General features: G+C 50.6%; 4 protein-coding genes across 8 annotated transcripts; 1 reads left to right on the top strand and 3 right to left on the bottom strand.

Annotated features, from left to right (window-relative positions):
* Positions 1-4,595: 4,595 nt before the first annotated feature.
* Lig1 (DNA ligase 1) lies at positions 4,596-27,865 on the bottom strand. The gene is made up of 28 exons (XM_090322774.1): positions 27,779-27,865; positions 23,333-23,398; positions 20,920-21,018; positions 20,238-20,373; positions 18,635-18,761; positions 17,462-17,557; positions 14,014-14,109; positions 13,360-13,491; positions 13,169-13,247; positions 12,375-12,455; positions 12,142-12,198; positions 11,576-11,748; positions 11,153-11,319; positions 10,714-10,790; positions 10,036-10,127; positions 9,817-9,916; positions 9,444-9,529; positions 8,969-9,084; positions 8,790-8,885; positions 7,684-7,794; positions 7,203-7,274; positions 6,563-6,707; positions 6,389-6,471; positions 5,896-6,048; positions 5,494-5,547; positions 5,138-5,281; positions 4,822-4,914; positions 4,596-4,702 (listed from the first exon to the last, which is right to left on the bottom strand). Exons 2-28 carry the CDS (start codon positions 23,347-23,349, stop codon positions 4,613-4,615), a joined length of 2,772 nt encoding a protein of 923 aa, XP_090178900.1. The 5' UTR covers positions 23,350-23,398; positions 27,779-27,865; the 3' UTR covers positions 4,596-4,612.
* A 118-nt stretch (positions 27,866-27,983) lies between these two features.
* Zswim9 (zinc finger SWIM-type containing 9) lies at positions 27,984-37,489 on the top strand. 5 transcript variants are annotated; one of them, XM_090322768.1, is made up of 5 exons: positions 27,984-28,066; positions 28,662-28,803; positions 29,452-29,735; positions 31,920-32,232; positions 35,554-37,489. In XM_090322768.1, exons 1-5 carry the CDS (start codon positions 28,059-28,061, stop codon positions 37,273-37,275), a joined length of 2,469 nt encoding a protein of 822 aa, XP_090178894.1. In that variant the 5' UTR covers positions 27,984-28,058; the 3' UTR covers positions 37,276-37,489. The 5 variants fall into 5 exon arrangements, with proteins under 5 accessions (XP_090178894.1, XP_090178897.1, XP_090178896.1 ...); XM_090322770.1 differs by lacking the exon at positions 27,984-28,066 and adding an exon at positions 28,213-28,266; XM_090322769.1 differs by lacking the exon at positions 27,984-28,066 and adding an exon at positions 28,224-28,270.
* LOC150043619 (vomeronasal type-1 receptor 90-like) lies at positions 37,344-46,685 on the bottom strand. The gene is made up of 5 exons (XM_090322504.1): positions 46,551-46,685; positions 45,769-45,772; positions 42,401-43,150; positions 39,339-39,357; positions 37,344-37,446 (listed from the first exon to the last, which is right to left on the bottom strand). Exons 1-5 carry the CDS (start codon positions 46,683-46,685, stop codon positions 37,344-37,346), a joined length of 1,011 nt encoding a protein of 336 aa, XP_090178630.1.
* A 7,714-nt stretch (positions 46,686-54,399) lies between these two features.
* LOC150043618 (vomeronasal type-1 receptor 4-like) lies at positions 54,400-55,350 on the bottom strand. The gene has a single exon (XM_090322503.1). It carries the CDS (start codon positions 55,348-55,350, stop codon positions 54,400-54,402), a length of 951 nt encoding a protein of 316 aa, XP_090178629.1.
* Positions 55,351-62,726: the final 7,376 nt, after the last annotated feature.

Genomic DNA, 62,726 nt, shown 5'->3' with positions numbered 1-62,726 from the left:
TTGGAATATCACACAGCCATAAAGAGAGGGAAGTTTTGTTATTGGCAGGAAAATGGATACCACAGATCATTATCATGAGTGAGACAAAGCCAAACACTGCATAGATTCAGTCATTTGTTAAATCTAGACCTAAAAGACATACATAGTAATGCTTACACTTATCTAGATACGTGGAAATATCTATCTAGATCTGTAGATATATAAGCATGATTGTAACTGCGGCCTGTTGGGGGAAGATAAAGGGAAAGGGAGAAGGCCAAAGCACGGGTAAGAGAGGTCCATATTTACATATGGGCACAGAGATTTATATTTGTGTATGAAAACAGGACAATGAAACCTATTGGTCGTTTTTGTTATGGGGTTTGAACTCAGGGCCTAGGTGCTGAGTTGTTTTTTGTTTTGTTCTCTGGAGCACTTTTTAGTGCTCTGCCATTTGAGCTCTGGCTCCACTTGTTTTGTTTTGGCAGTTCATTGGAGATGAGGCTTACAGACTTTCCTACCTGGGCTGGATTTGAACCACCATTCTTAGATCTCAGTCTTTTGAGTAACTGGGACGACAGGGGTGTCACTGGTGTCTGCTGGAATTGTTTTAAGGAAGAAGGCTGTGAGGAAGCCTGATCTCTGAGCATGGGACAACGGATTCATGTATGGAAATGTCACCATGATTCTGCCACCTTGGACACCTAATAGGTGCTTTTTTTTTTTAATTTGTCACGAGAGAATCCTGGTGCTCACCTCCATTTTCTGAACCTTCCCTTCCTGCACTCCCTGGGTCAATCATCCCACACCAACGATTTAAAGTGAATCCACAGTCAAAGAGAACTTTCTCTAGCCAGGCATGGAGGGCTCATGCCTGTAATCTTAGCTACTCAGGAGACTGAGATCCGAGTTTCATGGTTCAAAGCCAGCCCGGGCACAAGAGGACCTGAGACCTATGTACAATTAATCTCTGGAAAATGGGAAGTGGGGCCTGGCTCGCGTAGGGCAGTAGCCTTGAGCTGAAGAGCTCTGGGACAACACCCAGGCCCAGAGTTCAAGCCCCCAAAATGAGGACTTTCTCTAGAAATCCCTGAACAATTAGAACAGGGTAACTACACCCAAAGTTCCTGGCAACTCACAGAAAAACCAGAACTTTAAGATAAGGAAAGGCCTTTGAACACCGGCAAGTTTGGCAACCACCTATAGTAACTTATGCAGAAGATGGGGACCAAGACAATTTGAGCCTCTGGTCCCCTTCCTGTAAAATCAACCTCCAAAGATAGACTTGGGGTGGGTCACTGAGGGGTCCACTGGGCCTTTCTTTCGCCACCTCTCCTGCCTCCTGTTGTGTGTTTGGGGACAGTGACTGGGGCTACCTGTGCCAAAAGCTGTCAACTCTGCCTAGTAAGGGCATTAGGGTTGTCAACGCTCATGGGTTCCAAGCCACCAGATGTCACTAAACGGGATGCTGGGAAGAGCTGGGGAATTGGGGGTCCAGAGCAAGGCTGTGGTTCAGGGATCTCTCTGCCTGCCTGCCTGCCGCCCCCTTCCCTTCGCACAGAAGCCCTGGGGCAGGGAGGCTCCACTCCTCTTCTCTCCAGCAAGGGATTTCTGGGAATGACTTTGGATTTGGAATGATCTGCCAGCTGTCATGCTACTCCCAGATATCCAGGACAATCACGATGCCCCTACATTTAAAACCATCATTGGAGTCAGGCACCTGGCTCACACCTGTAATCCCAGCTACACAGGAGGTTGAGACCTCAGGATTCTAGTTTGAAGCCAGTCCCAGCAGGAAAGTCTGAGATTCATTATCTCCAATGAACCAACAAAAGAAATGAAGCTATTAAATGGAGGTACAGTTCAAGTGGTAGAGTGCCAGCCCAGGGCCCTAGGTTCAAGCTCCTGCACGGATTCCCCCCCCCCGCCCCCACACTCTTGAAGGGTAAGGAGAAAAGTTAGGGAAGCCTGCTTATCTAGAACAAATATTGACAAATGGAAATGGTATCAGTTTCCCAAGAAAGGATTACAGATTTATGGTTCAGAGGAAATCTATGGGCACATCGTTCAGGTGTTACTCAAGTATAAACTGCCCCATTTGTTTTTTCCAGTCCAGGATTTGAACTCAAGGCCTCTCAGTCATGCTCAAAAGCAAATTACCCAAACTATGCCCCAATCCCGTTTCCACTTGTTTTTACAGGTAAGTTCTTTTTTTTTTTTTCCTTCGTTTTTTTTTACCCAGGGCTGGCACTACACTGCAACCTCCCTATCTCCACTCTCCATGTTGCTGGCATGACAGCCATGCAATGCCCTGCCTACCCAGAAAACTAGCGATTTTTAAATCAACAACAGGCAAAAGTGAAGTTGAAAGTTTTTGTTTATTCCCTAGATTCATCTTCCACAAGCCATCAAAAAAGCCAGAAGTGGAGCTGTGGCAAGTGGGAGAGTACTAGCCTTGAGTGGAAAAAGAAAAAGCTCAGGGTCAGTGCCCAGGCCTTGATTTCATGCCCCAGGACTAGCACACACACGTGCACACACACACACACACACACACAAAGTAAGTAAATAAACCAGGAAACCTTATCACTGTCTCATCTTGGGTGAATTAAACTTTTCCCCTTTTGGCTTTAGTCTGCCAGCCAATGAATTCTCCCACACACAACAGGAGGCACTAGAGGTGGCAAAAGACAGAAAGGCCTAGTGGACTCCCCCTGACCTAGCTGGCCCAAGTCTATCATGGAGATTGGTTTTATAGGAAGGGGACCAGAGGCCCAGGTGCCAACCAGTTCAAGCACAGATAGCTCCCCAAAATGGCAAGCCCATGGAATCCACCCATGCTTCTAAAATCACACAATACCCCATGTCACTCACACCTGTGGCCACACACCTGGAAGCCAGCCCCTTAGTGCCAGCCATGTTGCAGTGATTTCTGCCACCAAGCTGTTATTCCGGGATACCCTGTGTGCAACCAGCTCGGGGCCCTAGTCTTAGCTTTCTCCAAACCCCAAAGGAGAGGACATTCCCCCTGCTGGGAAGCCATCAGTTTGAGTTCTTATTTCAGATATGGATGTGGCTGTTTCTTTCCTTACGCTGCGCTTTCCAAGGAGGACCTGAGGAAAGTAGCCTTGGCCTCAGCTGGAATCGAACCTCAGGCAAGGATATCCATTGGGCGAGAAGTGTCATCCCCTCCATTGGCCAGAACCAGAACCAAAACCCAACCCAAGTTTCATCTGGATTTTTTTTTTCTGCCAAAATGGCAGAAAAGGCAGAGAAAAAAAAAAAGACAAGGTACACCAGGAGCTGGTAGCTGAGATCTGTAATCCTAGCTATTCAGGAGGCTGAGATCTGAGGACTGTGCTTCAAAGCTAGGCAAGAAAGTCCTTGAAACTCTCATCTCCAATTAACCATCAGAAAACTGGACATAGAGCTGTGGCTGAAAGTGGCACTAGACTTGAATGAGAGGGCTCAGCCATAGCACCCAGGCTTCTAGTTCAAACCTCACAGCTGACAGGAAAAATTAAGTGCCCAGGGGCTGGGAGTTTGGCTTAGTGGTAGAGTGCTTGCCTAGCATGCATGAAGACCCAGGCTCGATTCCTTGGTACTGCATACATAGAAAAAGGCTAGAAGTGGTGCTGTGGCTCTAGTGGTAGAACACTAGCCTTGAGAAAGCCCAAGGACAGTGGTCAGGCCCTGAGTTCAAGACCCAGAACTGGCCCAGCTCAGGCACTCTCTGGAAGGTGCTGATAAGGGCTAAGGAAGAGGAGGACAGATTGTCCTCCAGAATCTCACTTCCAGAAAGCGGCTGTGACTCCATCTCTATCTCCAGCAGCCAGGAGGGGAGGACAGGGCCCATCCCAACCTGAGGTTACCAACTGGGGACAAATCTCAGTCTACCTCCAGCTAGACCAAAGGCTGGGCCAGCAAGCAAGTACTTGCAGATAAGGTGGCTCCCCATCCCCCAGCTTTCCGTGGAATGGGGCAGATTTAATCAAGTGATGGGATCACTTCCCATCATTTCCCGGGAGCCTTTGGGAGAGGCCTTGTCATAGAATTCATTTTAGAATGTAGTGTGATCAGCGGGTATACTTCCTTAGGCCCCTCATCCACACCACCAGCTTCACCACGGCGCATCCACCCTGTCCATCACCCCCACACAATGGATCACGTGACCTCTCCCTGTGGAACAGGGAGCTGGCTGTAGCATCTGTGGCCACACCAAATCCTGGCTACTCCCTGGGCCTCAGTCAGTGCCCCATGTGTTAAGTGAGAATAAGGTGTGAGGTGATGGCTAGGCTGGGGGAACCCCACAAGCCCCCCATCTCCCCACTCCCATCTGCCTTCCCATCAGCAGATGGATGGAGGCCAGGGCAGGCCCCAGAGATGCCATCATGGGGAAACAAGCTTTTCCAGATGATTCCTCTCCCTTGTACCAAGAGGCTTAACAACAAACTAGGTAGATTCACCCACCCTGAGCTGGACTGTGAGTTCACACTCACGGGAGGACAGGGCCCCCATGTCCCAGAGGTGGAAGGTTCTGGAAGAAGTGAGGGGACACTGCAGGTGACTAGCAGTGGTTTACTGAGGGCACGGGGAAATGGGCACCAGGCCCAGGCTAATGCCGAGCAGCCTGAGCTTAGTAGAAATCCTCGGGGTCCACGTCGGAGTTGGAGTCAGAGTCTAGCTGGTTCTGGATCTGACTCTGCTTCCGGTACAGGTGAGCCACCTGCAGAGCGCAGACACGGGGGGGGGGGGGGGACGGTGGGTACTAGGCTGATGGGCATGGGGGGTGGGCACTGGGCTGGGCCCACCCACACCCTGCCCTGGACACCCTCCCACCCTCACCTGGGCGCTGGTGGTGGCCTCCTCTGGATTCTTGTCTTCGCGCACGCAGACGAAGCGAGGGAAGCGCAGGGAGATGCCCTTCTCACTGTCCACCTGCGGGCGGCAGCAGTGCTGGGAGCTGGGCAGGGCGGCCGCCTTATCCCCCATCCACCCTAGCCTCAGCTTCTGATTAGCCACAGGGCTGAGTGATGGCTTGAAAGGGCTGAGAGGCCTGGAGGGGAGTATGGCTCTCATCTGCAATCCCAGCTACTCATGTGAGTGGCTGAGGCGGGGAGGCCGTGGTTCGACGCTGCCTCAGCAAGGCTGGGTCACTCACCAGGCCCCGGGCGGCAGGATAGATGGGAGAGAGGGAGAGGTCGGCACACTTCACCTCCCACACAGCTCTCGGGTCCAGCCAGTGGTCAGGGGCCATGGCGCCGTCTACACGCACATAGGGCCGCGGTGTGGCCAGCACCAGCTCCTGCAGTGAGGGGCCACAGAAGGGGGCAGGAGGAAGGGTCGGCTGAGTGACAATGCTGGGCGGGGAGGAGGTGGTGAGAGGGGAGGCCTAGTGCTGCCTGGTGACCCTTGGCATTTGGCTTGGGCCAGTGTCGCAGCAGGCAGGGGCAGAATGGGAACCCCGGCAGCTCACTGCGTGTGGAGCTCCAGCCGAGGCGGGGTCACACAGCTCACCTGGAGGCTCTGGTAGTGTTCATCCAGCTCTTCGTCACTGAAGCCAGTTCCAAGCTATGGAGGACAGGGGTGGGTGAAGGAGGTGAGGACATAGGGAGGGAGGTGAGGACATGGGAGTGGGGGGACAAGGGGGTTGAGAACATGGAGGAAGGGGGTGGTGAGGAGAGGGGTTTGAGGAGAGGGCAGGACATGGGTGGCCGCCTGGTCTGCACCGCTCAGCTGCTCCAGGCACAACCCATCATAACAATGGACAGCTGTGAGACAGAAGCTTCCTTCGCCTCCCTCACCATTAGGAAGTGGGAAGCCTTCCCGTGGAGGAGCCACCTGGTCTGAGCAAGAGGAGGTCCCCCCGGGGTCTACGCCGCATCCCCCGGCTTCTGCAGTACGCGCCCAGCCCCGCACCTTGCAGATGGCCTGTAGCTCCTCGCTCTCCTCATCGTAGGCGGCCAGCAGGAAGCCCCCATAGCGGCCGGCCCGCTTCCCCCGGCCCAGGTAGGCACCGATCACCACGAGGTCCAGGGTGTCCCCCACGCCATCCAGGTAGTCTTTCTTCAGCTGGGGAGGGCACAGGGGTGAGGGCACCGCCGGGGGGGGGCAGTAGGATGCAGAGTGATGGCAGGCACGGGGACCGGCGGGTGTGGGGCTGGGGAGGGGTGCGTGTGCAGTGGCACAGGCCCCGGGGTCCATCGCCGAGTGGTAGGAGGGGAAGGGAGGCAAGCATGGCCCCATGGGGCCCCACGCCTACAGGAGGTCCAGGAGATGCAGAGGGAACTGCACAGTAGGCCCATGGTGGTGCTGGAGCGTGGCCACAGGGACTTCTGTGGAAACCCGGAGCCCCCCAGCCCTCCAGGTGGCCATGGCACTCGCTGGCCCCGAGCTGGCAGCATGGGGTCACCTTGAGCCAGTTGTGGGAGCGCTTGGCAATCTCGTAGGTGGCGTCCACGTCCAGCGTCTTCACCATGAGTCCTTCGCAGGAGTCTGCAGGGGACATGGAGTGTGGCCCACCATGCCTGGGGGCTGGGCCAGCTAGGGCAGGGGTGGGGAGGGAGGGTGTGAAGATGCTCCCCACCTTTCACGGACTGCTCCAGGAACTCGGCGATCTGCTCTGTGTCCTTGGTGTCCAAGGAGGTGGCGAAGACGAACTCGCCCTCAGTCTCTACGAAGTTGTCTCGGAGCAGCTGGCGGCGCCTGGACAGCGGCTCCCGGACCAGGGACTGAGGGAGGGAGGACAGGCAGAGGGGAGGGGAGGAAGGAGATCATGACCACAAGGGCCCACACATGCTCTGCCCCAGCCCCCCGGGTCGTGCTCTACGCAAACCCTATGGCCGGGGGGGAGGGGGGGGCAGTGCACACCTGCAGTCCTGGCAGGCTGGGAGGCTGAGGCAGGGAGCTCCGAGCTCCCAACCTGAGCTCTGCAGAGAGACGCTGTTGCCAAGCAAACACGCTTGCCCTGACCCCCTAAATAAAATCTACGGAAAACAAGAAGTGTTCTGGGCCACCCCAGCCTGCAGGCCCAGCCTAGAGTGTTGAGCTCGGAGGAGCCATGTGTGTGGGGTACTCAGGCAGTGTGGCTTGGGCTTGGGAGGACACAGAGCCCCAGGTCTGCCGCCAAGTTGAGGGAGGACACCAGAAGGCCGGGGGAGGAGCCTCATCTTTGACTCCTCCCATCACCCCCACAGCCCCCAGCCCCACCCCAGCCTAGTGCTTACCTGGCCATTGAGGTAGATGAGGTCGAAGGCATACAGGCATACCTGCACCTGAATCTCCGCCGCATCCACCTCCTGTGTGGGGAGGAACCGACCCACCCCGTCTTAGCTAAAGGTGCACACGGGACAGGGCTGGGACACGGTGGGCCCTAGGCCCTGTCACAGCTCGGACAATCCTGCCTTTGCTCCCTCACCAGACTTTGCGCTCCCAGCCTCCCTCAATCAGGCAGGAGGGGAGCCTGCTGGGGTACAGGTTGTTAGGGCTCCTGGAGGTATGTACGTTTCACAGGAAAAAGGACAGAGATGCAGGAGACGAGACCTGCGCCTTTTCTAAGATGCTGGGATTGGAAGGTAACGGCTGTAGTGTTAGCAGCCACTCTGTCGAAGGCAGGACATCCACAGGCCGACTACCATTCTCCTGGGAGGCAGGGACTGGGAGAGGCGCCATGAGGGGCTGTGGAGGGTGGAAGAGGAGATGCCGTACCTTGCGTTTGCGGGTAGTGAGCACTTGGAATGGCTGGATCTGCTTCTTTTCCCGATCCCACGCCACCGCCTCAGTGTCCAGGATGAACGACGTGACCGAAGGGAGTTTAATCTGCACAGTGGAGGAAGAGACGCAGTTGGGGTACAGCAGAGGAGAGACTAGCATTCCTCCTGCCGTCCCCACGATTCACGGCAATGCAGGTGAGCCACACCTGGGCACAGCCTCCAACTCCCAGGAAGAGGCCTCACCCCTGCCCGGGGCTGGAGACCAGGAGCTCCTGTGCCACCGTGGCCCTCGTGGTCTATCCCCACTCCACGCAGCCTGTGTCCTGCTCTTTGCAGAGCCTGAGCAGGTGCTGCTTGTGAGGGGACAGGATGCCGGGATGGGGCAGGCGACACTTGGTGGTGTGTGAGCCAGTCCTGGGGCTTGGATTGAGGGTCTGGCTACTGAGGTTTTGTGCTCAAATGATTGCGCTCAGCTACTTGAGCCACAGCACCACTTCAGCTTTGTGGCAGTTTAGAGACCAAGAGCCTCATGGACTTTCCTGCCCAGGCTGGCTTCCAACATGATCTTCAGATCTCAGCTTCCCGAGTAGCCAGGATGACAGGCATGAGCCCTGGGCTCGCCGAGTCAAAATGCTTGCACACCGCTGCGCCCCCTACGTGGTACCCACGCCATATACAGTTCCTCACATGTAGGATGCCATTTCCTAACAGATGAGAGGCAGATGAAGGGGTGCAGGCACTTCCCAGAGAGCCCAGGGCCCTCTGGGCACAGAGAATGCCCAGGCTCCAGGTCTAGTCCTAACTTCTGAGACACCAGGCCCTGTCCTATGCCACGCAGGCACCCAGCCTCCACAGACAGCACTGCTGGCCACAGGAGCCCATGTGAGAGCCCGTAGGCAGGGGGGCGAGCTAGCCATTCATCCCCATCAGAGTAGGCAGGTGACCGGCAGGAGCCCTGGGACGAAGGTCAGCCCGGGACAATGGAGGCCACAGTGGGCTGGGCCCACAGGATTTCAGCCTCCAGATATGGGAGCAAGTAACATCTGCTCAGGCTGCAGCTCCCCAGCCCCCTCCCTGGCACGGGTGACGGGGACTCCACACCTTGGGGATGCGGCTGATGATGTCGGGGTACCTCCCCGTGTTGTCCTCCTGGTTCCTGCTGAAGATCTTCACCTCTCCACCTTCCTCAAAGTGGATCTGCAGTGGGCGGGCAGGGTGAGGAAACCAGAGCCCCTCTCATCCCTTCCATTTCCCACCCCCAGACGCAAGGCTCTGCCCACCTGTGCCCTCTGCCCATCGTATTTGTACTCGCAGGTGAAGGCCGCCTCATCGAAGCGTTTCAGGACCTCAGTGACACCCCGAGTGGGATGGGCCAGCATGGGCTTCAGCGGGACCCCTGGGAGGGGAGTTAGGGGAAACTGAGCCAGAGGGAAGGGTGGGGGACCCCCATGCCCACAATGGAAAAGGCCCAACTTGGGACACAGCCCAGCCTCGCCAGTGGCATGTGGGAGCCCCATGGTCACATCCTCGCGGGCAAAGGCTGTGTCTGATTCCCACCCAGGGGACAGAGGTCGACCTCCCCGGGGAAGCAGATCCAGGGCCTGGGAACATAGGGCACAGCTCTGCATGGGGCCTGGACGCCTGTGGTGTGACAGGCTATGTGCCAGCCCGCTGCCTTCTGGAGCATCTGAGTCACAGAGCTCTGCGGGGATATGTGTGTGGGGTCCTCAGGGGGTTTCAGTGAGGGTGGGGTACCTGGACTCAGCTTGCAGTGCTCTGGGAGCTGCTCCAGGCCATGCTCCAGCAGCACTGGCACGATGCGGTCCAGGTCGGGCACCTCACTGAGTTGGGGGAAGAGGGGCACGTGTTTCAGAGCCTGCATAGCTCCACTGGTGCCCTGCCAGCTGGGCCTGCCTCTCTGAGCAGAGCCACACACACGACTATCCTGCATAGTCGGCCTCGGGGCAGCTGCTGGGGTCCATCTCCAGATGACTTCATTTCACACTGTCCCCACTCCCATTCTGTCACCGTCAATCCCTGGCATGGGCCTTGTCAGCACCCTGAGCCCGTGCCAGTCCTGTCTATTTCACCCTCTTGCCAGCAGGCAGTGCCCATAGCTGAGTCTCACCAGAACGTCTGCTTCAGGACCAGGCCCTGCTCCTCCAGCCATGCTTTTCGGGCCTCCGCCGTCTTGCCCTTCCCAGCATCCACCACAGCTGGGGGGAATTCTAGGGGACATTCACTGGGGCTTAGGGTGGCTCAGATGCCCCAGGGTCCCCGGAGCCCCTGTGAGGGAGTGGCGGAGCAGCAGGCTAGCCTGGGGGGGGGCAGGAGAAGGGGGGCTCACCTTGGCCCGGGGGTGTGAGGCTCACGGCCTGGGCGAGGGCAGCCAGCACAGACTGCTCAGCCAGCCCAAGGCGCAGCCGTCCACTCAGGGACCTGGGAGGAAGAGGTATGAGGTAGGCCGGCAGCCCCTTCCCGACCTCCCCTCTGCAGACCCCTCCTCAACCACACACCAATCCTGGGGACCCGAGGTCAGCAGCAGCTACCCCTGACGCCAGCTGCTGAGACAGGGACGGGGCAGGGAACACAGGGCATGGGCAGGCTGGGAGGGGGCTCCCCACTGGGCGGGGTGATGAATGAAGACCCCGCCTGGCAGAGGCCTGCCTTGGACTGCACCTGTGGTTTAACACCTCATGTCTTCACCCTTCTGGCAAGGGGGTGAAGAGCATAGAACACACCTCGGAGCAACTGGGCAAACAGACTGCATGGCCCGCTTAGCACAGGGCATTGTCACCTAGAAATGCTGTCTGGACCGCCAAGCTCAGGCCATGGTTACACCTTATCCATCCATCCATCCATCCATCCATCCATCCATCCATCCATCCATCTCAGCACGCATCCCCTGCCCCCCACAGGACCTTCCTCCAGGAGAAGAAGGGGACCAAGCTGCCCTCTAGGCCCTTGGAGTCTGGGTCTTCCCCCAGCTTTTCTCCCTCGTCCAACCCAAGGAACCTCCACATACCTGGCAATGTACCGGGCCTCCGAGTGGCGGCAGGCTACGAAGAGGCCTTTGATGATGTCTATCTTCTTGGAGGTAGACTGGAGAGGAGGGACAGCGGAGAGGCTGGCTGTCACCGTGGGCCCAGCGCCCGGTCTTCCCTCCTCCTAACCTGTACCTCCCACTCCAAGGACCTAGTCCCTCTGGCTGTCTCCCTGTCTCCCTCCCACCCTCCCTCCCTGTCAAGCAAGCATCTGCCGAGTCCTGACACCAGCAGGTGGGCAGGGCATGGGGTCTGGGGGCTCTGGAGTTCCCCGTGTGGGTGGGGTGCTTGCACTCCACAGGACAATCAGAGCTCCAGACCCTCAACAGTCCAGGAAGAAGCTGTCCCTACCACATCTGGCTTTGGGCCCTGAGACACTGGGCGGGGGGGAGGGTTGTAGGGGCACCCCCCCCAACTTACAGCATTGCCAGTGAGGCCGGCGATATCTCGGAACTTGTTGAAGACACCGGCAGCAGAGAGGGGGGGCGGCGGCAGCATGAGCCGCTGTGTGCTGCGGCTGCTCTCCGCCACCAGCCCCACATCGCCCTTCTCGGCCGCCTCAGCACGGATGGACTCCAGCTGCCGGCCTGGCGGGGGGTCACGGGGTGGGTGAGGAGGGTAGGTGGCCGTGTGTCCCTTCCCTAGGGGCCGGGGGCAGGCTCCTGTCCTGGAGTGTAAGGAGTCTCAGGGCAAGCACGGAGGCAAGGCAGCCATGAGCAGCAGCGAAGGAGAGGACTGGGCCCAGGGGAAGGAGCATGGTGGGCTGTGGATCTCAGCCTCTCACTTGCTGGCTGCACCCCAAGTGTTTTCCTCTCCCTCCAAACCCTCCGGGTCCCCACATACCAGTGGCCTGAGCCACGGCCTTGAGGAGGACACCGTCACCCACGCCCAGCTCCAGGCCCTGCTGCGGAGGCCCCAGGCGGCTGAGGCTGAGGTAGAGGACAGGGAGCAGGTCTGGAGGTGACAGGGCCACCACAGAGCGCAGGAAGTTGCTCAGCGTCTCCACCATGCGGAGCCTAGAGGAGGGAAGGGGGTGACCATGAGGGTCGTCAGGGGCAGAGTGGGCGGCAGGTGGGGGCAAAGCGAGCAGAGGGAGACAGGAGGGGCCAAATCGCAATGGGATCTGCGACATGGGCCACGGGTGCTGTCACAGGGGACTGTGACAGGGATGGAAGCGGCGCTGACCAGGCCCATGAGCCCACCGCAAATGGGGCAGTGTCTTGGCCAGGGGCTGGGGCAGGTGTGCTCACACAAGCTCGCTGAGCACCCGGCCCCACGAGGTGGCTAGCCCGAGTAAGGCCCGCTGCAGATGAGGAAGAGGCACAAAGAATACAGGAACACTAACACACAGCTACGCTGCTCGCCTGGGGAATCCAGGTGTTTCTGGGGCCCTAGGCCTGGTCACTCACCGAGCAGACACCTCTTCGATCTTCTCAAATGTTCGTGCAACAGCCAGAAAAGGGACCCTGAGGAGGGAGCAGAGCAGAGCCCTTCACCAGCCTACCCTGCCTCCCTGGAGTACCCAGGGGATGGCCTGCCCACGCCCCTGCATCCCCAGATAGGGAGATACTGCGTGGCTCCCCAAACAAGGGCCTCAGTGGAACCCCCTGTGGCTGGGGCTGGGTGGGAGCGGGAGGCTCACTTCTGGCCCGGTTTCCAGCAGGCGTCCTTGATGGGGTGGTAGTTGTTCTTGCCAGGATTATAGCTTGTTGGTTCTAAGGGTCTGTGGGGAAACAAGGGAGATGAACCTGGGTAGATCTCTGGGTCACAGAAGTTATCTATCCTCCCTCCAGTGTTTCCTGAGAACCCACAATGTGCCAGGCTGTGGTCAGGCACAAGGACAGTGGTCCTGTGCGCTGCCATCTCTGCCTTCCTGTGTACATACACATGAAGTGCCCCTGTCTTACTCTCCTCCGGCCAGTCCTCAGACCTCAGGGCCTCTGCTCTTGTTGCTCTCCTCCTCCTCCTCCCTCACTCCTTTAGGTTGTTCATGAAATCCAGCCTTCCCCGTGAAGGCTCCAGACCTCTCTATGGAGACGTACACCCCCGCCCCGCCGTTCCCTGCCCAGCACTTACATCCAGAAAACACTCTGTTCTGCATACCCATGCCAACCTCCAGCAGCTAAAGCCACTTCCCACCACTGCTTGCCCCAGGACAGTTCTCAATAATCAGTTGAGTAAATAGATTTACTTCAACCGACCAAGGAGAAAAACCATGTAAATGTCCAACTGCCTGTGCTGTCCTCTTCCGCTGGCCAGCCCCGCTGAGGGGAAAGCTGTGGTCCCCTGGGGGTGACCACAAGCCGGGCTCTGGCGCTGGATGGAGAAGCACCGCTCCCCCACCTGCCTCAGTGACTCAAGATGGGTACCCTTTCCAAGCCCCACAGGCAGCTGGGCGTGGATGTGTAGAAAGACAGCAAGGCAGGACACACGCACCCCTGGACCTCCTCCTTCCTTGGGGCACTGGACTCCTCTTCTTGTTTCACCTCGGCTTTGACCACTGGCTTCCGGGGGGCTGGGGAGGAAGCCAGGAAATGGTGGGTTCTCCCTCCCCACAGCCCTTCACCCAGTCCCTATCTTCTAGGTGTACAGGTTGGTGGGGGGGGGGGGGGGAGGAGAGGACTCACCAAAGAAGCTGTTGAGCGTGCGGGGGGCTTTGGGGAGGGGCTTGCTGGGCTCCTCCTCCTGCTGCTTCTCCTCCTCCTCTGGCTGCTTCTCCTCTTGCTTTGGCCGCTTCCGCTTGCCTACCGCCCGGGCTTCTACAAACACAGGATAGCCAGTGATGGTCTCTTTCTGCCTCTACACTTCCTTTCTTTTTTTTGGGGGGGGGGGAGGAGGCAGTTGTGGGGCTTGAGCTCAAGGCTTTTCTCAAGGCTCGTGCTCTACCACTTGAGCCACAGCATCACTTCCAGCTTTTTTCGACGTATGTGGTACCGAGGAATCGAACCAGGGTCTTCATGCATGCTAGGCAAGCACTCTACCACTAGGCCAATCTCCCAGCTCCTCTAGACTTTCCAACTGCAGCTCCTCCATAGCCCGATGCCCATGCACTGCTAAACAATGCAATCTGGGCTAGGCTTCAACTGTCAGGTTGGCGCTGCCCTGGGCAGGGCAATGAATGGCGGTGCACACCCACCATCTACAACCAAATTACCAGTACCTCCAGCCCCTAAACACACACTCGGAGAGACTGAGCCTTGTTTACAAGGCCCTTCCTTCCTCCAAGGACATCTGACCTCTTTATCAGGGCCCTGAGGACTGGGGGAAGGCAGGATACTCACTGGAGGACTTTGGGGGTGTCGTGGGCTGGCCCTCCTCCTCTTCTTTGTGGATTACCACCTCAGCCTCTGTGGGGCTCTCCTTTGGAGTTTCTGCTTCTGGGGATAAAGAGAAAAATTAGCTCAAAACTCACTCAGCACCCCTGTTAGCCTAGGGCCTTTCTACTCTGGAGATGCTTGGCGCCTGTCTGTCTCTAATGCAGGAAGGCTTGGCCCTCCACATCTCTGGGCTCCAGCAGCCATGGACAAAAGTTGAAACTAATGTCATCTGCGGGGTGCTGGTGGCTCACGCCTGTAATCTAGCTCCTCAGGAGACTGAGATCTAAGGATTGGGGGTCAAAGTCAGACTACGCAGGAAGTCTGTGCAACTCTTATCTCCAATTATCCACCACAAATGTTGGAAATGGCACAGTGGTTCATAGTGTAGAGCACTAGCCTTGAACATAAAAGATCAGAGACAGCACCCAGACCCTGAGTTCAAGTCCCAGAACTAGCATGGAGTGTATACTGTGTCAACACAACATTGTGGGTTTCCCTGGTATACAGTAGACACCATAAATAATCCAGACATGTCAGCTACCCATGGGAGAGTGTGCTGATCACGTGCCTCTCAGAGAGGGGAAGGGGGGGGGTCCCTGGTGGGAATCCAACCCAAATATTTGCCTAAGCTGCTGAGAAATGAAGAAAAAATGCTATTCTCATCTACTATTCTTTGAGAATTATTTACCCCATGACTGAATTTGAGAGAGTTTAAGATGTAGCTTGTTGTAGACAAAAGGAGAATTAAGTGAAAATGCCAGAATCTGGAAGGCAAACTGGAAAGTTCTCTAAATTAACCAGAAAAACTGCAAAATAAGCTAAGTATGGTGGTGCATGCCTGTAATTCCTGCTACTCCAGAAGCAGGGGCACATTGCATAGAAGACAGCCAGGCAAAGTGGGAGAAACTTCCCCTACAAACCAAGGGCTGGGCTGCTGGCACAACAGCAGACCCCCCAGATTGCCAACTCTTCACTTGGGGAAAAGAATGGCCTTGGTAGAAAGAGGAAAACTTCTCTGTCCTATCTGTTCCTGCACCAGCAACACCTAGAAGGCCAACTCACAGTTCCAGGCGATGTGTCACTCACCAAAAACTGCCAACAGGAAATCAAATTTCTACCAATGAAAACCTGCTAAGAACCGGGAGTGGTAGCTCACACCTGTAACTCAGGAGGCTAAGATCTGAGGATAGATGTTCAAAGCCAGCCCGAGTATTAAAGACTGTGAAACTTTTATCTCTAATTAGCTACTAGAAAAGCTTTTGGCAGTGGCGCTGTGGCTCCGGGGTAGGATGGTAGCTTTGAGCTGAAGAGCTCAGAGACAGTGCCCAGGTCCAGAGTTCAAGCTCCACAATCAAAAAAAGAAAAAAAGCTGGGTGTGGTGGCTTACACCTATAATCCTAGCTAGTCAGGAGGCTGAGATCTGAGGACTGAGGTTCAAAGCCAGCCCAGGCTCTAAAGAACATGAGACCTTTATCTCCAATTAACCACTAGAAAACAGGAAGTAGGGCCAAGGCTCAAGGGATAGGTTGGTAGCCTTGAGCTGAAGAGCTCTGGAACAACATCCAGGCCCAGAGCTGAAGCCCCATGACCGCCACCCCCCCCCCCCCAAAAAAAAAAGAAGAAAGAAAAGCTGTCAAGGGTTTTTAAGACATTTTGGCAAACAATCCAGTTGGGGCACAGAGATGTGAATGGAATCTCAGGCTGCTAATGATAACGGATGGTTTTGTTTTGTTTTCAAGTGCTGGGGATTGAACTCAGGGCCTGGACTCTCTCCTTGAGCCTCGGTGCTCAAAGCAAGCACTAGACCACTTGAGCCACAGCTCTACTTTCTGCTTTCTCCAAGCAGTTTATTGGAGATAAGAGTCTCATGGACTTTCCTGCCTGGACTGGCTTTGAATTGCCATTGTCAGATCGCAGCCTTCTGAGGAGCTAGGATCACAGGCATGAGCCACAAGCGCCCAGCTTGGATCTGGTGCTTCAGGTTGTTTGTCCTGTGCACGGCAGAAGCAGAAAACCTCAGGGCAGAGGCCCAGTCACTTCCTCAAAGGAAACACAGCGACACCTGCTGGACACAACACTAACAAGTGCAGGGAACTTCAAACTTCCACGAGAATTGTTGGCCTAAAGACCCTGTAAGTACCAAGTGCTGCTCAGTTCTAATCAACTATAAATAAAAATTGTTCAGAACTATGCAATAAACACATAGACCTTTTTCATTTTGGTTTTCCAAGGCAGGGTATCAACATTACCAGGCTGATCTTGGAGCTGTGGTCATGAGCATGCACTACTTTGCCTGGCTTCAGACTGCTCTTCTGGTCACTATTCTCTAGTCAGCACAGACAAAGAGCTACCTCCACCCGAGAAGACTAAGGTGTATGAGTCCTGAGTCACTTATATAATAACCTGAGCTCTCCTAGATCCAGTATCTAGGGAGTCCTGGGGGCTGTGATTCTAGTACATTCCTCACAAAGATGGCTTTTGTTGACTCCTAAAGTTATGAAAACCCAAGAATGGGACCCAAATCTGTATGGGACAGAATGTCTGATGACTTATAAGACCTTAATAGTTCCACTAAGAGCCATTATACACCAGTATAATACTCCTATTTTGTTGTCAACTATGATTACTTACCATTTGGATGCACCCTGGGTGTTGGCCCAGGAGCACCAGGACACTAAGCCCCCCTGACCACAACGTTCAGGATACTCACCTTTAGGGGAAGATGGAAACTGTCTAAAAGAAAATACTTCTCGGAGCCGTACATGGTGGCTCACACCTATAATCCTAGCTACTCAGGAGGCTGAGATCTGAGGACAGCGGTTCCAAGCCAGCCTGGGCACTAAAGAATGTAAGATTCTTATCTCCAATTATTCACTAGAAAATGGGAAGTGGGGCTGTGGCTCAAGGGGTAGGTGGTAGCCTTGAGCTGAAGAGCTCAGGGACAGTGCCCAGACCCAGAGTAGAAGCCCCACGACCCACCAAAAAAAAAGGCAAATATTGCAAATACTTCTTGGGGGCCAGGAGTGTAACCTAGTGGTAGAGTGCTTGCCTAGCATGCATGAAGGCCTGGGTTTGATTTCTCAGTACCACATACACAGAAAAAGCCAGAAGTGGTGCTGTGGCTCAAGTGGTAGAGCATTAGCTTTGAGAAAGCTCAGGGACAGTGCCCAGGTAAGGAGTTCAAGCCCCAGGACTGGCAAAAAAAAAAAAAAAGAAAAGAAAAAAGAAAAAGAAACTCCTAGGAATCCTGGAGCTGGACCACAGGTGAATCAAGAATGCTTTCATGGTGGGGTTGGGGGCTGCAAGGAATTTGAGATACCAACTGCCAACATGCATCAAATCAGGGTCCAAACCCGCTATGCCCACTCAGGCGGACGTGCACACACACACGCCCTCTCCTCTGGCACCTCACCGTCCCCCTCCTTCCTCTTCTTGGCTTCTCTGTCCTTGTCCTCACTCTGGTCTTCCAGAACATCCTCGACTGTCCGCTTTGGGAGCTGCTTCCGAGCTGGGAAGGCAGAGGGATCCACGGCTGAGCTCACTGAGGTTAGGCAAAGCTGAGGAGCCCAAGTGGGCTGCGCCCAGCCTGCCCGCCCTCAGCCAGCCAACTGCCCCAGTGCCTGCTGCATCCTGTGAGCGCTGCTGTGAACTGGCTGGGTGAAGTCCAGCAGGCAACTTAAGCCCCTCTGTGCCTGTCTCTCCAGCATCTGAAGAATGGCAGTAACCCTGAGTAGTAATCCCAAGTTACATGCTTGCTTGGCAGTGCCCGATCGCAATCAGAGCACCCTGCACCCCAGCTGTACCCCTGGAAAATTCATAGGGCTCAAACAGACAGAAACCCACCCTCTGTGACTGACGCAGGCTGGCTCCTTTGAACTCATGGGGGAGGGGAGGAGGACTGAGGTATCCTCACAAACCAAGCTCTGGCTGCCCATGGAAGCAGCTGCTGGCAACACACTCAAGGACACATCTGGAACCTGGACCTCTGCTTCTGGGCAGCAGAGGCCACTGGGAAGCACTGAAAACAGACGCAGCCTGGGGTGAAGCTGGAGAATCTTCACAAGTTATGATGATGCTGGGACCCGGGGCATGAAGGGGGCAGAGCTTTTCAGCAGTGGAACATCTGCATAGACCTTACCAAGCGAGCTAATGGGGTTCACAAAAGTACGTCTGAAGCACTGCAGACTTTAGAGTGTGGGTAGGCATGCTCAACTTGGTTCTGCTTTCGAATGTATGAATTAAAATGACATGACACAAGGGAGATCTGGTTTCTCGGCCTTAGCAGGGCCAACTCAAGTGCTTGGGAGGCAGGCCCATGGTTTTCTGGGTCACATGTAGACCTCACCCTGTCCAAACTTTTCCTTTCCCTGAGGGACAAGGGTGTTACCTCAAATGGGCTTTCCAGGACTAAGCTGGCGTCTCCTTACTCCTAACCCAGTGCTCGATGTGTGCCACATGGAGCACCATGCAACCCCAGTGGCTGCCTAACCCATGCTCCCTCCTCTCTGGAGTCTCTTCTTTGCCTTCAGGGCTCTGTCGGTCACCCTCTTCTAGGTCCAGGAGCTGAGAAGGCCCAGGCCCTTACCTGTGCGTCGCTTCGGGAACCCTGATGGGGAGATGTCCATGGGGGAGGTGTCTGGGACCAAAGGACTGTTCTCAGGACTTGCGCCAGAGCTGGAAGGTGAGGACTGTGGGGAGACCGGCACAGGCTTCTGGAAGAGGAAAGAACAGTTGTGGGTGAATAATAGGAGGCAGACCCATGTGGTTTTCTCAGCTCACAAAGTCTATTGTGCCCTTTCTAGCCCTAGGGTCCCATCCCTACAAGCTCTCCATCCACAAGCATCACTTCTCAGTTCCAGATTCTTCCTAATGTGAACCCCAGCCCCAATTCTGTTGTCTACAGTAACAGCATCTTTAATGTTCCACTATGCATATGGTTGCCCAACAAAAGACTACATTTCCCAGCTTCCTTCCCAACTAGTGTGGTCTTGGTCCTAAGGACTACATTTCCCAGCCTCCCTTGCTGCTAGGGGAGGTCATGAACCTCAGCTCTACACACTGGAGCTTGAGGGAAATGAGGCACTCTCTCCCTCTAACAACATTCACTCGGGAGGGAGGGGCTGCACACTGCTACTCGTGCTGACAGGTATCTAGGGACAGCAGGCAGCAAAGCTCTGACTCTGAGGCTTCTAACAGATCTGGGACTTTCTGTGCTTGTTAGCGAAAAAAATAAATTTATATCTTTCCTAAACCACTGTTATGTGTCTGGTCTATTCCTAACCAACCTCACAGGGCCCTGGACCAGCTGTGGAGTTCAAGCCCACCGTTCTCTCCTCTGAATGCCAGGCCACAGACTTAAGAGCCCATCCCTATGCTGGCAGTGAGCTCTGTCAGCCAGTGACAAGGCTGGGTCACTGGAGGGCCCTGAGCAGCAGAGGCTACAGCTGCGAGGCTCAGCTTTGGTGAGAGGGACTGAGGCTCCCCCCACCCCACCCCAAATACCAGGGAGGTCAGAGCTCAAGGCAGAGCTGCCTACAGCAGTGGCCACCTTCAGCATACCTCAGGACTTGTTTGCCTTGCAGCCACCTAGATGCCAGTGACATACCTGAGCAGCAAGTCCTCTATGCTGAAGTCTAAGACACTGCCAGAGCTCCAGTCTCCTATTTGGCCTGCTGGTGGCACCAGACCTCAAAGGGTATTTCAAGTTCTACCAGGAACAAAGTTCCACCTGCTTTGCTCCCACTCAGAATTTGTTTTCTCAAAGGTTTTTTATTAGCATCTATGATCAGGATAAGAGAGCCTCTTTGTTCTAGCTCTATACACAGACATAACTTTCTTACCACCCTCCTTTTCTTATCTCACAGTTTTTCATAGGCTTCATGATTTTATTTTCCTACCATCTCCAGAGCAAATCCCTCAAATCCATGACACACTGAATTACGCGGACAAGGGTAAAGAAGGTTGCTCGAGGGCTGGAGTGTGGCTCAGTGGCAGAGCACACTGACTGTGAGGTACACTTTGCTGAGTCTGGGGAACACGTGAAACAACCTGGGCGGAGGCAGAGCTGGAACTCCGCAGTCAGGACATAAGCACACGACTTGCACACGTTCTGGGAGGTCTCCACAGTCCCGAGCAGCTGCTGCCCTGGGCCCCAGGGGTGAACAGGAAGTTGGTTCTGCAGGGCCTACCTGGCCTTTGGGGGTATCGAGGGCTTCATCCTCCTCCTCCCCTTCGCTGCTCAGAACCCGGGCTGACTTCTTTGCTGGCCTTTTCACAGGAGAGTCACCAGGGGACACTACTCCATTCCGTTCCTTCAGCGCCACCCTGCAGGGAGGCCAGGCAGCTGTGACAATAGCCACCACTATGATAGCCTGGCCCTGCGTTTGTGATACACACCTTCAATCACCCAGTCACTCCCTCCATCCCTGTGTCTGGGGCCTCCTAAGTGCCTATACTGTGAAGATGAAGGCAGAGCCCCCCCCCCCCACCCCCCCCCCCGGTGTGGGCTGGACAAGAACTGCCATTCAGAGGACTTCTGTTGTTGGCACTGGGGTTTGAATTTGTTTTTATACTCACTAGGCAGGCTCTTGCTAAGCCAAGCCTCCACCCTGACTATGGGCTCATTATTTCTGGTACCTGGGTACCATCCACTCATCTACGGTAAAAAGACAAAGCAGCTGTGAGCCTAGGAGAGGCTACACCCAGAGATGACGGCGTGGTCCTCGCAGCACAGAACCCAGGCACCCACCAACTGCCCCGCCCTTCATATCAATCAATGCTAATCTCCACAGTAGGCAAGTTGGGTAGGACACAAGGCAGAAGAGGGTCAGAGAAGCCCCGTCTCTTCCCCCCTGCCTCAAGGCCCCTTACTTGGGAGGTGGAGGGGGATCAGCCTCTTTGCTGCCCTTGGTTGTGGCCTCCTTGTCAGGCTTCTTCACTTTATCCTCCTTGGCAGGTTGGAAAAATGACCTGGACAAACACAGGGGTGGGGAAGGGAAGTATGACAGCACCGAGTACACAGTTACCAAAGGAAAGGGTGCGGGAAAAGACACAGAGCCACTCTTACAGGGGGTCAAGCGGGCAGCCAAAGATGCTGACCACCCAGCCAGCACCAGCTGTCCAGGGACCACTGGCCTATCTCCCGGGGCCCTGGGCTCCACTCCCCCTCCCAGGTTCTTATGCTGCATGCCCCCCTTCCCTTCTGTTAGCACATTCCATTTTCCTCTTGGGATGGCTCCTCCCAGAATCCTCTAGGCAATATGACATCACCAATGCTCTACTACCACACATACAGGATGTGGGCCTGCCCAATCAGTGCACTGCATGCCTGGGGCTGAAGTGACTGGCTCAGAGACAGGATGTACTCCTAGTTTAAATGAGACTTTCTTTCTTTCTTTCGGGCCAGTTCTGGGGCTTAAACTCAGGACCTGGGTACTGTCTCTGAGCTTTTTATGCTTAAGGCTAATGCTCTACCACTTGAGCCATAGCTACACTTGTAACTTTTTCCATAGTAAATTGGAGATAAAGAGTCACACACACTACCAAGACACGTGAAAGGGTATCAATGTGGGGCCGGGAGTTTGGCCTAGTGGTTAAAGTGCTTGCCTAGCATGCATGAAGACCCGGGTTCCATTCCTCGGTACCCCACATACATAGCAAAAAGCCAGAAGTGGTGCTGAGGCTCAAGTGGTAGAGCTCTCGCCTTGAGAAAGTCCAAGGACAGTGCTCAGGCCCTTAGCTCAAGCCCAGGACTGGCAAAAAAAAAAAAAAGAAAGGGTATCAATGTATGTGAATTAATGCACCTTCTATCTGGCAAATATCATGTAACCCTTTTACTAATTACAATAAAATTAAATTAAATTAAAAAAAAAAAGAGTCTCACACACAAGGCAGGAATGGTGGCTTGCACCTGTAATCCTAGCGACTCAGAAGGCTGAGATCTGTGAGGATCGAGGTTCAAAGCCAGGCTGAGCAATAAAATCAGTGAGACTCTTATCTCCAATTAACCACTAGAAAACCGGACGTGGTATTGTGGCTCCAGGGGTAGGAGGGTAGCCTTGAGCTGAAGAGCTCAGGGGCAGCACTCAGGCCCAGAGTTCAAGCCCCACAACTGATTAAAAAAAAAAAAAAAGTCTCACAGACATTGCTGCTCTGGCTGGCTTCCAAAAAAGATCCTTTAGAGTAGCTAGGATTAAAGATGGGAGCCACTAAACCTGACTTTAAATACTGCTGGAAAAGACACTCTCACCATGTGATGACCACATCAAAGACACTAGGGCTGAAGGGTGGGAGATTTCCAGAGATAAAATCTGACAGCTGACTAAGCCTGGAGTCATTATAGATAAGAAATTCCCTTCCCATTCATCTAAAGCCAGCTTCTAAGACTCTGGGCTGCTCCTTTCAAGTAAAACAGACAAGAGGCTGAATCATCCTGTGTGCAGTCCTGTGTGCATGTGAGTTTGCCCACGGGGGAGGCATGCACCAGAGGTGCATACAGTCTGTCTCGGTTCTGTCCACTAGATGGCGAGAGCAGCCCCCACTTCCCCAACACCCCTAGGTTGTAACAACTGCAGATCACAAGATTTCCCTCCTCACAACAACAACAACAAAAATAGTAGCTAAAAATACTACTCTAACCTGGGTGCTGGGGGCTCACGCCTATCATCCTAGCTACTCTAGAGGCTGAGATCTGAGGATGGAGGTTCAAAGCCAGCCCCCAGCGCAGCAAAGTTCTTGAGACTGCTTATCTCCAATTAACCAGAAAAAAGGCTGAAAGTGGTAAAGCTTTGAGTGAAAAGAGCTTAAGGACAACACTCAAGCCCTGAGTTCAACCTCCAGGACTGGAACAAAAAAATGAAAAACTTAAAATTAACAATACTCTAAAGCTGGTGGCTCACACCTATAATCCTTACTCAGGAGACTAGGTGTGAGAATTGTAGTTGGAAGCCAGCTCAGGCAGGAAATGTCCATTAGACTCTTATCTCCAATTAATCACAAGAAAACTAGAAAGTGGCACTGTGACTCAAAGCAGTAAGAGTGCCAGCCTTGAGTAAGAGCTTAGGGACAGTGCCTAGGCCCTTAGTTCAAGCCCCATAACTGTCAAAATAATAATAATAATAATAATAATAATAATAATAATTCTATCTGCGTCTTCATAACACCCCCTCTTTCCCAGGCTGGTCAGTTCCTAGAAATGCCAGTCTGACGGTACAGGAAATTCTAAGGAGAGGCACAGCTATGGCACAAGTGTGGAGAGTGAGCATGGGGCTTGCGGAGTACTTACCTGATAGTTCGTTGCATGATGGTGTTTAGATGCTTCTGGCCTCCCTCCTTCCTGGTCTTTTTTCTCCTGAAACCCAAATCCAAAGATCCCTGAAGATGCTGATTATGCATCCCCCTCGCCAAAAAAAAAAAAAAAAAAACCCTTCTTCAAAGGAAAAAACACGGAAAGAACCAAAACCACAACCAGAAACTCTCCATTTTATAAACCAGAATGGATAAAGTGTAAACATTCCAAATGGGAGAACCAGGGAAGATGTTGCCTTTAGCACATACACACAGTTTGCATCCAACAAAGAACTCCCTGAAGTCTATTCAGATTTTTTTTGGGGGGGCTAGTCCTGAAAAACTCCAGGCCTGGGCACTGTCCCTAAGCCCCTGAGCTTTGTTTGCTCAAGGCTAGCACTCTACCACTTGAGCCACAGTGCCACTTCCAGCTTTTTCTGTGTATGTGGTACTGAGGAATTGAACCCAGGGCTTCATGCATGCTGGGCAAGCATGCTACCACTAAGCCACATTTCCAGCCCCACCTCTTAAGATTTTTTACCAGTTTTTTTTTGTTGTTGTTGTTGTTGTTTTGGGTTTTTTTTGTTTGTTTGTTGGTCGCGTTGAGCTGAAGAGCTCAGGGACAACACCTAGGCCCAGAGTTCAGGCCCCACAAGAGATGACAACAACAATGATGACGACAACAACAACAATAACAAAAAAGAATTGTTTTTAGGGGATCATATAAACTCCTAAAAGAAACAGGAACCATGGCAATTTCTAATGTTACACTCATAGTGGACAATTGTCAACTGTTGTGATTACAGGGGATCACACACACACACAGAGGCTTGCACAACTAACTTGTAGATTCAGATGCTGGTGATGTATTGGTGCCAATTTCCTGGTTGTAATAAAAGGCCACTATTGGGGAAGCTGGATACATGAATTTTACAACTTTCTGTGAGCTATAATCATGACAAAAACACAAACAGCTGGAGACACTTTGACAGACTGGTCTCCCTGGCAAGCACAAGGCCCTGGGTTCTATCCCTACCACCACTGAGAAAATGGAAAGCAAAATGAACAATAAAACATAATAAAAGAATTCTCCCTGGGTACTAATGTAATCTGAAATCTTACACATGGTAAGTAAGAACTTAAGTAACAAAAGAGTGCAGAAGATGGTCTGAGGCCACATTACCGATTTTGCTAAAGAAAATGATTCTGTATGCATAGGCAAACACCAGCTCTAGGACAACCAAGAAAACCCCACAAAAGTGGGCAGAGCAGATCAGGCAGGAAAAGGATGTGCCCTAAACTTTCTTTTCCTTTCCTGTCATATTCTATCCTATCCTTTCCTTTCCTTCTGCACTGAACTCACTTTAGCCATATTCCAGCCCTTGTGTCTGCAGCTTGTTTGGGGGATAGTATCTTACCACCTCTGCCCAGGCTGTCCTGAAACTATCATTCTTCTGCCTGCCCAAGTGGCTGTGATTATAGGCCTGTGCCTATAAACACCCAGTTTGGCCCAGTCTTTCTATGCATAGAGGTAAAGCCCGATTTTATTTGCAAACTATAGACTTGCACCACCAGTTCAACTTTTTAAAAACTAGTAAATTTAAGCCTTGAATAACTTTTCTACTCCTCCCCATCCCTCTGAGGACTGCCTAACTCCACCCCATCCCACAGGCCCCACCCACAATACTGTATCTCATCCCTCCTCTTCTCCCCTAAGCTTCACCAGGCATTGAATGGAAGACCTTTCCGACCATCTTTGCAGTAGTTTAGTACTTTTGTCATGCGTTACCATCTCCTGAGGCCCTTACGTTCTTGTGATAAAGTGTTCAGGGAGTCTACCCTTTCAGAGGCATGTGCAATGCTAGAGACAGGGCTGAGGCGGGCTCACCTCTAACTGCTTCTTTCAAAACCCATTTCTCCAACACCAACACCTCTTCCATTTCCACAAAACTTAAACGTTTTCGGTTACTTTTCCTATAAAAGACTTTTGTTTTTCTCCACCCAGTCCTAGGGCAAGAACTCAGGGCCAGGGTGCTACCTCTGAGCTTCTTTTGCTAAAGACTAGTGCTTTATCACTTGAGTTACAGCACCACTTCTGGACCTTAAGTAGTTTATTGGAGCTGAGTCTCTCAGGGACTTTTCTGCTTCGAACTATGATCCTTAGAACTTAGGCTCCAGAGTATCTAAGATTACAGGCATATGCTACTAATACCCAGCTCTTTAAAAACAAACAACAACAACAAAAACTAAACAAGGTGCTTACTAGATAACACTATTACAGGTGAGTAAGAATCCTACTATGGTTTACTATTTTACAAATAAGGACTAGAGGCTCAGACAGGTTAGATAATTTATTCCAAGTCACACAGCTTCGTGGGCTACAGAGTCAGATGTCAGACTCTAGCATCCAGGTCCTTGACCACGAACCACTCTGAAGAGGAAGGTAAGGCCTCTCTGCACTGGGATGTATTGGGGATGCAGGTGGTCCTAGATCCTAGGGCCGTAGAGGTGACATTAGCCAGGATGTTTCCTGTGCCTTCCAACACCTTTAACAGGGCACTGCTTGTTTTTAAGCCTATTTCACCCATAAGGAAAGGGAGGCACAGAAGGGATAAACCTCCATGCAAGCATGTCTGTGTAGTGCCTGTAATCCCAGCACTCCTCAAGATGAGACAGGATTGTGAGCTGTGGCTCAAGTGGGTAGGGTGCCAGACTTGGGTGAAAAAGCTAAGGAACAGTGCCCAGATGCTGAACTCAAGCCTCAGTATTTGCGTATGTGCACACACACACGGATTACTGGCTTAGCTTGCCTTGAGTCACTGAGCTCAGAGCTCATACTTGGTAGAGTACTTGGAATTCAATCCAAGTAATTTGACTCCAGCCTGCATTAGCCAAACAAAGGCAGGCCTTTCATCCCCATAGACAGAAGCACTCCTCTGCAGGAAGAGAATACAGCCTCACAAAGAACAGAAGCAGGTCGCTAAATTCCAGGTAGTGATGGCTGCTGAACACCAGGCCCAATGCCAGGCCAAGGACAGGCCTACTCTGCTAGCCTACATTTGTTCAAGTTTTAGTGAGCCAAGAGCTAACCTACACAGCTGTATAGGCCAGGATCCCCCAGCATCAAAGCCAGAAAGAAACAAACCAAATAGAAAGGGAATGCAAGGGGGTGGTCTTTCTGCAGAAGAGAGACAATGTTATTCAGTCAGCTCCAAGAATCACTCTGCCTGACCTGCACAAGAAGATACATTTACAGTCCAGAGCACAACAAGGTACCCATTTATAGCTACCTAGGTTTTTGTTGCTGTATGTTACATTCTGGTAACTATAGGAAGGAAAGTATTGGGTAGCACTGTTTTTCAACACTACTATCCACTTTCATATTCGAATGTCCCATAAAAAATTTACTCTTATTTTTCTCTCAAAAAAACCCAAACAGGTCAAGTCAGGTGTGTTAGTGACACAGGTTTGTAATCTCAGAATCTGAGAGACAGAAAAATTCTGAGTTCAAAGACAGCTGGAGCTACACAGTGAGACCCTAGCACATGTGAGCCCTAAATTTGATCTCCAGCACTGGAGAGGGGGGAGGAAGAAAGAAGGGGAAGGGAGAGGATAGATACGCTGAGTGTTTCTACATTACGTATTTGGAAACGTCCATTACCCAAATAAAAAAGAGCAACCTAATATTAGGAACTAAGTTATCATTTGAAGCCAGGTGCCAGTGGCTCACACCTGTAATCCCAGCTACTCAAGAGGCTGAACTCTGAGAATGGAGGTTCAAAGCCAGCCCAGACAGTAAAGTTGGTGAGGCCTGGAAGATAAAGCATCAAGAAATCCTGAGCCTCCCCTAAGTGCTCTGAGAACCCTGCTATGGCCGACTGTTCCCTTTCTTTCGGGCCTTCCCTTGGCTTGGCTCCTGGCACTCCATGAGGCCACAGTCAAGACCAGACTTCTCCCTAGCCGGGTGGGTCCACACAGCCCGCCTTGGCCCCGCCGCCAACCAGAGGGACACGTCCCTCGTGTCTTGCCACGCCCTGAAGCTGCCTCAACCTTCAAGGGAGGCCCCGCCTCCCTGGGATATGCTAATTTCCGGATGGCAGACCACGCCCACCGGCAGCGCCCCGCTAATCCCCAGGTGGCCCCGCCCCCGGCACTCTGGCCACGCCCCCTTCGGCGCGGCCCGGCCCTCCAGGCCTCTACGGACCTCCTAGCCGCGTTCGGCTTCGGCTGCCAGGGTCCCGGGGGCTACCGTCCAACGGGCTCCTCGGCCCATTTTTTTTTTCCTCACGCCGGCGGCCCCGGGACTCCTGCCTGCGCGCGCCCCCGGCCCCTCAGCATCCCTGCGCCGGTTCCTTGGCCACCATCGCGAACCCGGGGAAGCCACGGGCCCAGAACGCTTTGCACGTTCGCCAGCCCCAGCGTCGCATTCGGCGGCACCGCTTACCTCGCGTCTCCCCGCGAGCCGCTGCTCCGTGACGCCTCAGTTGCTCAGCTCCGAGTAGTACCCGGCAGTCCCAGATTCGCGCCACGGAATTCGCGCGCAGACTTCGGGGGTCAGGGGGCGGGGCCAGGACGCCGCACGCGCCGCGGCGGCCACCGCCGCTCGCAGTATTCTGGGAGTTGTAGTCTCCCTTAACAAGGGGCAAGCTGAAAACAGGACAAGCCGAGGCCAGCCTTGACGCACAGCATGCTGGGAAGAGGCCCCGACTCTGCCCTCGCCCAGGATGAGCAGGTGAGACCGGGTTCCACTGAGGGTTCCAGCGGGGGCGGGGAGAGCGGGGAGACCGACGGGGACCGAGGCAAGATTGACGGAACCGCCGCGCGAGGCAGGGCGGGAAGAGAGGCGGGAGGCCGCGCGGGGCATCCCGGGAACAAGGGCCGGGCTGGCCCGGGCGCGCGGCATTGTGGGAAGCGGGCGCCGCTCCGGGTTGGGTAGGTGAGTTGGGGGGGGGGGCGGGAGGGGCGCGGGGCTGGGGGGGCGCCGAGGCCGAGCCGAGGGGGGGGGGGCGGCAGACTCGGGGGGAGGGCTCGGGGGGAGGGGGCCGGCGCCGGAAGGAGCTGCGCGAGGGAGACAGGGAGGAGTAGGAGCCGCCAGACGGGGGTGGCGGGGGCACGTTCTGGAGTGCCGAACCCCGTCAGACGGGCACCCCGCGACCGCGCCTAGAGCGGAGACGGCGCCGGGAGGATGCGAGCTCCGGCCGGGAGGAGGGGGCCGCGGCTCGGCCGGGCCTCGGGGAGGGGCGTCCTGGGAGGAAGTGCCCCCCCAGACGAGGACTGGGGACACTTCCGAGTTGGACTTCCCACAAGTGGGCCCCCCACACCTGCAGGCGAAGGGCCCGCGCCCCGACGTGGGAGGTACCCCTGGAGATGAGCGCTTCTCCGGAAGCGGGCGCCAGCGATGATTCTGGAGAACCCCAAGGGTCTCAGATGTGGGAGGAGCCGCCTCTTCCCGGAGAGGAGGAGCCACAGGTGCGCCCAGCATTCCGGCCCGGAGTTGAGGGGTCCCAGCTTAGTTGCTTACGGCCGCAGATGTCTGACAGCCACGCCTAAACACATGGAAGCTGGGACTCCAGACAACCCCGGCGCTGGAAGTTTCCGGAGGGGGGGGGCAAGTCTTCAAGTTCCAAGGCGCCACAGCTGAGCTTCGGGGTTATCAGGGGGCAGAGAAACTTCACCTGTACTTAGGGGTCACCTCTAGAAAGATGGGGCCCAGAACGGAAGTTAAATTCCAACTTTAACCAAGGGAAACATCAGGGGCTGAGAGGACAAAGATGGGGTCCAACAGCCAGGCTCCAGTGGCTGTAATCCTATAATCTCAGGAGACTGAGACCTGAGGATCTTGGTTTGAAGCCAGCCAGGGCAATAAAGCCCGGGAGACTCTTTATCTCCAGTTACAACTGCCAAACAAAAAATGGAGAAGTAAAGCTGTGGCTCTAGTGTTAGACTTGAGCAAAGGAAGCACGGGGGCAGCACCACAGCCTGGGTTCAATTCCCAGAACTGACACAAAAGAAAGATGGGGTAGAGATTCAGGGTGGACCCCCAGAGCCAAACCCAGATACCAAAACCCAGGTCAGGGTGGCCCTGACATCCAGCTCTTCCCCTACCTTCCCACTCAGGACCCCAGAATGGAGTTGTCGGCGCCCTCACCGGGCGCAGTGGTGGGTAAAGAGGAACAGGAGCTGCTGGATAAAGTCTTCTTCTCCTGGGCGGAGTTCAGCTGTTTCTTCGACCAGTGGTGCCAGCAGCGGCTGGTAATCTTTTCTGTGAAGAGCTCCACACACGTGGCCCGCAGCCCCTGGGCCAGTACACCCCCACTCTACCGACTCATCCACGTGCTCAAGTACAGCTACGTGCTGCTGGTGTGCAAAGATGCCCATTCGCCTGACCAGTCCTCAGCATGGTGCGTGACCCAGGGATAGTGCCCTGCTGTGGGAAGAGAGTGAAGGGTGGGGAGGGCAGCAAGCTCCCCTCCCCATAAGCAGGGGACCAGAGATCTCCTGAAAATGATCTCTGCAGCAAGGTTGGGTGTCAAGAAGGGGGACCCTTCCTGAGAAAGGGAGGTACGGAGGCGTCGGAAAGGCAGAGGGAGACAGGAGCTTGCACTGACACACCACATAAAGGCTAAGACTTGATTAGAAGCTTCAAGAGAGGCAGAACTAGTGAAAGAAAACTAAGACCAAAAAAATAAAAAACCTCAAATAATATTTACGGCCATTGTAAATAGTAGGACCTCTGGCCCTGCCAGCCTGGGAGTGGGGGTGGAGCAAAAGCCCCTCTCAGCAATAACCAAAGTGAAAAGGGCTGCAAGTGTGACTTCCTAGTAGAGTTTCTGAATTTAAACCCCAGTAACACCCAAAGCAAACGTGTTAAAAAGGCATAATCTTTCTGTTTAACTCTTAAGGCATCCCTCATCTATGTTATCAGGGAGGCGCAGGGGAAGAATGCGAGGGCCCAGCCTAGGTCTGCAGGCAGTATTGGGTCTTTGAACTAGGAAGGAGTCCAGAGCCTGCCCATGCGCCCCCATCTGATAGAGTTTGGAGCTCAGAATCATCCCCTCGGGCTCCACCTGTCTCTGCTTCCTGTTGTTCTGGGTTGCAGTCTCTTACCTGACCCTCCTGGCTGACTCCCATAGGAATTTAAGGCTGCTAGTCAGAGCTCCCTAGCCAAGCCTGGCTCCATGAGTCCAGCCTGGGCAATGGGCTTGCCTCAGTTTCCATATCCTCACAGAGCCACTGGGAGGGTGGATGTGTGATCATGAACAAGGGGCACTTAGCCCTGCCCCTGGAGCCCAGATCCCGCTCTGGTGCTCCACTCAGGACTAGTCAGGTCTGTGGAGCAGACAGCTCCACCCTTCTAGGCCTCAAGTTTCCTCACTTTTATGGAGGACATAGAAGTAACTCACATAGGGTTTTTCTGTCCATGGTTTGTTTGTACCAGTATTGTAGTTTGAAGTCAGGGTCTTGAGCTCTCACTCCCCCCCCCCCACACTCAAGGCTGGCACTCTACCACTTCAGCCACAGCTCCACTTCTGGTTTTTTTTTTGCCAGTTCTTTGGAGAGAAGAGTTTCATGGACTTTTCTGTCTGGGCTGGCTTCAAACCTGGATCCTCAGATCACAGCCACCTCGTGCATAGCTGGGGTTACAAGCCCGTGCTGGCATGCCCTGCCCTACTTTAAGCTTATTGCTGATGAGCTCTTGTAACTCAGCCTTCCCAGCTGCTAAAGCTTTGACTTTCTCCAGTATCATGGGCCATGGGCAAGGTCTGAGGCTAGAAAACTAATGTGAGAGAAGGCAGGGGATGAGGCCAGATTGGTGACAAAGCCTGGGCCTGGCCGTGCACAGTGACTCACTCCTGTAATCCTAGCTACTCAGGAGGGTGAGATCTGAGGATCAAAAATAAAAAGCCTGGGCCTGGCTGGGCTGTGTCTATGGGATGTCACTCGGATGTCACTCTGGTATCATTGAGCAGGGTAGGTGCTAGATTAGAAAAATACCACTGGAAGGGAGGTGGGAGGCTAGGGAAGAGACTGAGTTTTGGGGTCCAGGAACGTAGGTATTGCTCTCATTCTTTCCCTTTCTAGGTGCCACCTCCAGTCCCCCCCTCTCCCCCCCCACACACACCAGGGCCCTCAGCTCTCCAGTGCCAGCCCCTTTACCTCCCCTTACCTGCTGGACAATAGGTTTGCCCCACCTCCCCCACCACCCAGAACTTTCACAGGGAGAGTAGCAGCACTTTGAGAAGAAGAAAATTAACTTTGGTGTTTTGGGATTATTATTGTACTGGCTTGTGAACTCAACCTCACATTTGCTAAGAAGGGAGCCCTGCCCACAGCCCATTTGTGGCCTCTGTCCTCTGGATCTCAGTTTCCTGAGAGCTATGATTTCTGGCTCTTTGTTCACTTCGACAGCTGGCCATGGTGGGTACAGAAATGCAAGTTTTACACGAATCTATCCTCACCACAGCCCTCAAAGGAAGGACTGAAGCTCATGACTTCCCCTATATGGGGAAACTGAGGGAGCTGACATAGAGTGACACCTCTCCCCCATCTTCTGTGAAGGTGATGGAGCTCGTTCTTTCCTGCAGGCCCTCCCAGCCCCGCTGCCCAGCCTTCATCATTGTCAAGCTGAGCCCGCTGCGGGACCGCCTGGTGGTGTCAGAATGCCAGCTCACTCATTCCCATCCCCCATGCCCACATGAGTTTGCCTGCCACTTCCGCCCCGGGCACCTGCTGGGCAATGCCTGCCTGCCCACACGAGTCACCAACCAGATCTCCAAGCAGTTTGTGGCCCCAGCTGATGTGCGCCGCCTGCTGTCTCACTGCAAGGGCCCTGACCACGGGGTCCTGGAAGCCTTGCATGTGCTCGAGGGGCTCTTCCGCACGGACCCTGAGGCCAAGGTAGGGGAGGGGGAGCCGGGCGGGTCTGTGGCTCATACCCAGTCCTCCACCTGTCCATCTCTTCATCAGTCGGTCAGTTTGGGCCTTACTGGATTGCAGCTGGTGGGCCCTCTCTTGGTCCCATCCCATGCAGCTACCCCAACAAGCTTTTTGTCCTTTCGGATAGCTATGTTTTTTGCACTGGTGGCCAGGAGCCCTAAAAATGCAGGCAATACCAGCCAGAAAGTGATTGACCTGAAATTGAGCCCTGGACCTGTCATCCCAGCTACTTAGGAGACTGAGATCTGAGGATCATGGTTCAAAGCCAGCCTGGGAAGGAAAGTCTGAGAGACTCTTATCTCCAATGAACCCACCAGAAAACTAGAAGTGGCACTGTGGCTCAAGGAGTAGAGCACCAGACTTGAGTGAAAAAGCTAAGGGAAAGCACCCAGACCCTTAGTCTGGGACCAGCACCTATGTATGTATGTATGTATCTCAGTCTTATCTATCTGCCTATCCATCTTTTGAAGTTTACGGAGGCATTTAAGGAAGTTGGCTCCCTGCAGTGATTCCTGCTAGAACCACCTGGCAGGTTTTGGTTGGTGTGTTGTTTTGGTATTGAGGCCTCCCCATACTGATTGGGCAAGGACTCTCCTAGCCTTCTCTGTTTAGATTTTGTTTTTGCTGGGTTTTTTTTTTTTGTTGTTTTTGTTTTTTTAGATAGAATCTAGTCAGTTTTGCCCTTGTCTTCATCCAATCTGAATAGCTGGGCTTATAAGAATGTCGCCACACCCAGCTCCACTGAGTTGTGCTCTTGGGAGAAGCCACACCCAGATAAGATAAGGTGGCCTGGAGGTTCGAGGCAGCCTAGAGATACAAAGTGACATCTCATTTTTTTCCTTTCTTCAAACAGACCTTCACTACTAGATAAGTGTAGGTATATTCACAAGGCCACGCCCCCCTCACCTCAGCACCAGGAAGTACTCCACGTTCCTCCCTCTAGAGGGACCAGTGTGTCACCCAGAGGAGCAGATAGAAGAAGGCTGCCTTTTAATATGTGATTCCTGTTTGGGGGTGCTGTTTTGAGGGGTCAGGGAAGGACTGTATAAGGAGCTGGTGGTAAAGCAGAGAAGACAGGGTGGAAGAAAGGGACCCCCACTCTGCCTGGAACTCTCTTCATTCTCATGACAGTAAACAGCCAGTGCAAGGGCACATAGGTTGGAGTAGGCTTGTTGAGTTGGTATGTAGCTCTGCTGTTTTACTCGGAGAAGAGAGGGGAAAGGAAGGGCTGGGAGAGAAGGAGAGGGAGGCTGGCTGGCAGGCAGGCTGGTTTTATTTCTTCACCTGGCAGTACCTGTATTCCTTACATGGCAGTAGTCCCAACTCAGGATAAAAATAGTGTCAATCCACTCTTGCTTTGTCATTTTGTAGAGTCTCACTTTTTGCCCTGGTCAGCCTGGACCATAATCTTCCTGTTTGCAAGTCCTGCCTGTAGCCCTGGATGACAGATGCCACCACACAGTGGCTTTTTGAGATAGGATCTTTTCATATCTCTCTCTTTCTTCCACCCACTTGCCAGACTGGCCTCAAATCTATCCTCCTGTTCTCTGCCTCCAGCTAGGATTACAGGTGTGAGCCACAGAGGTCCAGTATCTTAGATGCATTTTTAACTTAAAGTGAGTTGGAAAACACTGTATATCTTATGCTATATTTATAAAATGCAGAAGATGTAAGGTGGTAGCCTTGAGCTGAAGAGCTCAGGGAGAGCGCCCAGGCCCAGAGTTCAAATCCCATGACCCAACAAGAAAAAGAGAATAAATAAAATGTGGAATATGGGCCGGGTGCATGGCCTGGTGGTAGAGTGCTTGCCTAGCATGCACAAAGCCCTGGGTTCACTTCTGGGATACCACATACACAGAAAAAGCCAGAAGTGCTGCTGTGGCTCAAGGGGTAGGGTGCTAGCCCTGGGGAAACTCAAGGACAGTGCCCAGGCCCTGAGTTCAAGCCCCAGGACTGACAAACAAAAAGACAGCATGAGGATGGTAATAATTATAAGTGCTGTCCAAGGGAAAAATTAGCTACCATATGGGACAAAACAGGACTGGGCTGAAGATATCCATTTGATTAAAATATTAGTAGAAAATGATGCACTCATTCAGTGATAAAAATTTACCAGATTTTTTTGGTAACCTATATGGAGTTTCAGTATTTTTTTTTTTTTTTTTTGCCAGTTGTGGGCTTGATCTCAGGGCCTGACCACTGTCCTTGGACTTTCTCAAGGCTAGAGCTCTACCACTTGAGCCTCAGCAACATTTCTGCCTTTTTTTCTATGTATGTGGTATCGAGGAATCAAACCCGGGTCTTTGTGAATGCTAGGCAAGCCCTCTACCACTAGGCCAAACTCCCGGCCCCTGAGTTTCAGTATTTTTTAAACTACTCAATGTATATGATTTCTGGCCTGGAAGGCAAGTTCTTTCCTCTTTGGATTCTACCAGACTTTTTAACTTAACGGATGCTTTGTTTTGCCTTTTTTGCCAGCTCAGCACGATGCAGTGCTTTTAAGATGGATTTATAGGATTTGGTTGGATTATGACAAAAGGCTTTAATGGGAGATTTATGATTAAACTAGGTTCCAGTTCTTTTTCCACTGTTATGAGTCAGCTTTGACGGTGGCTGGCTTTGGGAGTCCCAGCCTTCCTGAGAAGGAGACAGATCTTTTTTGTGTGAGTGTGCATGTGACTGTGTATATGGTTCAGTCCTGGCACTTGAACTTGGGGCCTTTTCATTAGCTTTCTTGCAAGGCTGGATCTCTAATGGCTCCTGGGTAATGTGTCTATTACTGTGGAACAAATTGCCATAGAATGAGCAGTGTGTGTGTGCATGTACACGCATGTAAGAGTGCACACTGGTCCCAGGTCTTGAACGGAGGGCCTGGGTGCTGGCCCTGGGCCTTTGTGCTCAAGTCTAGTGCTCTTCCACTTGAGTCACAGCTCCACTAACATTCATTGGAGGAAAGCGTCTGGGACTTTCCTGCCTGGCTGAGTTGGAAGCTTTGTCTTCAGATCTCCATGTCCCAAGTAGCTAGGATTACCTAGCTGAGCCACCGGGGCCCACACTGCCCCCTGCCGGTCATAGGAAAAACTGCGGGCGCGCTTTTGTGAGTGTGGGCCCCTCCTGACCCTGCCTGACCTTGTCCGACCCCTCGGGCCAGGGTGAGCGCGCCGGGACCTTTGGTTGCCCCTTGACCTCTGTCCAGGGATGGGTTGGGCAGGCTCCCCTACCACCTTCAGGCCCTGATCACCAGGAGTCTGACCTTCGCCCGCCTCCTCGCCCTGCCCACAGGTCAAGCTGGTGTTCGTGGAGGATCAGGCAGCCGTGGAGACCGTGTTCTTCCTGACGTCGCGCACGCGCGCGCTGCTGCGCCGCTTTCCACGCCTGCTGCTGGTGGACCGGCTGCCGGGGCTGCAGGGCGCGCTGGACCTGGTGTCGGTGCTGTGCGTGGACAGCGCCGGGCGCGCGCGGCAGGCGGCCTGCTGCGTGGCGCGGCCCGGCACGCCCAGCCTGCTGCGCTTCGCACTGGCGTCGCTGCTGCAGAGCGCGCCCGACATCAAGGGTCGCGTGCGCTGCCTGATCGCGGGGCCCGAGGTGGCCGGGCAGCTGCGCGCCGTGCGCCAGCTCCTGCCCTGCGCCCGCGTGCAGATCTGCCGCGCGCAGGGCCTGGAGACCCTCTTCAGCAAGGCGCAGGAGCTGGGTGGCGCCAGCCGCGAGGACCCGGGGCTCTGGCCGCTGCTCTGCCGCCTGGCCGGGGCCTCGTCCTATGCCGCCTACAGCGAGGCGCTGGCTGAGCTGCGCGCGCAGGCGCCGCCCGCCTTCGTGCGATACTTCGAGCACAACTGGGCGCCGCGCCACGACCTGTGGGTGCACTTCCGCGCCTACGAGGCGGCGCGCGACCTCGACTCCTTCGCGCTGGTGCACGGCCACCGCCGCCGCCTGCTGCGCCGCCTCAGCCCTCCCCACGGCGTGGCCCAGTGCCTGCGCGACCTGGTGGCCATGCAGTGGGCCGACGCTGCCCGCGAGGCCGCCGATGACGCGGGGCCCGACGCCATCTCCGAGGCCCCCGGGCTGAGGGAGCAGCCGGCCCTGGAGTCCAGCTCGGGCCGCAGGTTGCGTGGGGAGGCAGAGAAGGGGAAGGGGCTGCAGGCCAGAGACTGGAAGGGGGGGCAGCTGGAGAGCCAGGTGAGGGGCGCCCGGAGGGAGGGGGGGCCCGCCAGCGGCCCCGAGGTGAGGGACTGGCGGGGCCACCAACCGGAGCCCCGCGGGGACCCCGAGCCCAAAGCCACCCTGGGTGAACGCGGGAGCCGCGAAGAGAGCCCCGGGATCGGTGTCCACGTGAAGGAGGAGCCGGGAGAGCCCGGGGAGCCGAGGCCCACGCCGGCAAAGGAGGGCGAGCTGGGCGGGGAGGGCAGGAAGCGGCCGGGGCCCAGGAGCACGGAGGAGCCCGGGGGGAAGCCGGGGGTTGGGCGCCCGGGGCCCAAGCGGAGGCGAGGCCTGGAGGACATCGTTGTGGTGCGGTTGGGGGACGCCAAGGCCACCGACATGGCGAACGGAGATGGGGGACAAGCGGGGTGTGGGGACTCGGCAGGGGGCGAGCCGGCCGAGGACGGCGTGGACGGAGTCGGGGAGTGCGAGGCCGGCGGAGGAGAGGCTGCCACGGAACCAAAGAGGCTGGGCGATTCCCTGGAGGAGGAGAGCACGGACTGGGAGCCGCTGGCCAGGTTCCGGGCGGCCTGCGGGCCCGAGCTGGCCGACCTGGTGGCCGAGGAGCTGGCGTTCGCCAGGCAGCACGGCGCGCAGAGCTTCCACTGGACCGGAGCCGGCTTCGCCCTCAAGGACGGCAGCTCCGACTTCGTGCTGGACCGCGCCCTGACGCAGTGCAGCTGCACCATCCACGCCGCGCGCCGCCTGCCCTGCCGCCACCTCTTCGCCGCCCGCCTGCTCACTGGGGCGCCCCTGTTCCACGCCGACCTGCTCAGGGATTGCTGGGGGAAGGCCCCCGCGCTCTGACCCCCGGCCCGCGCCGGAGGGAGGGTCTTCGTCCATCCCAAAGATGACCGCTGCTCCCCAGCCCTCGCTCAGCCGGCCGCCCTGTCCACGAAGTGGACGGTGACCCCGAGCCCATGGTCCCCGGACCCCTGGCTGAGGAGAGCGGGACAGGCGGGCTCCTTCAAGGACTTCCTGGGAATGGAGAAAAAGGGGAGGCCCTGGGTTGTGGAAGTGACGGGGCGGGGCGAATGGGCTGTCTGGCAAGGAAGAGGGAGGGAAAGGGGAGGACAGGTGGTGACGGAATCAGGAGCTGGCGCGCGGCGGGAATGGAGAGGGGGGAATGAAAGAGCAGTGATTTGAAGTTTGTCCCCTTTCTCTCCCCCGGCGGAGGGAGAGGACCCGGCGGTTTGAACCGGAGACTTCTCCTGGGGAAGGGAACGATGAACTACTGTGCTTCGAGATTGGAATAAATCAGTATTATTTTGGTCTCTGTGCTGAGTTCGTAGCTTCCAGATTCCCGGCGCGGCCCCCCGTGTCCATGCCTGGGTCAGGGTCAGCGGGGCAGCTTACAGCCGTGCTCTGCCTGGCCTCATGACCAGCCCGGGCCCTGGCCCTGGTCCTGGCCTGTGGAGCGAGCTGAGGGGGCAAGGGGCTTCTCCTGGCCAGGGAGTGTGAAGCCCACACGGCCAACGGATCCTCACTCCGTGAGACGTCAGAAGTGTGCGGTCTCCATGGTTTCCTGAATCTGGAGCTTCCTGCAGGCACACCTGACAAAGAGGACCCGAGAATCCACAGGGCGAGTCCTGGAAATGGAAGAGTAACATTCAGCAGATCCGTGGACTGGTCTGAACGTCTAGCAAGTGCTCTGATGATACAGTAGCATCATAGACAATGGGGCACTGAATAGCAGTGGAAACATTTTCAGGTAAAAGGCCGGGGCTGGCAGGTGTGAGGAGTCAGACCAGCTCTGCTGAGTTTGGGGATGGTTCCTGCAATGCCAGGTTTCCTCTCCTTTTGCAGGAAGTGTCTTTCAAACAGACATGGAATACTCTGAGAGGCTGACCAAGTGTTCAGCTAACACCCAGTCTAATCAAAGACCAGCATAAGCTTATCTATGTCAGGCTTTGTCGGTAAGTCGCCATGTTGGGAAAGTGAAGAAGGAAAACCCTATGCTTGTCTCACCAGGAGGGAAAAGAGGCATGTTAACGTTAGAACTACATATTTTTGCATATTAAGAGTTAAACAGGAAATTCTGCCTATTAACCTATTATGAAGGGTTGGTGTTTTTATTATAATTATTGCAGACATACCTTCTTTCCTGCGTGTGCCAGTTTGTGGACTTGAACTCAAGGCTTAGCTTTTTTTGCTCAAGACTAGCATTCTGCCACTAGAGCCAAAGCCCCAGACCAGCCTTTTGATGGCTAATTGGAGGTAATAGTCTCAGGGACCATGATCCTCAGAGCTCTACCTCCTCAGTAGCTAGGATTAAAAGCATGTATATTTTAATAGTACAATGGTCGCCATGTAAATCTGCATATTATGGCCAGAGGTTTTGAAATGAGGAAACAGTCTAGTACACCCTACTCCTTAAAACAAAGATGCGTGTGTTGTGGGGTCCTGGAACGGCTCATATCGGGCCCACAAGACAAAACCAGGTTCACGTGAGGGAGGCAGAGAGCGCTCTGGGTCCCTCTCAAGGCTCAAGAGGTATCCACAGCTGTGAGATACAACTTTTAACAAGCAGCTCCATCCTGAAGCTTACTTTGTGATGAGTTTGACTTGGAAAAGGAAAACACATACACACACATCTTAATTCTGTCCTTCTAATTAATAAACCTAATATGCCCTCTAAGAGATTGCTTGGCACCTGGGAGTGTTTTGCATGTCCTGTGGGAAGACTGGAGTGATGCCCAGTAAACAAGGCCATCCAGGCAGCGGGAGACGCTGATTAACATCCACTGGGAGAGGCCCTGTCATTGCTATACAGCCCTAACTGGGCACACACAGTGTTTCTAGGGAGCCAGGCCGTCTCTGGGAAGCTGGGCCCTGTGAGACAGAGTTGCCAACTCAGCCTTGAGAAAAACAAGACGGAGAAGCTAGAAGGCTTCATTATCCCCTTTCCACCAGCTTTACCATACTTTCTGCTAATTATGTTGTGATTTGATATGGAGTTGCAAAAAAATGCTTTCATCCTGGGTGGGCATCGTGGCCTAGAGGTAGAGTGCTTGCCTAGCATGTGTGAAGCTCTAGGTTTGATTCCTCACAACCACGTACACAGAAAAATCCAGAAGGGGTGCTGTGGCTAAAATACAGTGCTAGCCTTGAGCAGAAGAAGTTCAGGAACAGTGTTCAGGCCCTGAGTTCAAGCCGCAGAACTGGCAAGAAAAAGGAGGAAAAAATGCTTTAATCCTAAGTGTTCTGTAGACTGACATTAGCCACAATAACTCCAGAAAGCCCTAAGAAATCTTATTTCATGTAATTTAGAGAGTGATCTACAGAAGTCTTTGTTGGTCGATCTTGAGGTCTGCAGGCATGAGTGCTGTTTGTGTTTATGACTAGCACTCTACCACTTGCATCATAGCTTTATTTCTAGCTTTTTTTGATAGTTTATTAAAGCGTCTCACAGACTTTCCAGCTTCCAACTGGCTTCCAACTGCAATCTTCAGATCTCAGCCTCCTGAGTAGCTAGGATTATAGTTTGAGCCATTGCACCATTCTGTGAAATGACAAGTACTGTTGTATCCTTCCCACTTTCAAAAAATGATTTAAACTCATGTCTGTCAATATTATTATTTTAAGTTGTTATTATAAAGGTCATGTGCAGAGGAGTTAACTTTTTTTTTTTTTTGAGTCATGGAGCTTGAACTTAGCCTGGGCACTGTCCCTGAGCTCTTCAGCTCAAGGCTACCACCCCACCCTGGAGGCAAGCCCCACTTCCCATTTTCTAGAGGTTAACTGGAGATAAGGGTCTCAGGTCCTTTTGTGCCCAGGCTGGATTTGAACCTCCATCCTCAGATCTCAGTCTCCTGAGTAGCTAGGATTATAGGCATGAGCCACTGCACCTGGCACATTTTTTTTTGCCAGTCCTGGGCTTGACTGTCTTGGACTTTCTCAAAGCTAGAGCTCTACCACTTGAGCCTCAGCACCACTTCCAGCTTATTTTCTATGTACGTGGTCCCGAGGAATCAAACCCAGGGCTTCGTGCATGCTAGACCAAACTCCTGGCCCCGGCACCTTTTTTTAAAGTCAGATAATGAGTACATTTCTTTTTGGACAGTGTCACCCTTTGTTTTGATCTCTCCCAATTTTTTCATCCTGGCCCTCCCCAGAAGTTGTACACAGCTCTTTTTCCACATAGTGTTAACTGAGTGCCACTGCTCAATTATTCTCGTGTATGTGTGTATGTGTGTGTGTGTGTGTTGGTCGTAGAGCTTGAACTCTGGGCCTGGGCTCTGTCCCTGAGCTCTTTAGCTCAAGGCTAGCACTCTACCACTTGGAGCCACAGCAACACTTTCAGTTTTCTAGTGGTTAATTTTAAGTAAAAGTCTCCCAGACTTTCATGCACAGCATGGCTGTGAACGGAGATCCTCAGATCTAAGTAGCTGGGATTCAGGCAAGCATGAGCCACCAGCAATCCGTTATTCACCCATTGCTATTGTCTTTATTCCCAAACTCTCCAAACAGCAGTTGACAGCAGATGGCTTTACTCATCCAACCTCAATGGAGATTGTTCATTACTTTATAAGATTCTCTGGATATCATAGTTTTTTTAAAAAAAAAAAACCATGATAACAATAACCCTACCATTTCTGCATGAAAAAAATGCTCATCACTTACATATACTGAATCTAATCGTAGATTTCCTGGAGCTATTGCACAGCTCCTGTATTTTTCTATTGTCTGTTTCTATGATGATTGCATAGGTGTGGAGTCTAGATTGAATCTTCATCTCCTGTTTCATTGCCTGCATTTTATCCTACTGTAGGATTACTTTGTGTAGATGTTTTTGGTTGTTTATCTCAGAAGTATACTTACAATCCATCATTTGGTTATACCATAGTGATTGTTTTTTATATCAAGGCCGTGCTAAAATAAAAGCAAAAAGGTTAATACAATGTTTTATCCAGTTATAGGAAGTGCAGGAGAGTGTTTCCACAGCTGATATGTTTGGCACACTTCTCTGAAGTATATTTTGATCCCTTACCGGTAATTTTGCCACTTTGAAATTTCATTCTCTACTGCAAAAAAAACAAAAAAACAGTGTTTTTATCCTGGCACTGGAGCATGAACTCAGGCTGTGACTTTTGGTTTTGTCATGTATTACAGGTGGGTTTTTCAAATAAGAGTTTGTAGCTAAGCACAGGAATCACACATGGAATCAGACCTACTTGCCTGTAGTCCTAGCTACTCAGAAAGTTGAGCTCTGAGGAGCACAGATCAAAGCCAGCTGGGCATGAAAGTCCAAGAACGCTATCTGCAATCTGTGAGCAGAAAGATGGAAGTGGAGGGGCTGGGAGCGTGGCTTAGTGGTAGAGTGCCTGCTTAATATGCACAAAGCCCTCAGTTTGATTCCTCAGTACCACGAACACAGAAAAAGCCAGAAGTGGTGCTGTGGCTCAAGTGTTATACCACTAGTCTTGAGAAAGCCCAAGGACAGTGCCCAGTCCTATGTTCAAGCCCCAGATTGGCAAAAAAATAAAAATAAAAATAAATATATATATATATATTATATATATATAGAGAGAGAGAGAGAGAGAGAGAGAGAAAACATTCTTTAACAGTGGTATTTTAAGCAGCTAAACAAAACCCTTTTATATAACCACATACAAATCCTCAATGTTTTAAAATTACAGCCCATCTGAATTTGAACAACTTTTCTAGAGCTCAGTCTCATAGCTCCACTCTAGGTCTTTTGGTGATCGATTAGATAGAGTCTCATGAACTTTCCGGCTACCTATGAACCTTGGTCCTCAGATCTCAGGCCCCCGAAAGGCTGGAGTGATGGGCCTGAGACACTGGCTCCTGGCCTCCATGGCCTTTCTACCCCCCTACAAATAGCAAGGAGGAGGTGAGCAGAGGGGATCAGCACCACAGGCTGGACATCATGTCCTCTTACAATGGATAAAGCCTGGCCAACTGTGAATGATCCATCGTGAAAGCATTCTGTTATTCTTCATGAGCAAGAACGGGCAGATGGTGGGGTAGCTGAAAAAGAGCATCAACGTTGCACCCCTGGATTTTCTTATTTTCTCAGGTGTGTACAAGGAATACACGGTAACGATGTTGTTGGTGCAATAGAAGAACACAAAGCAGCTGACCAGCAGCAGGATGGTGTGTGTGGCTCTGCTCTCAGGCGCCAGCTGGGAGGCGAGGCTGGGACTGTGGAGGTGCCTGGCTCTCCTGCGGTGGCGGTAGAGCAGAGTCACCATGTAGAGGCTGGTAGAGAGCATGAGCACCAAGAACAGACCATCTCCAGTCACAAAGGAAGTAATAAATGGTGGAAAATTGCCTTTTCCAATCTTTGCTTGACAGTAAGGATGAGAAAATTCCAGGCCAGTGACAGTGGAATTGCAATTGGATTCCACAGTGTTGATGATGTGGAAATAGATGATGGAATTCAAGGTCCAGAAGCAGAGCAGTGAGACGAGGATGCAGGCTGTGGACCGACTTTGCAGCCAGGCCCACCGGGAGTGGGCAGGGCTGATGGTGAGGGCCTGGAAGGCACTCAGGAAGGTGGTGGTGCAGATGGACAGTCCCCGTGTGACCCTGAACAGGTACAACACCACCTTACACGTGGTGTCGTCCCAGAAACACAGGACTCCATATGAGGAGATCACGTAGGGCATGGACTGAAACATGAGGGTCAGGGCATTAACCAAGGTCAGGTGCATGAAGACTATGTGGATGGGCTTCCGGAGCTGGGGCCTGCACAGGGAGCTGTATGTGTACAGGAGGAAGAGGACAGAGTTCCCCAGGACGCCCAGACACACCTTAGACACAAGGAAGAACCTGAACACAGAGTCGCCTGGGGTGGCTGTCATTGTGTGTGTGTGTGTGTGTGTGTGTGTGTGTGTGTGAGAGAGAGAGAGAGAGAGAGAGAGAGAGAGAGAGAGAGAGAGAGAGAGAGTGAGTTTGTATGATTTGTGAGAGCATGTATAAGCATGTGAAGCATATGAGTGTGTGAGTATCAAGGTTTATGACTGTGTGTGTGTGTGTGTGTGTGTGTGTGTATTGTTGGGCAGGAAGGCAGGTGAGAAAGCACTAGTCAACACTGCAAGCCCTGCAGGCATGGATCTCCATGGTGCTAAATTTCTTGATTAGCTAAGCCAGGCTTACGAAGAATGCAGAAAGATCTATTAGACAACTATTTTAAACAGTTTCCTTTTGTGAAGTGGGTGGCCAGACTGAAATTGCAACTCGTAAGCACTGTCCCTGCGCTGTTTCACTCAAAGATGGTCTACCAGTTGAGCCGCAGCAACATTTCTGTCTCGTTGGTGGTCAGAGTCTTGGAGATCAGAGTCTCAACAACTTTCCTTTCTGGTCTGGCATTGAGCCTCGATCCTCAGCTGAGCAGCTGGGATTGCAGGTTGAGCCACTGGATCCTGGTCCATGCAGCAGGTTGGCTGGTCTCTGGGTAAAATCGACATTTGGTACACCTGTTACCCAAATAGACGTAGAACCCCAGTAGATGTGGCATTTACCCTGGCAATCCAGACACTCATCAGCACTTGAGGTTCACTTCTCCCCTGTGTCCTTCAGTCCTCTCCTCACTGTTCTATTGGTTTCTCTCACATCGCATAAAATCCTCTGTTCCCCAATAAACTTGCGCTGAATTAAATAAATATTTTGTGTTTCCTGACAAAGTATGTAAGAACATTCTCAACTCATTCACTGACTAGTTTCTTCCAGAGAAAAGATTTTCCTGTAGCTATCATTGCTACTACATAGAAGTGTTCTTTTTTTTTTTTCTCCAGCCCTCCTCACCATCCATTGTGCCTTCCAGAGACTCCTTACTTTTTATCCATTTGAATTCCGGGCGTTGTGTTCATTGTAATGGCTGAACACTGTTCATAATATTTCATATTTGTCAATGTTCTATTTCCTATGTAACCAGGATCTCCTTCCATTTCTTTGTGTTGGTCATGGGGCTTGAACTCAGGGTCTGGGCTCTGTCCGTGAGCATTTTTTAAAAAATAATTTAGTAATTTACTTAATTTTGTTATAGAGGTGATATGGAGAGTGACTACAATCACACAAGTCGGGTAATGAGTACATTTCATTTCCTACAGTGTCCTGTGTTCCTCATTCCCTCTCATCCCATCTCCACCCAAGAGGTATAGGGCAGTTACCTCACTGTCCAGTGATATAAACTTCAAGGGAACAATGTCAGAAAAGAAAAGCAAACTGAATCCTAGCTCTACAGACTGGGTCCTGGGACCGAGACAATGAGAGAAGTCAGCCATTATGGAAAAAACAAAGCCCAAGTCAGTTCCTTGTTCACCAGCCCATATTTAACACAGCCACCGCACACTGCCTTTCTGTATGATACAAGATGGTAAAATATTCAGTATTACTCATATTAAAGCAGTAGAAGGCGTGATCATTATGGATGGAAAATTTTATAGGTAGCAACAGAGAAGATGCAAGTACCAGTTCAGAGACAATTTTGTGTCTTACGCCTAGAATCCATGCTACTCAGAGGGTTGAGATCTGAGGACCCCAGTTCAAAGCCAGTGAAGGCAGGAAAGATTGTGAGATTCCTATCTCCAGTGAAGCACCAGTAAGCTTGAAGAGGAGCTGTAGCTCCAAGTGGTACAGAGCTAGACTAGAGCCCAGAGTGCAAGCCCCAAGACACACACACACACACACACTTCATAATTCCCCTCGTAAGTACATTTGAAAGCATTCCAAGAATGCTTTCAAAGACTGAACTTACCATGAGTGAGTGTGGAAAGTGGAAGAGGTGCACGATTCCCCTGCAGAGAGCTGAGTACTGTGCTACCACAGAGGCCAAGCTGTGCATGAGTGAAAGAATAAAAAGCACTAAATATCTGATGAAAAAGCATGAAGAGCAACAGGACAGAAGAATACTGAACCATAAAACAAGTGAGAGAAATTAAGTCTGGGCCGGTGACTCATGGCCAAAATCCCAACTAGTCTAGATTCTGGGATCTGAACATTGTGGTTCCCTCCTAGCCATACAGGAAAGTCCTTGAGGGTCGTATAAAAAAACAAACAAACAAACAAAAGCCTGTTGTTCTCAATGTACTATGTGAATGTTTTTTTCTCTTTTTTTCCCCTTGTGGTTAATCTCATGTGGTTACTGTTTCTGATTTTGTTACCTGGTATACTGTGTATATATTTTTTTTATTTGAAATAGGGAAGGGAAGGGAAGGGAAAAGGAAAACAAGATGACTGGGAGGAGAATGGGAGGGGATGTGGAACAAAAACATGAGAAAGGGTATCAATGTTTGAGAAGTAATGTACTCAGTACCTGATGAATGTAAGTATAACCACTCTATATATTACCCCAACAATAACACACAATAAGAAAGAAAAGAGTGAAAAAAAATCCAGAACTGGAGCCGTGGCTCTGGTGGTAGAGAACTAGTCCTGAGTCGACAAAGCTCAGAAAGAGTGCTCAGACCATGAATCCGTGCCCCAGGATAGATACTAAAATAAACAGCAACACAGAGAGGAGAGAGAGAGACAGAGAGAGAGAGATGGAGAGAGAGAGATGGAGAGAGAGACAGAGAGAGATAAATTTTCAAACCTCAGCCTAAAACTGCCCAGCCTGGAACGGGCAGTTCTGGGGCCTCCTCCTGTCACCCACTTTCCACCAGGGCTCAGAGCTGTAAAATCCTTCCTTGCACCCTCTGTACCCCTGACCCAGACACACACAGCATCTTTGGGGCCTGCCTTGATCATGTGTGACCATATCAACCAGGGAGGATGGGGTGGGGATCCCAGCGGTCACCCCTCTGCTGTCACCAACCTTGTTTACTTCCTGTCACAATGATGGCCCAGAGCAGCCAGGTGTGTCCTCCCTTGTGCACAGCGCGTGTCCTGGAGAAGGTCTTTGCTCCCAGGCCCAGCGCTGTCAAAAAGTAAAGAGGAGACACTGAGAGCTCGTAGAAGTTCCTTCTGCTGCTGCTGCTGGTGGGAAATGACTTACGCAATGTTGGACCCAGGGCAGAGAGCACTGTGGTCTCCACCTGGGAGTACTGAGCGCCCAGCACTCATGGCCTGTCACTGAGCTACACAGTGTCCCCATCAGTCAGGTGCATGAAGATGGCGTCGATGGTCTTCTTCAGATGAGGCTGGACTAAAAACGTGTAGAGATAGAGCAGGGAGAGCAGGGAGTTGCCCATGACGCCGACACACAGCTGGGTTATGAGGAAAATCCCACACACAGATGCACCCGCAAACATCGTGAATGGCGTTTGTGATGTTTGATGCTTAGAGCAGCCAGACACTCAGTACAGGGAAGAGGAATGAGTGCAATGGATTATTGACCCATTCTTCATGGAACTTCAGGAAGTATAGGAGGAAGATAACGTTCAGGGTCAGGCCCAGAGGTGGTGCTTCTGGAATCAGTTCACAAGGGTTTATGAGGAACTTATGGGACAGAAATGCTGAGAGATTCTAAGGTATAACCCTTGGCTCACACCAGGCTTCCTTTTGCCTTAGTTGGAAGAAGAGTGGACCTGTGTGACATACAAATTTGCATGTTATCAGAAGTTTTCTATGATCTATGGATTGTAGTGTGTGTGTGTGTGTGTGTGTGTGTGTGTGTGTGTGTGTGTTTGTATGTGGTCTTGTGTCTTCATCTCAGATCCTGAATGCTATTTGTGTGCTTTCTTAGAAAGTGTAATAGCTGTACCTCCATCTTCATGCTGGTTATTCAGAGATAAGTCCCATAGACTTTCCTTCCTGGGCTGGCTTGTAATCCTGATCCTCAGACCTCAACTTCCTGAGTAGCTCAGATTACAGGCATGATCCAACAGTTCCCAGCTACAGCCTCTCCTTTCAAAATAGAGCTTGTGGTAATATGTCAGAAAATTAAGGGGCCAGACATCAGTTCAAACTCCAGTACTAGGAAGGATTTCCTTTCCACCACAGGAAAATTTCAAGGTGCAATGATTCCTGGGATGAAAATTCCAAGGTGGGGGAAACTACTGGGTAAAGAATCAAAACAAGCTTCAAAGGAGGTGTGTGACGAATGGACTAGACGTGAAAAGTGTTTTCACACACTTGTTACAAACTCAATGAAGCGTTGTATTTAGCCTGCTATTGCATTAGCCTGGCCTTGTGATAAAATGCAATCAGTGTAGGGCGATCGAAATCATGGGATGCAATTTTATGTTCTGGGTGAATAACAACAATCACCCAAACTAGAGGAAGTAATTGTACAGATGAGTCTTGCACTACATTGAAACACTGGGGGAACAATGGGAGATGAAGATTCAGAGCAGGCTTCGTATCACTCATTTCCCCTTTATAGTGTTCACAGGAGCCAAAGTGACAAAACTATAGGAGCACTTCAACAGATGGAGGGACGCTACCACACGGTAGATTCAGTACCTGTAATTGATGAACCTTTTTATCAGGGCAGAAATATGAGGTTACCATTTCACATGCATCTATGATGTCCAGAGCATCTTATTTGTGAGTATTACAACTTTTCCATTGAGGTGGGAGGAGTGAAGGCATCTCATAGGTCCACAGACTGACAGTTATGACAGTTATGGGCTAATAAACGGAGCAGGGAAACTCAGTCGACACCATATGGGAAAGGAAATAAATATACTGCTCATGATTGGCAGCAGGATGGGAAAAATTGGGAAGACAGGTGTGACACTGTACAAAGAGAAATGTACTCAAGGAAGTGGTGCATTGGCTCAAAGTAGGAGAGTGCTGTCCTTGAGCCCACAATGTCAGAGCAGACTCTAGACCCTGAGTTCAAGCTCACAGCTAACAAAGAAAACCTATGGTCATGACGTAACTTGTGACGTGGTAACTCCTCGACATCACCTTTTCATAACCACAAATGAATAATTACACTTCAAATGAGAATACTGGGAGGTGCAGATCATTAGCATTTGTTCTTTCAAATGACCGGTATGGTGTAATAACACATCTGTAGACGGTATCAGTCGCTCTGGCCAGTAATCATAGCTGCTCAGGAGACTGAGATCTGATGACTGTGGTCCAAACCTGAGTAGGAAAGTTTGTGAGACTATTGTATCTCAGAAACAACCAAAAAAGGTGGAAGTGGGGAGATAGAGTCCTAGATTTGAGCACACCCGCTAAGGAACAATTCCCAAGCCCCGGTTCAAGCCACAGGACAGACAAAAATAAATAAATAAATAAATAAAAACCAGTCATATATCACTCTTTAAATTATCAATAAAAAAAGTTAGGGATTTCCAGGTTTCCTGCACATAAAGTCATTTGAGCAAACATTTTTATTTCTAGGCTCCCTGATGAAAGCATTGCTGCAAGTCCATTTCCTACCACAGCACGTTCAGCAGGGAGGACAGCAAAGCCGGGTAAAGAGGATCATGAAGTCTTCTGACCTCTTCCTACCTCATGGGCGTCTCACTGCTGAAATCTCCGCAATCCTGCACACGGGAGCAGCTTCCCTGTGGCCTCCTGGCGTCCTGCTTAGTCTGCTCTGACAAGCCCCTTATGTATCACAGATCCAGGATATCCAGTCCTCTCCCAGTGGACATCAGTCACTGTCACCTGCTTTCTGGATAGCCTTGTTTCCTGGGCTTCCGTCTGATGGCCCCAGAGAGACACAAACCACTTTTCACAGGTCCTCTTAGACAACATGTCAAGTTTATTAAGTAAATGTTAAACAGAGTTACTACTTCAAGATGTGTTTTCTCCAAGTCAAACTCATCAGAAAGTAAACTTCAGGACACAGCTGATTAGGAAAAGTTTTTCTCGCAGCCCTGCGTACATCATGACATGTGGTGGGACCCAGACCGCTCTCTGCCTTTCCCCCTGGGGCCTGCAATGCAATGACCATGAGCCCTGGGCCTGCAGAGCATGGCATGTGCTGGGCAGGGCCTGCAGGAGGCCAGGATCCCACAGACCAAGGGTCATCCTTCTAACACACAGGAGTACTAGCATGCTTTCACCTTTCAAAATCTCTGGACACACACTGATTTAACAAAGTAAGAGCTGGCAGTTTCCCCTATCTCATCAGACGGAATCTCACCCATCTGACAGAGACTTACACAACTTGTAGAACACAGGTTCTCAGAAGAAGCATCTCTAGACACACTGACGTGAAAATTTTGGATATCATAAACAGGGAAGTATTTGCAAATGGAGCCAAACGGAACAACGATTTCTGTTAAAAGAGAAAGGAGATGAGAATTACTACCTATTTCTCCACACAAACTTGGAATGGGAGGAGATCCTGGAGTGATATAATTGTAGCTGTGGACTTCAATTGCCAACCCTGAGTAGTATAGCCAACGAATCTAATAATCACACTGGATGATGAAACTAAATCCTTCCTCAAGAAATGAGAACTAAAGAGTCTGTGAACATTAAACCAGTGCTATCCTGCATAACAAAGGAAACATGTCGTCTGTGAGAACTATTCAAGTGTTGAATAATCAACATTGAATCAAAAGCACTGTAAGACAAGTAAATACAAGCAAAGGAAACATACAGACTATAGGAAAGCATTAGAATTTCAGGAAACATGGTATGTTTTTCATGAATAATGTTAAACAACAATGGGCTCAACTCCACAACCAAAATTTGTGAAGCAGTAGATTGGATCAAAACAAAAACTCAGAAACTCACCTGGATTGTGTTGTTTCCCACATTCTGAGTGAATGGGTGAAAAAAGAACTTCATATTAAATGCATGTAGCCATATTGTGAGCTGACAAAGGAGACTTCTCATTAAGGTCATATGAAGGTACAAAGGAGGCAGTTATAGATTCATACAGTATATATAATTATTAATAAAGGATTTGGGGAGTGGTACTGTGGCTCAAGTGGTAGAGTGGTAGCCTTGAGCTGAAGAGCTCAGGGACATCGCCCAGGCCCAGTGTTCAAGCCCCATAACCGACCAAAAAAAAAAAAAAGGAAAGAAAGTAAGAAATAAATCCATCAAGATGTAATCACATGGAAGACACAAGTACATTAAACAAATACTCTTTCCATTATAGAACATGATTGACCACACGCATAGTGACAGATTTTAACGCCTCGTCTCACCAAAGAAGAGACCAACAAAGGAAAAGGTCAGCAAAGAAGCTTCTGAGTCAAATGACCACATGACCCAAATGGACTTAAGAGACGTCTACAGAGGATTCCACCCAGCATCCAGGCAACTCCCATTCTTGTCAGCAGCACATGGAATATTCTCCAAAACTCACCACATCCAGACACAGAAGGAGGAGATAACTCTGTGTATCTAATCTGATCATAATGGAATTAAACATGTTGCAGCAAACACTCAAACATAGGGTGACTGAAGAACAGATGGGTGACTGGGGGAATGAAGGAGGAAATTAGAAAGTTCTTACAGTGCAAAGAAAACAAGGAAGCAGCATTTCCATAGATACTTAAAGATGTCCCATTCATTGAAAACCCACAAGAACACAATTCAGGCAGAGAAACAGCCCCTCGGATAACACAGCAAGAATTGGCATGTCATGGTCCCTAACTCTATTAATGGCCTTAATTTTCCAATTAAATCACATAGATTGACTAAGTGGATCAAAAAGCAGGATTCATCTATCCCCTGTCTTCAAGGGACACACCTTTCCCACAAAAACAAACATGCTGAAAATGAAGGCCTGGATACATCAACCAAGCAAAAAGTCAACAGACAAACCACAGACTAAACAATTGCAAGGACAAACTAGATGATGTAGACATCTACAGAATATTCTACTCCACATTATCAGAAGATACATTCTTCTCTGCAGCACATGAAACCTTCTCCAAAACAGATTATATTTGGTGGCACAAAGCATATCTGGGCAATCTCAGAAATATTGAAATTATTCCCTGTATTCTCTCAGATCACAGTGGAATAAAATTAGAGCTCAACACCAAAAGCCACGTACAAAATGCTCTAACTCATGGAACCTGAATTCAGTCACCTGTGGGCCATTGAAGGGATCACCTGTGTCCTGATCTTTGATAAAAATGAACGTAGGAAATACCAGCTCCTCTGGCACACAGACATGGCAGTAGACAGAGGACAATGGGTAACTTTGAGTGTGGATATCAACAAACTGGAGCAATCTCAAGCATACAATTTAATGATGTACCTTAAGCTCCTTGGAAATGAGTAACAAGCCAGACCCCAAGCCAGTGAATGGAAACAAATAATTAACAACAAAGAGACATAAATGAATAACAGTCAAAAAAAAAACAACCAAGTAATTCCACTCCTTGCATTTACTCTAACATCCAGAAATAGGACATACTAAACCCACTAGCACAACAATGTTTATTGCAGCACTACTTACCATAGCAAAGATACGGAACCAACCCAGATGCCCCTCAGTAGACGATTGGATCAAGATGATGTGGTGCTTACACACAATGGAATTCTATGCTGCCATCAGAAAGAATGACATCACCCCATTCGTAGGGAAATGGAAACACTTGGAAAAAAATCATATTAAGTGAAGTAAGCCAGACCCAAAGAATGTAGGCTCAATGGTTTCCCTCATTTGTAATCATTAGTACACATTTAAGACTCTCCTAGCAGAAGATTACAATAGTGCAAAACCTAGGGACATAAGGTCATATAGGATGAAACTAAATGAAAGGATCTCTAGGATATGGAAACAAGAGCTTTATCCTGTGTGGTTGTTGTTTTAATGTACTGTGTTATTTCTCTTCTCTCTTTTTTGCCCTTTGGTTAATCTCATATTGTCACTGTATCTGACTTTGTTACCTGCTATATTGTATATACATTTATTTGTTTATTTGAAATAGGGAAGGGAAGGGGGGAAAACAAGATGATTGGGAGGGGGTGGGAGGAGGGAAATGGGGACAAAAACAGGAGAAGGCATATCAATGTGTGAGAAATAATGCATCTACTTATCTGAGGAATGTAACTGTAACCCCTCTATACTTTACCTCGATAATTTAAAAAAGTGGGGGGTAACCACAGCAGAGATCCACAAAAGGAAGAGTTGAGTTGTTAGGGAAAATGAACAAAATAAACAGCCTCTTAGCAAATCTGATCAAAACCAAAAGGAAGCAGAGCCAGATAAATGAATCCAGTGATGACACTGGAGGCATTACCTAGAAGAGATAGACTCAGAATTTGGGGCGGCTAGGGGCTCGGACCGTTTCTGTGTCAGTGGCTGAATCCTCCGTGCTTATCAAATGTATCTTGGCTTATCAATGGCTGTATCCCAATTTTTTTTGCTGGTTTTTTTTGTCATTGTAGCTTGAACTCTGGCCTGGGTGCTGTCCCTGAGCTCTTCAGCTCAAGGCTAGCCCACTACTGTAGTGGGGTCCAGGGGTAGATGAACTCTGAGGCCATGCAGAACACAGTGGAGATGTTAGAAGTTTATTGAGCCAGGCAGGAGCTGCTGCACCAGGACTGCACCGCAACATCAGGACAGCAAAATGTAAAAGCAGGTGGTTTTAAAAGAAGGCCAGAAAACATGGTGGGGGTTCACACTACAAACCTCATACGTCTTTATCTACAATCGGGATGTATTAGGTTGTGGGTGCCAGGATGTCTCAGGATAGAGCCTTAGTCTGGGTAAACGAATGGCAAGAGAAAGGCCGTTAAGTCCGGGTAAACAGAGGCAGAGGGAATCAGGGGGAAGGGAAAGGCTCTAAACCACATATAACATTATAACAATATATTTTCCACTTTACAACTCTGATACACTTTCCATTTATCCACATTGCATTCCCTCCCTGTTGTTTTGAATTGAGTAAAACCTTTGACTCCTGTGCTTCCTAAATCAGGGGAATTAATTTTACAGAATTAATTGGCCCTTTTATGTCATTGAGTAGGATACATGATCCAACAGTAATGCCAAGGAGAAGGAACATCAGGGGTCCCACCAGAGCAGATAATAACCAGGGAAACCCCTAAACCTCCTGAAGCTAGTACGATCTTCTCAAAGCATGGGTAATTGTATCTCTGATTGTTAGATAATAAGGAGACTTTGAACAAAACCACGCAGACAGCCAGGTACAAGGACCAAGGAAGAAGTTTAATGCTAGGAAAGGGATCGGCAGACCTCCCACCACATAGGCGAGCACGTGGGGAGAAGCACCTGCTATTGTTTGGGGTGACCTATATAACATGTGGGGATGGGGACAGGCTTGCTACCTGACATGCTCATGGCCTGATCCCCTCAGGTGACCTAAAGGATGGGTAAGGTGTAGGGGTACCTTGCTGGCCTGCATGGTGATAGCTCAGGCCCAGAGGGCTGTCCAAGGCCAAGGGGGTTGGTAGCTAATTATATTGAATGGGCCTCATGTTGCCTAGGGAACAAGCAGGCTGTGCTGTGAGAGAGGGGACCCTGGGCCCCTACAATCACCATCACTGATAATCCCAGATGTCTCACCTCTAGGCCTTTCAGCACTGAGTGGAGAATTCCACTCAGCCAGCCAGATGTCCAGGATTGCTGCATAAAAACAACAGACCCTTCCCAGAGCCATACAGAGGCCTCCCTCTTTGAGAAATAGGAGATCTGAGCCCCTTCTGATCTGGAGGGCTACCTCGGCTAGAGAGTCTACCTTATATTCTAAAAGGGAGATTCTGCTCTGTCATTGGATGGCCAGCATTCACAGGATGATCTAGTAAAATGTCCTGTAGCAAACAACAATGGAAAAAATGGACTCTATAGAAGCTGTTTTTACATGAGAAGAAAAATGTTTCAGATTTTAATTTTGTACAGAAAATAAATCCATTCTATACAAACAATAATATTTTCAAGGATTAAACAATATAAAAATTTGTCTAACACACACAGGCACACATGCACACACACACACACAAGTACCTCAATCCTTAGAAATTACAGCATATCTGAATTTGAACAAAAATTCCAGGGCTGAATACATACAGTTTTCCCACGTACCTTACTAGAATCTTGTCTGCTTTGAACAAACTATTACCTGTCTAACCAGTGATTGACTGCTTCTGACAACTGGTAATTCTCATCAATGAAAGGGAGAATGGACATTTGGAAAGAATTTTATTCTTCTTCAGGAGCAAGAAAGGAAACATAGTTGGGTAGCATGATGATAAAATACAAACCATCACTTGCAGGGTTTGGATCTTCACTGGTGTGTAAAAGTAATAAAAGAGCACGATGTTGTTGGAACAATAGAAGAAGACAAAGCAGCTGACCAGCAGCAGGATGGTGTGTGTGGCCTTGTTCTCAGGTGCTGGCTGGGAGGCCAGGCTGGGACTGTGGAGGTGCTGAGTTCTCTGGTGGTGTTGGTAGAGGAGTTTCACCATGTGGAGGCTGGTGGAGATCATGAGGATTACAAACACGAGATCTCGAGCCAATAAGACACAGATGAATTGCCATGATGTACTTGCCTTAATCTGTAGAGAGTGACAATATGCATTGGAAAACCCAGAGCCAACAAGAGTGAAATTGCTTGTGGCTTTCAAATCTGTAATGACTCGGACGTAGATGGCCATATTGATGACCCAGAAGAAGAGGAAAGAAGGGAAAATCCACAGTGAGGACTTGGATTTCAGCCACACCCACTGGGCCTGGACAGAGCTGATGGTGATGGCCTGAAACACACTGAGGAGTGAGGTGGTGCAGATGGAAAGACCCCGGGTGACTCTGGAGAGAAACACGACAGCCTTGCAGCCCACATCATCCAGAAAACGCTGAACTCCGAAGGATGCCATGATATTTGGCAGAAGTGTGAGGGGGAGGTTCAGGATGTTGACCAGAGTCAGGTGCATGAAGATGGCGTCGATGGGCTTCTTCAGATGAGGCTGGACTAAAAACGTGTAGAGATAGAGCAGGGAGAGCAGGGAGTTGCCCATGACGCCGACACACAGCTGAGCTATGAGGAAAATCCCCCACACAGATGCACCTGCAAACATCGTGAATGGCGTTTCTGATGTTTGACGGTTGGAGCAGCCACCCAGTCCATATAGGAAAGACAAATGAGTTTCATAGATTACCGACCCATTCTAGTTGGAGCTTCAGGAAGAATAGGAGGAAGATGACATTCAGTGTCAGGTCCAGGGGTGGCACTTCTGACAAGGGATTGCAAGGAATTGTGAACTTCTTAGACAATAGAGGAGGCTGAGCTTGTAAGAGTGCATCCGTGGCTCCCAGCATGGGTCCTGTGCCTTTGCTAGGAGAACAGTGGCTCTGTGTGACAGATAAATTTGCATGCTATGAGTTTTCTATGATCCTCACAGATTGCAGTGTGTGTGTGTGTGTGTGTGTGTGTGTTTGTGTGTGTGTGTGTATGTGTGTGTCTAATGAGTATGTGAAGTATTTGGTCTTTATCTCAAGTCCTGAATGCTTGTTTTTTTCTCTTTAAGGCTAATAGCTAAATCTCTCTATTAATTTCTTTGTCAGTCGTGGACATAAAGTCTAGACTTGGGTGCCGTTCCTAAGCTCTTCAGCTCAAGATTAGCTCTCTAGTATTTTATCCACACTGTCACTTACAGTTTTCTGCTGATTCACTGGTGAAAAGAGCCTCATGCAGTTTTGCTCCTAGGCTGGCTTTGAACTGCAATCTTCAGCTCTCAGCCTCTTAAGAAGCCAGGATTACTGGCGTGAGCCTGGCTTCCCTATGTCTTTGGAGTTGTCAATCTAAGTCTCACAGACTCTCCCTCCTGTGCTGGCTTTTAATCACGATCCTTAAATCTCTACATCTTGAGTCCCTAGGATTACAGACATGAGCCAACAGTTTCCAGCTACTACCTCTCATTTCAAAACACGTCTCACTTTGTGAGAAAGTAAGGGATCAACCTTGAGTTCAGACTCTGGTACCAAACAATATGTCCTTAGCATCATACAAAAAAATTTCTAGATGCATTGCTGCCTGGAGTGGAATTCCAAGTGGGGGAAATTCTGGGTAAAAAACAAAATAAGCTTCAAAGGAGAAGTATGTCAAACATGCCTGATGTGAAACTATTTTCATGCACTTCCTACAACTCAATGAAGCATTGTTTTAATCTGCTATTATAATAGCATGGTGTTAATAAGAAATGCAGTCAAATAGTGTTGTCACCTTGATTACAACCATAAAAATCATGTCAAGAAAATGATAGCACCGGAAAGACTGTAACATTACAGTCTGTCACATTGTAGAATTGATAAGACAGAAGAAAGTCACGTGTAGGTTGGTGACAGTGGCTTTCACACACAATCTTAATTACTCAGCAGATTACATCCAACCGTGTTTAGGGTTTGAATCCAACCTGAATAGGGAAGTCTGACTCTTCTCCCTCAGAGACTACCAAAGATGGAGCAAGTGAGCTTGGCTCAGGAGATAGCTTCCTAGCTTGAGCACAAGTGCTACAGGATGATTCCCAAGCCCTGAATCAATCCTCAAGACAGACAAAAGTATCTAAATCAATAAAAGCCAATCAGATTTCACTCCTTAAATTATCAATAAAAAACATAAAGTCATTCCAGTGTTATTGCAGAGAAAGTTATTTGAACAAGCATTTTTATTTCTAGGCTCCCTGATGAAAGCATTGCTGCAAGTCCATTCCCTATCACAGAAAGTACAGCAGGGAGGAGAGCAAAGCTGGGTAAAGAGGATCATGAAGTCGTTTGACCTCTTCCTACCTCATGGGCTTCTCACCGCTGAGATCTCCACAATTCTGCACACGAGAGCAGCTTCCCTGCAGCCTCCTGGCATTCTGCCTAGTCTGCTCTGCCCAGCCCCTTATGTGTCATAGGCTCAGGGTGACTAGGTCTCTCCCAGGGGACATCAGTCACTGTCTCCTGCTGTCTGGATGGCCTTGTTTCCTGGGCTTCAGTCTGATGGCCCCAGAGAGACACAAACCACTTTCAAGGTCCATAGGAACCTCGTAGACAACATGTCAAGTTTGTTAATTAAAAGTTAAGCCTGTTACCACTTCAAAATGTGTTGATGTGTTTTCTCCCAGTCAAACACAGGAGAAAGTAAACTTCAGGACACAGCTGGTTATGAAAAGTTTTGCTCATGGTCCTGCATACATCCTGAGCTGTGGGTGGGATCCATAGTGCTCTCTGCCTTCCCCACTTGGGCCTGGACATGCAGTGATCATGAATGAGTTCTGGGCCTACAGAGCATGGCATGTGGTAGACAGGGTTGGAGTTTCCCAAGGCCCCTCAGACCAAAGGTCCTCCTTCTAAACACACAGGAGTGCTAGCAGGCTTTCACCTTTCTAAATCTCTGGAAAGCAGGGCTTAATGGTTCACACCTGTAAGGGGCTGAGGTCTGAGGATCAAGGTTTAACCCAGTCCAGGCACAAAAGGACCAGAGACACTTATCTCCAATTAACCTCTAGAAAATGAGAAGTGGGGTTTGGCTCAAGCGTAGCCTTGAGCTGAAGAGCTCAGGCACAGCACCCAGGCCTAGTTCAAGCCCCATGACCCGAAGACAAGAAGGAGAACAAGAAGAAGAGAAGAAGGAGAGGAAGAGGAAGAAGGAGAAGGAGAAGGAGAGGGAGAAGGAGAAGGAGAAGGAGAAGAAGAAGAAGAAGAAGAAGAAGAAGAAGAAGAAGAAGAAGAAGAAGAAGAAGAAGAAGAAGGAGAAGGAGAAGGAGAAGGAGAAGGAGAAGGAGAAGGAGAAGGAGAAGGAGAAGGAGAAGGAGAAGGAGAAGGAGAAGGAGAAGAAGAAGAAGAAGAAGAAGAAGAAGAAGAAGAAGAAGAAGAAGAAGAAGAAGAAGAGGAGGAGGAGGAGGAGGAGGAAAAGAAGGAAGAGGAGGAGGAGGAGGCAAAAAGAACATGAGAAAATGAGGAAGACAGTATGAAGCTAAAGGAATAGGAAATATATTTAACAGCATCCTAGCAAAGAACTTCCCAAACATCAAAAATGGTAGGCCCTTTCAATACAAGAAGCCTTTATAACCAAAACAGACCAGGCCAGAGGGGATATCTCACCAGCGCATTATAATCTGTATAGGATCAACAGAGACCCAAGGAAAGGATCCTTAAAGTGTTAAGGGAGAAAAGTTCCCTCACCTATGAAGGAACCCAATCAAAAGAACTACAGATCTCTCAGCAGAGACTATGAAAGCAGAAGAACCTTGAATGAAGTCTGCCCCACACTAAAGACCAATAACTATCAACCAAGTATAGAGAATTCAGGTAACGTCCCCTTTGTAACTGAGGAAAAAAGAAAAAACTTCCACAACAAAGAGAAATTAAAACTATATATCTCCACCAAAGCAGCATTACAAGAGATACTTAAAAATACCCTTAATGTTGAAAAACCACAAAGGGCGAGCAGTTTCGCCTAGTGGTCAAGTGCTTGCCTAGCATGCACGAAGACCTGGATTCTCTTCCTCAGTATACATATACATGGAAAATAAAAGTGAGAAGTGGTAGAGTTCTAGCTCCTTTATGTAATTGAGTAAAATATTAAGGATACATGGTCCAACAGTAATGCCAAGGAGAAGCAACATTAGGGGTTCCTCCTGAAGCCAGTACGATCTTCTCAAAGCAGAGGTTATGAATCTCTGATTGTTAGATAATAAGGAGACTTAGACACAAAACCACGCAGACAGCCAGGTACAAGGACAAAAGAAGTTTAATGCTAGGAAAGGGATTGGCAGACCTCCCACCACATAGGCGAGCACGTGGGGAGAAGCACCTGCTATTGTTTAGGGTGACCTATATAACGTGTGGGGATGGGGACAGGCTTGCTACCTGACATGCTCATGGACTGATCCCCTCAGGTGACCTAAAGGATGGGTAAGGTGTAGGGGTACCTTGCTGGCCTGCATGGTGATAGCTCAGGCCCAGAGGGCTGTCCAAGGCCAAGGGGGTTGGTAGCTAATTATATTGAATGGGCCTCATGTTGCCTAGGGAACAAGCAGGCTGTGCTGTGAGAGAGGGGACCCAGGGCCCCTACAATCACCATCACTGATAATCCCAGATGTCTCACCTCTAGGCCTTTCAGCACTGAGTGGAGAATTCCACTCAGCCAGCCAGATGTCCAGGATTGCTGCATAAAAACAACAGACCCTTCCCAGAGCCATACAGAGGCCTCCCTCTGAGAAAGATCCATCCCCTTTCTGAACTGGAGGGCTACCTCCTCAGCTAGTGAGTCTACCCGATGTTCTAAAAGGAAGATGGGGTCTTCTAAGAAACACAAATCTCAATCCCTTGTTCAGTAAGTTAACTGAGATTCTGATCTCCAATAATCAGTGAGTCTGTGCTGCTGTAGCAACACCTAGACCAACAAAAAAAGGAATGTTTTTTTCCCCCGCCATGCTGCAGTCTGTTATCTCCCAATCAAATGATCTGGGTGGAGTGGCATTTCTTATCTTTAGGGGGGCCTCAAAATGAGCCCTAGGCACCATGTCTTTGGGGTTGCTGGTTCTGGGTCCTGTGTCCCAGTGGTCATGGTATTAGCAGCATAGTCCAAGTTTGGTTTTGTGGCCTTTCTAACCTGGGTGTGGTTGATCCACGGCCAAAGCCTGATCACTTTGACAACCGTAGGATCACGGGGTTGGGTCCCTGTAAACCTGGGCTGAGGGCCTCATGTCACAGTGAAGGATCTGGTCCACCTGGGCTTGAGGGTTGAGCTCTGGTGATGGTGAATCCACCCCTGGGTGCAGGGCAGCAGAGGGCATGATTTTTCAGTGTCTGCAGGGGATGAGCAACCAAATGATAAATGTGCCCCAAAGTCAACCACAAGGCCCATGAAGACTGGATTAAGTGGTGGTTGGTATTATCAGCCTACTCAGCTCCCTGAGTTTTGGAAAGAGTGGGGGAGATCTACCATACATATAACCAATTTTATTTATAAGCTCCAATTTCAACACATATTCATACTATTTGCTACATACACAAACCTTTCTGGGATTTATCTTCCTTTCTTTCAGCAAACATTTTAAGTCAGTCCTTACTTTTTAATTTAAATCATTTCTTATCCAATTTTTTTCCAGTTCCTTTCTTTATTATCTATCTATCCATCCATCCATCCATCTATCTATTCACCACAGCCCTCATTTGCACATAGCATCTCTCACCTCTAGGCCTTTCAGTAGTGGATGGAGAATTCCCCTCACCAGCCAGAGGCACAAGGATTTCTGCAAAAATTAGTTGGTACAGTCTCCTTACTTCATTACTTCATTTCCTCCTTACATGAAATCATACTATTGAATTTTTGGCTGAGCTTTTCTCTCCTGTGACTTCAGGTGTCTCCAGAAGTTCAAGTTGGTTCCATATGTCTAGTATTCATATAGTCAGGAGACTTGGAACTTAGCACAGAAAGGATGTCCCTTGACCAAGGATTTAGTTCCAGTAGAATCAAAGCAATCTCCTATCAGGAATCAGCAGCAGGGAGGTAGAGCCAGGCAGGACAGGATGTGTAGTAGCAGTCATGTCTCTGCAGCTCAGGGAATGTCACACCTTCTCCTGGCTTCCTGCAAATTTCTGCACAGACTTATTAAAGGAGCTTAACCTAGGGCCTGACTTTAGTGAAACCTCTGAGTGATTTCCTGGTTGTTTCTCCTGAATGCACTGGCTTTCGCAGGCTGGCACCCCAGTGATTTTTAGTAGACCCCAAAGTAACTTACCGGGGTGACACTCTGTAGTAACTAGATTTATTTTAAATAAGGCTAGTATTTCCTAGGCAGGCCTAGAGGACTTGAGCTTGTAATCATTTCTCATGAGTACATTCTCCACACTTGTACACTATTATCACTGTTTACCATGCCTCTAATTTATTGTGCCTCATTTTCTGAAGATGACTCTGGTCCCTTGATCTTAAGGAGGTTATGGTCATAGATCCATCTTCTGTAACTTCTTCAAGCTGACTCAGGAGCGTTGACTTTACACTTAGCCAGGGGCCCTAAAAGCTTAAACTATTTTACCAACAGATTGCCAGGATTAGATATCAGGAGCGATATTTCACTCCAAACTGGAGATCATATACAACATTTAACAACTGCACAGAACTTTCCTTTGGCTACAATGGTGTAGCTTGCTTAGCACTTGTTTGCACAGGGATCTTCTTGATTGTCTGGGGAACTAGATCTCTGTGGCCTGGACAGCCTAAGGTAGCTCGGCAGGCCTTTAGACAGAACTCAATGGGATCATGACCTCAGGTCCACAAACTTCCTTTCCTAAACAGATGTGCCAGCTCAAAATTGACTGCCAGTTAGGATTTTAAATAGATACGGGTGGCGGGGCCGTTAGGATTTAACCTATTTACCCCATTTGACAAACTTAGCTTTTTTTTTTTCTTTACTCATTACAAACGACCAGCAAGTGTGCAGTTACGAGGTAGACAGACATGGGTATTACAAAGGCATGTTTACAAACTATTTTTTTTGGTGGGTCATGGGGCTTGAACTCTGGGCCTGGGCATTGTCCCTGAGCTCTTCAGCTCATGGCTTCTACCCTACCCCTTGAGCCACAAGCCACTTCCCATTTTCTGGTGGTTATTTGGAGATAAGAGTCCTCCGGTCTTTAGTGCCTGGGGGGCTTTGAACCGTGATCCTCAGACCTCAGCTTCCTGAGTAGTTAGGATTATAGGTGTAAGCCACCCTGTCTGGCTTTACAAACTATTTTTTATGACCTCCTTAATTTTGAAAGGCCAAACAAACACAAGCGACTTAGAAATCTGACACCATTTCTGCCATCCAAGCATTGGCTTACTGCTTCTGGATGCTCCATTGCTTTTTCCCAGAGGTGTTTTTTCCATGTTGGGCTAAAAGCACCTTTGGCATTTCCCTTGCTTGCTGGACTTGACCTTGGGGGTCTGGGCACTGTCCCTCAGCTCTCCAGCTCAAGGCTAGCACTCTGCCTCCTCGAGCTCCAAAGCCACTCTGCCTCACCACCACTCTGTTGGCAGAGATCACAATCTCACAGGGACTTTGTGCTCCCAGACTGGCTTCGAACTGCAGTTTTCAAATGAAATTAGTCATTTTAAGAAGGCTGCTTTAGGGGCCAGGAGTTTGGCCTAGTGGTAGAGTGCTTGCCTAGTATGCACAAAGACCCGGGTTCAATTCTTCTGCACCACATACATAGAAAAACTCCGGAAGTGGTGCTGAGGCTCAAGTGGTAGAGCTCTAGCCTTGAGAAAGTCCAAGGACAGTGCTCAGGCCCTGAACCCAAGCCCAAGACTGGCAAAAAAAAAACCAAAACCAAAACCAAAAAAACCCAAGAAGGCCGCTTTACTCCAATTAAAAGCAACAAGGTGGTCAACACATTGTTTTTAAGCATGGTCTTACCAGGAACTTGTTAAGGACCAAAGTCACATTTGACAAACTTGTAAGAATCATCTGTCTCTCTC

This window comes from Megascapheus bottae, chromosome 31 (assembly GCF_031878675.1).
Source record: "Megascapheus bottae isolate mThoBot1 chromosome 31, mThoBot2.hap1, whole genome shotgun sequence".
Classification (NCBI taxonomy): Eukaryota; Metazoa; Chordata; class Mammalia; order Rodentia; family Geomyidae; genus Megascapheus; species Megascapheus bottae.
The sequence above is the reverse complement of the archived record's forward strand: the minus strand, read 5'-3'. Positions and strand labels throughout refer to the sequence as shown.

Bases quoted from the DNA above. Each gene is read 5' to 3' on its own strand.
- Lig1 (XM_090322774.1), bottom strand. The intron at 8,886-8,968 runs GTGGGCAGAGCC...CGCCCACTGCAG, and splicing joins ACGATGGGCAGAGGGCACAG to ATCCACTTTGAGGAAGGTGG. The intron at 7,795-8,789 runs GTGTGGAGTCCC...TCCACTGTGCAG, and splicing joins TCATCAGCCGCATCCCCAAG to ATTAAACTCCCTTCGGTCAC.
- Zswim9 (XM_090322768.1), top strand. The intron at 28,804-29,451 runs GTGCGCCCAGCA...CTTCCCACTCAG, and splicing joins CCGGAGAGGAGGAGCCACAG to GACCCCAGAATGGAGTTGTC. The intron at 29,736-31,919 runs GTGCGTGACCCA...TCTTTCCTGCAG, and splicing joins CCTGACCAGTCCTCAGCATG to GCCCTCCCAGCCCCGCTGCC.
- LOC150043619 (XM_090322504.1), bottom strand. From the start codon at position 46,685: ATGTTTGCGGGTGCATCTGTGTGTGGGATTTTCCTCATAACCCAGCTG.
- LOC150043618 (XM_090322503.1), bottom strand. From the start codon at position 55,350: ATGTTTGCAGGTGCATCTGTGTGGGGGATTTTCCTCATAGCTCAGCTG.